Source organism: Syzygium oleosum, unplaced genomic scaffold (genome assembly GCF_021117445.2).
Source record: "Syzygium oleosum isolate NSW1041296 unplaced genomic scaffold, Sole_v2.1 Sole_v2.53, whole genome shotgun sequence".
NCBI lineage: Eukaryota > Viridiplantae > Streptophyta > Magnoliopsida > Myrtales > Myrtaceae > Syzygium > Syzygium oleosum.
Genome location: NW_026607537.1, coordinates 1,309,996 through 1,381,400, shown reverse-complemented (window position 1 = coordinate 1,381,400; position 71,405 = coordinate 1,309,996). Strand labels below are relative to the sequence as shown.

Here is a 71,405-nt window from a genome sequence, read left to right as displayed (position 1 = left end):
GGCGTGCGGCCGTAGACCATCTCGTAGATGAAGATCCCAAGAGCCCACCAGTCAACGGCGTTGCCGTGGGACTCGCCGGAGGCCATCTCTGGTGCCATGTACTCGTGGGTCCCGACGAAGGACTACGACCGGGCATCGACCGGCTCGGCCACGAACACCCGATTGCTCGGGGCGAGGATCTGGTTCTTGCACGACCAAAAGGGCTTGTTGAGGCTGGGAAGATAGGAGAACAGTGAAGGGGAAGGAGGAATCATCTACGGATGCGAGTTGTACCGGGAGGGTGTGGGCAAGGCGAAGGAGGGGTCTAGATTCGTCGATGGGGATACAATGGCGGAGCATAGGGAGAGGTCAAAGTTAGAGAGCATGATATGACCGTCCGATCTGACAACACGTTCTCGAGCTTTAGGTCCCTATGGATGACCCCAAGCATGTAGAGGTACTCTAGCACCACCAGCACTTCCACCGCATAAAACCTGGAAAAACCAAAACCCCATCCCCCCCAAAAAAATTAATCTTTTTTTTTATTTTCTCACTACTTAATCTCTTATTAATTTATTTACAGTAAAATGAATTACATTATTTTTTCCAAAAAGGTAATCCGGGAATATCTTCTGACCATAATCTTGCTATTGTCAGGTATATAATCCGGGAATATCTTCTAACTAAAAAAAAAATTCGTGAATGTTCGAGCTTTAAATAGACATGTCAAAATATGTCATAAATCCATTTCTTAACCCATATATTAGTAAATGGGTCATAAATGGATTAGTTATATTTAGTAAATGGGTCATAAATGGGTAGAAGTCTAATATTAATATTAAATGGGTTATAGATGGATCTTAAATGGGTCATAAATAAGTTTACAACTGATTTAAACTCAACTCACCTCTCTCGTCCTTACTCAACCTTGCGCTCACTCACTTCGCACTCTCATCTTAGTTTGGGTATGAATTTTCCTAGATTTAATTAAATACGGAAGTGTTTTAGCAATATGGGTCTGATCGGGTATGGGTTGAATATGGGTCGGGTCAAGTATGGGTTAAGAAATTTGCATTACGCATAAATGGGTCATAAATGGATTAATGGGTCAATTTGGGTTGGACCATTTATAACCCGACCACGAGCCGGTTTTGGCCCGGTCAAACCGGGGCCTGGCCCATTGACCGGCCCGCGGTTCGGTACTAGAACCGGCCCGTGGCCTATGGGCTCGGTTCCGGTTCCAAATTAAAATAATAATAATAATAATAATGAAATTTTTTTAAAAAAATTCATTATTTAATATTATTTTTTTATAAAACAATTTAAACTCTAATTGCCATGCATTGTAAGTGCATTGATCTCTAATTACAATGCTTGGCTTGGGTGTATTGAACTCTAATTATAAGGCTTGGCTTGGGTTTTATACACAATGATTCTAATGCCTCTTCGTTCCCATTCGATGTGGGACTCTCGGCTTGCTTTGAACATCTTCAATGTGAGACTCTTGGCTTGTCTTCATGCAAATGCCAATAGTCCCACATCAAATGAGAATGAAGAGACCATCAAAGGGGTTGTATATAAAACCCAAGCCAAGCCATGAGCATGTGAAGTCGTATGCCTTTTGTGGCTACGATCCTTTGCTAGTTAAGAGCAAAGGGTTCCATTGGACCGCCTAGAATCGGATCGGGCCAATGGTCTGGTTCCCGGTTCTATAATTTGCCGGTCCGGTTCCTAGTTCTAAAATTAAGGGACTGGTCTTACCGGTTCGGTTTCCGGTTCCGAGCAGAACCGGACCGAATCGGAAATCAATCACCCCTACAATTTACGTTTTGATTACAATTTATATTGAATAATTCATTATTTCATAATTTTATAATTCATTATTTTTTTATTTCATAATTTATTTTTGTTATTTTTAAATTACGAACCGGCCGGTTCTAGTTCACACATGGCCACGAACCGGAACCGCCGGCTCGAATCGTGGCCATGCCTACCCGACCCAAACCCGACTCGAGCCACCCATTTAGCATGTTTAGCTTCAAACCACAAAAAAGAAACACCGAAAACGAGGCTCATTTTCCTTCTTTTTTTTGCTGTTTTTGAAATTATAAATAAAACCGGATTAAAAGAAAAGGATCCATGGAAGATCGCTAATTGCAGCAGAAGTAGAAAATACGGTAACCTCTCAAAGGGAAAAAAGCAGATGAGAACAAAACATGGAGAATCGCACCATGCAGAGAAGCGAAACAACATAACATGAAAAAATGTAAAGGGTTCGTGGAATGAAGAAAGAACTCCATGATTTTTTTTTTGTTCGGATAAAGAACTCCATGGTCACCTATTGAGAAAACTGAGGAAGTTAACCAAAGAGAAAAAACATTCTTGAAATAAAAAACACTCTTGAAAGAACTCTATGATCACTCATTGAGAAAATTGAGGAATTTAACCAGGGAGAAAACATTCTTGCAATAAAAAGAAAGAAAAGGACAAACACAGTGACTGGAGAGGGAATATGGGGTACCTCGCGAAAATATGGTAACCTCTCAAAGGGAAAAAAGCATATGAGAACAAAACATAGAGAATCACACCATTTAGAGAAGTGAAACAACTAGACTTATCAAAATGGGTCATAAACCCATTTCTTAACCCATATATTAGTAAATAGGTCATAAATTGGTTAGTTATATTTAGTAAATTGGTCGTAAATTGCTATAAGTCTAATATTGGTGTTAAATGGGTTATAAATGGGTCGTAAATTGGTCATAAATAAGTTTACAATTGATTTAAATTCAACTCATCTCTCTCGTCCTCATTCAATCTTTCGCTCACTCACTCCGCACTCTCATCTTAGTTTGGGTATTAATTTTCCTAAATTTAATTAAAAATGAAAGTGTTTTAGAAATATGGGTATGATCGGGTATGGGTTGGGTATGGGTCGGGTCGGATATGGGTTAAGAAAATTGCATTGCACATAAATGGATCATAAACGGGTTAATGGGTCAATTTAAGTTAGACCATTTATAACCCGACCCGACCCACCCATTTGACAGATCTAGAAACAACATAACGTGCAAAAATATAAAGGGCTTGTGGAATGAAGAAAGAACTCCATGGTCACTCGTTGAGAAAACTGCGGAAGTTAATCACAGAGAAAACATTCTTGAAATAAAAAAGAAAGAAAAGGACAAACACAGTGACTGGAGAGGGAATGTGGGGTACCTCGCGATGGCGAGAGAGAAGCACTTGTTGGGCTGCTTGCGGAGGAACGAGTGGAGGTCGCCGCCAGAGCAGAACTCCATGACAATGCACGAGAAGTGGGAGACCTCGAACTCAGTGTAGAGCGTGGGCAGGAACGGGTGGTGCACCATCTTGAGGATCCTCTACTCTATCTCCACCCTCCGGCTCTCTTTCTTCTTCTCCGCTGCCTGCTTGTCAACCATTTTCATAACGTAAAATGGCTCTCCGTCATCGGAGGCCCCATTGCGGTTACAGAGGTAAATGGTGCTAACGGCGCCGGATCATATGCAGCTATGGAGCCGGTAGCCGCGAAATCCAAGCCTCGGGCTGCAGTGGATTAAGGCGGAGGAGGGCCGATGGGCCACGGCGGGGGAGGTGGACCGGTGAGCCTCGGTGGCGTAGGCGGAGCTGTGGCCAAGGTGGTGGTCGAGCTGCCACGCATCGAAGGAGAGGCGGCTAAAGGTGTTGTAGCTGCCGCAAAAGCTGCTCTTACCGTCTAGGTCAAAAGGCTGCTCCATAATCCTCAGGCCCTACTCGCTCTATTTTGTTGTCCATCGTCTCAACACTTGGGATGACCAACTTCAATATTGTTTCGTATCCCTACACGAATTAGGGAAAGTTACCAAATAACTTTCACAATTGAATACTCTAAAGCCCTCATTAATAAATGCAGCTACCTTCAATCTGATGAGACAATGAGCTGATGCACCAGCTGAGATCTTAATCTCTTTCTTTATTAGGGACACTATGTTGATAAAACCCTGAAAATTACCAAACGTGTTTTCACTCATTTTTCGGCAATTGGATGGAGGAAGAGGCGGCGGCGGCAGCAGGGACTGGAGCAAGCAGAGAAGGAACAATCATGAAGAGAGATAGGACAGAACATCCACCTCAGAGATGAGAGGGAGAAACTTACGGTGAGGAGATGGCGGCGATTGGGCGGAGGAGGAGGCGGCGGCGACGACGACAGGGATTGGAGCAAGCAGAGAAGGGGAGATCATGAAAAGAGCAGGAATGACAGGACGTAACAACTTCCTCGGGAGATGAGAGGGAGAAACTTACACTGAGGAGATGGCGGCGACCTAGCGGAAGAGGAGGCGGCGGCGATCGGGCGGAGGAGGAGGCGGCGATGACGACAGAGACTAGAGTAAGCAGAGAAAGAGAAATCATAAAAAGAGACAGGATGCAGAAACCTCTTCAAAGATGAGAGGGAGAAACTTACGCTGAAGAGACGGCGGTGATAGGGACTAGAGAAGCAGAGAAGGAGAGATCATGAAAAGAGCGAGAATGACAGGACGCAGCAACCTCCTTGGGAGATAAGAGGGAGAAACTTACGCTAAGGAGATGGCGGCGACCTAGCGGCAAAGGCGGCGATCGGGTAGAGGAGGAGGTGACGATGGCAATAGGGATTGGACTAAGCAGAGAAAAAGAAATCATGAAAAGAGACAAGACGCAGCAACCTCCTCAGAGATGAGAGGGAGAAACTTATGTTGAGGAGACGGCGGCGACCTAACGGAGGAGGAGGAGGCAGCGGCGACAAGGACTGGAGCAAGCAAAGAAGGAGAGATCATGAAAAGAGCGAAAATGACAGGACGCGGCAACCTCCTCATGAGATGAGAGGGAGAAACTTATGCTGAGTAGACAGTAGCGACCTAGCGGAGGAGGAGGCGGTGACGGCAGCGGCAATCGAGCGAAAGAGGAGGCGATAGCGGCGACAGGGACTGGAGCAAGCAGAGAAGGAGAAATCATGAAATGAGGCAAGACACAGCAACCTCCTCGGAGATGAGAGGGAGAAACTTACACTGAGGAGACGGCGGCGGTGATAGGGAATAAGCAAAGAAGGAGAGATCATGAAAAGAGCAGGAATAACAGGATGCGGTAACCTCCTCGAGAGATGAGAGGGAGAAACTTACGCTCCGCAGTGACCTAGCAGAGGAAGAGGTGGCGGCAGCGGCAACAATCGGGTGGAGGAGGAGGCGGCGGTGATGACAGGGATTGGAGCAAGCAAATAAGGAAAAATCATGAAAAAAAGACAAGACACAGTAACCTCTTCAGGAGATGAGAAGGAGAAACTTACGCTGAGGAGATGGCGGCGATCTAACGGAGGAGGACGCAGTGGCGGCGATCGGGCGGAGGAGGAGATGGCGATGGCGACAGGGACTGGAGCAAGCAGAGAAGGAGAGATCATGAAAAGAGCGGGAATGACAGAACGCAGCAACCTCCTCAGGAGATGAGAGGGAGAAACTTACGACGAGAAGACAGCGGCGACCCAGCGAAGGAAAAGGCGGCGACGGCGACGGCGATCGGGCGGAGGAGGAGGAGGCGGCGGCGGTGATAGGGACTGGAACTATGCGGCCAGGGGGTTGGAATCAATGACTATAAACAAGTGGAAGAAGGCTCTGCAGAGTGTTTCAAAAATACAAGGACGCGAATTGGAGAAATTCCAAAACGGGTAACTCGAAATCAAGACCTCGATGCTTCTTTTGATTATTCCAACACTAGTGATCTAGTATGAAATTAAATAAAGAAGAGAGTCAATGCATCTGTTCTTTTTCCAGGTGCATTATCCGACCAGATGTTCCCTTTCACATCTTCCTCTTTCCTTCTTTTCCTGTTTTGCAGGGATGATGAACTCATATGCGAGGTCATTTCCATGGTTAAGAAACTTGGTGTTCACCATGAGAATGGACAAGCGGTTGAAGGGCAAATTCTGACGGGAAAATGTGTGGTCGACATATCAGGATTTTTAGGAATTTGTAAGTCGACTCTTGCCACAGTTGTCTACAACAGAATTGTTTAGTTTAGAGGTTTCAAGAACTCTAGGGTGACTTTACAGAAGCCATATAATCGTTTAGGGGTACATTGAAGTTGTGGACCCCTAACTTACCACACATCTTAGACATGCTTTGTAGCAACTCTGTTGTCTGCATACCGCTTAGCTTCTCCTCTACAATCTTCTTCGCGCAACTTCGTTTTGAATTGTCTTGAAAAAAAAGAGGAAATTTTATTGACTTGTACTCTTGACATTGCAGCTACATTGCTCATACAGGGCTTATGATGCTGTGGATGAAATTACAGATGCATTTTCAATTGCATTTAATCCTGTGGGGACAATGTAAGGTTAGCATTCAATTTCAAGACTCTGATTTCCTCATGTCAACAGTCCACTCTAATTCCCCTTAAATTTTCTTTTAGTATCCTTACTTCACTCTGCCGTCCAGAAATATTAAGTGATTTTTCTATGCTTCACAATCATTTTTATTTTGGCACTCAATTTAAAGCTATTTCCTCTTTCCAATCGTATTATTATTGAGCTCAATACCTAGCTTGTCAAAACCAGGGAGTCTTTAGAGATCTAGAGTGAGTATTGCATGATTAGAATGGGTAGATTCGAGGTTTTGAAACCTAACATAACCGAGGGTTTATAGGCATATGAAAGGAATGGTTGTTTATGCAAACTAAAACAGTGAACTCATTTACTCGGGTCATGTACTAAATCCTATAATTAATATCAATAGTAGGTAATAAGCCTTTTAAAGGAAAAAGGGTCTCTAATGAGCAACAACCTCGACCAAATCAACTGATTTTAGGTTAAAGAAAGATCGTGGACTAGTGTTGCTTGAGATTTCTTTGTTTTGCAAATTGATAAGAGATAATCGCTGGGGACGATAGTGCTGTATGTTTGATTGGTGCTCAACTAATGCCACTCAAACAATTATGGTACCTATTATAGACATATAGATTAACATTCTCTGTATATTCGACTGTCATCTTTTAGGCTATGAATGGTATGACCTCAATAGTTTTTTTTTACCCCGAGAAAAGAGCTAAATGCAAAGAAAGCCCAAAGGCCCCGTATAATTCCAAATACAGGTGTAGCCCAAAAATCCGATGTGGCATTATGATGTGCCATTAATTTATTATATAATGTCTGACGTGGCAAAATGGCTATGTTCGTTAAACCTAACCTCCAAATCGAGGAATTAGGGCACAATTAGCTTATGAAATTCGGACATACAAGCAATGTTCCTATGAAGAGAAGGAGCTCTGAAGGCGCTAAGCTGACGATTTTGGAGGCTTCCTAAGATTTCTGAGCTCAAATTCTTGCGATACCGAGGCATTCCGTCAAGAGGTTGAGTCGACAAAGAAGGATGAGGAAGAGAGGCTTGAGCAGAGCTAGAGTGTCTCCTTCATCGTGTGCCATTACAAAGAGGAGAGAGAATTTCAAAGGCCTCCTGAAATTTTCAAGCTCAAATTCCTGCGATTGTGAAGGCTTCATGGAGAAGTTGAGTCGGTGAAGAAAAATGAGGAAGAGAGACTTGAGCAGGGCTGGAGTGTTTTTTTTTTTTTGGACATAACAGAGACTTGTCATTTCATTTAAGAACTAGCCCTCTAAAATAAGGGACATCAAAACACAAGATCTGCCATAGAGGGGATGGTGGGTAAAAAACTCAATAACGTGAAAGGGCCTTAAATCTCGAGACATTTACAATCAAATCTGCTAATTTATTTGAATCTCAATGGCAGTAGGCTAGCTCAAGACTCTAAAAAAGGTCCATGAAGCATTGAACACCGAAAAATTTGAAAAACGTTATCCTGATAATTATTTTCCATGAAATGAAATCAGCCTATATTATAAAAGGTCTAAAGGCAAATGCACAAAATGGATAATTTTTATTCTGTGCGCGCCATGTCTGCATCTTGCTTCACATCTATGCTTGTTACGTGGCAGAGGCAACCTGACAAGACTTTGCCATGCGTCTCGCGTTCATCAACAAGTATCGTTTCGTCGAACATCAAAAAGAGGATATAACATCTAAAAGCACTTCTAAATGATTATTAATTTTTAATTTAACCGATTCTATCTAAGAATGAAAGAGTTTCGCAAACCTTATTAAAACTAGACTAAAATATGCAGGTTTGTATTTAAATTTTACAGCTTATTTAATGTAACTTATTCTAACCATAGCCTTTGTTATTGGAAGCAAACCCACTTTGCAAGAAATTTACTTCTGTGACTGTGGTGTGCTGAGGGGAGGGGCACGACATGACAGAGAACTTCACGAGCATTGATTTATTAGTTTATTATTTGACTGTGCACCATTTCATTTTATGGTTCCCGCTTTCCGCTCTCGGTGTCTCTCCTTCCCGTCCTGTTTTTAAGAGTCTGTCAACTCCATCTTCTCCAACCCCCCGTTCTTTCTGGTTCTCTTTGGATGAGCGGGGGCAGGGCTGATCGAATTAGCCCAATTCAAATCCTAACTTTTAGATGCCATTTTTGGACTTCAGAGACCGATAGGTCTGCAGAGGTCTGATACAGTCTTTGAAGTCCCAAAAATGGGCATCTAAACGCTAGACTGAGAGCTTGAGGTGAGACTTGAACTCAAAAAGGAATGGGGATTTCCTTTGGAGCGCCCATCTCTTGTACCGGCAAGACATTTAAGAGCATTCTGACACCGCGTTTGGTTGGAGGAAGAGAGCTCGAGAGACACAAGCGAGCCTCAGATTTGAAGGGGCATCGGAGATACCCCGGAGAACCGTGGATCGCAGCTTTTGTGGACGAACACCCAAGTTCTCTTCCTTGATTCGGTCAGTAATCGTGGCTTCATCACACTCTTGTGATTTATTTCGTTGCTGTTCTCTCTCCCCTGTTTCGGTGATATACCAAAACCGAGATGTGTTCATGTTGCTCGAATATATTATCACTGAGAATCTGAGTTTATCTTAGCCTTCTCTAAATGACTCGTGACACATTGTTGTTCTAATACTGATCTTAGATGAGAAACGGTTTCAATGTCGAGACCAGATATTAGTAGTCTCAATGCACACGCACGCTGTTTGTTGAAATGCCTCTAGGACATATTTCCGAAATAGCTCATGATTTTGTGATGACCAGATATTAGTAATCTCAATGCACGCATGCTGTTTGTTGAAATGCCTCTAGGACATATTTCTGAAATAGCTCATGATTTTGTCAAGAGCAGAACTTAGTAGTCTCAATGCATGAATGCTGTTTGTTGAAACGCCTCTAGGACAATTTCTGAAATAGCTCATGATTTCGTCATGACCAGATCTTAGTAATCTCAATGCACGCATGCTGTTTGTTGAAATGCCTCTATGACATATTTCTGAAATAGCTCATGATTTTGTCATGACCAGATATTAGCAGTCTTAATGCATGCATGTTGATTGTTGAAATGCCTCTAGGACATATTTCTGGAATAGCTCATGATTTTGTCGTGACCAGATCTTAGTAGTCTCAATGCGCACATGCTATTTGTTGAAATGCCTCTAGGACATTTTCTGAAATGACTCGTGATTTTGCCATGACCAGGTCTTAATCGGAGCAACGTACGCTACGATGATGAAGACATCAGCTATCATATTTCTTTGTTCTTTATTCGTAAGTAGCTGTGTCGGAAGTATTTGGATGAAGACATACGTTAAAATCGAAAACAACGTGCCGGCTGGAACTCTAATGGTTCATTGTGAATCCAAGAACGATGATCTCGGAATCCATCATATAAAGGGTAGTTGGGAATTCTGAATTTGTACCCAGATTCTTCGGGGGGGACATTGTTCTTTTGAAGCTTTGCATGGCCTGGTCAAATTGTATGGTTTGATATATATGTGCAAAGCAGAGACCAGGATATATGCACCCAGTGTACTTGGAAGATTTCGCCGGATGGTCCTTGTAGGCTCGATGAACAGTTCAAGGTCTGTTATCCTTGGAATGCTCCGTCATAGTTAGGGACCTCTTTTGACATCTCGTTTTGGCCACATTCCATCAACAATGATACCATTGCTTCGTTCTTCACCAATTTCTTTATTACCTCGCGAAAGCTATGAAGTTGTCGCCAGATTTCACCGCCGAGGTCACTGCCTTCACCAGAGATAATGTGGTCGCGCCGGTTCTGCAGTCAGATGGTGATATGTTAGTGAGATACAAGCTGGAGCAGCTGGCCTTACGAGTTCTTCTGCGTCCTTAACTGCTGGAAATTTTCTTTCTTCAATTTCGACTATATTTGCTTATATGTGTATGTAGTATATACTAATTTCAGAAGCAGGCAGTTCCTATTGTGCAACTTAACCTAATACGCTTACTACCAGATTTGAGTGTTGCCATTAGCAAGTCTGAAGTTGTGGGTATATGATACTGCTACTTTTTATTGAAAGTGTTCCTATGTGCTTTACCTTAAAATTAGGGAGAGAAGCAGTTCTCAATTGCGTTACAAGGAAGTACAGGATTGTGCTACGAATGATACGTTTAGACATTTGTCTTTGTTTTATCTTGTTATTTAATTTATTCTTTTTGGGGGCAGGGATAGGATTTCCTGATGAACCTTTCACATAACTTTCTGGGTTTATGGACCCCGCAAACCCCACGGCCTTTATATAAGAGAAAACAAGCAACGAACTCATATCTGCAAAGTGTTTCGAACTCTTTAAGTTATTCGAGCTCAGCAAGAACCCCATCTGGTATTTCGAATGCATGCGAATAACAACATGATTTGGCACATTTCAATCATCGAATTTCACATATCTCGTATGAGATTTACGCGATCCGAGAGCAGGGTAACACGAAATCCTCAACTCCAGCATGATCCCAAACACACTCAGAAAGAACCTCGTGACGTCCACCCCACATATATCACTCACACCTCAGCTAAAAATAACAAAAAGGAAGTGATATATTCACTGAAAATTCTAAAACTTATCACGAAATTGCAATCAAGTCCTAAAACTTACAAAAAGTGCAATTAAGTCCTAAAACTTGTAAAATTGATGCAATTAAATCCTTTTATTAACTCCGTCTAACTTGGTTGACAGAAAATGCTGATGTAACTTTTTTTTCTTTTCTCTCTTCTACGTGATGATGACATAGCTAAAACAATGTTATTTTAGCCCAAATCTGACTTTTGATACAATTTTTATTTAAATTAAATTTTAAATAAATAAATAAATAAGGAGAAAGAGAACTAGGCGGCAAACGCTTTGCAGCCCTCGCCGTCGCTGCCCCACCATCGCCTATATTAAAAATTAGATTTGGACCAAAACGACATCGTTTAGCTTTGTATACCGTGTTTTAGGCATGTCATCGCCACGTAGGAGAGAGAAAATATTAAAAAAAGCTACGTCAATATTTTCCATTAGCCAAATAGGACAGAGTTAACGGAAGGATTCGATTGCACCATTCTGACAAATTTTAGTTTTTAATTGCACTTTTTGTGAGTTTTAAGACTCAATTGTACTTTCGTGATAAATTTTAGAACTTTTAGTGCACATATCCCCTCCCAATTATCTGACAAGTCCATTCAAATAAGCTTCACTCCCCATTTTCCTTTCCGAACGTGGAAGAAGTTGGAGAGATTTGTTATGTTCGCCCGTTCGTGGTGTTGAAATCGCGTGCGTGTTTCGGGTGATCGAGGCATGCATCTTTGTCAGTGTCGTTGGCAGATCATCAGTGTAAATAATAATCGACTCGGAGACTTATCCACATGTACGATTGACTCGGGGCTGAACTTTTTATTTTTCTTTTCTTTCTTTTTTTCACGAAGTTAAAGGCTTTGTTACTTGTTAGCACAATTTGACCCACATAAACCATTTCGCTTCCAAAATAAAACTATAGAGAAATCTAAAATTGGCGGGCTTTATTAATCAAAACTGCACTAACACCGGAGCAAAAGTGTTTATGCTTGCCCTAAAAAAAAAATTTGCAATGGACCGGCCCATGGATGACCATGATTTATCTGCATGCTTAGGCGTGGTTTCTGTTCAACTTTGTTAGATCAGTTTATTTCTATGATCGCATCAAGCTGTTAATTTTTTTTTTTTTACGATTTAAGTCGATATAGATGTTCGGTTCAAAACCAGGGAAGAAAAAGACTCATTAGTTATGTTTAACATCTAGATATTGCGTAAAAACACAGTGACATTACCTAACGAATTGTGGAAAAGATGATATCTCCATGTTGAGATCTAACAACTTGTTAATGGAATTGCTAGCCTCCTGCAGCTCTGCATGCACCTCTTCAGCAAATATATGAGTATAACTGATCACTTAGGGATGCATCAATTAGCGTGACACCTACTAGAATATGTCGTCGGACACTATGTAAAGAAATGCGAATGCATGATTTGAGCATTAAGGATTGTGGAAATTGGATTTATTACATGTTGTTGCATCAATAATGTCTTTGGGCGAAGGGATACTAGAGAGATTAGTTTTTTTCCCCTGGCGCGATAAGATGATACATTCTATATTGGTGCTTTAATATTCGAGACGGCAAAATGAGCGAGCTCGACATGTAACTTGGTACCCTTGATCGTGTGGTTTAATTAGGGACGTTGTATTCACTGTCACTAGAGGAGGAACATCATAGATTTTGCTATTTATGGAGCCGGTGACGACAGATTTCTAGCCTGAACTCAGAGTTGAGACTTCACGAGCAACACCGATCATTAAAGCCTGCTAAAGTTATTCACAGCCGATAGCATTTACACATCTGCTCACGAAGCTGAATATACACAGAAGTTGCCCCAAGACAAAAGATAACGTGGCACGTACACGTAAGAAATCGATTTTCACTGCATGCATGAACCCTGTTATTTTATCAGAAGACGAACGTTTAGCTTCTTCCGAGCTGTCTAGCTCCCGTTGGCAAAGGTGTCGCGCACGAAAACTAACAAAGAACCCACGCAATGAGCGAATTTGATTGATGGATCGGGTGACGGCAACCTGAAGTTTGATGATGCAAGTGAAAATCACTCGCAAGATAAAAGCAATCTCGTGCCGAATTGACCGGTTTTTTCGTTTCTTTTCACGGTGCTTCCCAAATTTTGCGAGAAAACTACACGGAAAAAGGTTACGAAACTCGATGCTATTGTCCGTCTTTAACATCTATGCGCAGGCAATTAGGAATTAAGCTTAATAATGCTGTCTAATGACTTAACGGATCAAGATCACGGCAGCAAACTAAAAAAGTAAGAGAGAGAGAGAGAGAGAGAGAGAATTTGATTGTTATTTATACAAACAAAGTTAGATAATTTAATTGTCATTTATTATATTTCTGAAACGCGCAATCAAATTATTCTACAAATTGTTCTAAATGTAATAACACTTGCAGATGAATGCAAAGGAGAATATCATGATTAAACTCAAAGAAAAATATGTGTCAAATATTTCACACATGCATAATTGAATAATTCTGTTAGAAATATATTGTTTAATTCTGAATCGCTCATATCATAATCTCGTTATTCTGATTATGAGTATATTTCTAACAAACTCTATGAGATCACAAAACTGATTTACGCAGAAAGTAATCAACTAAATGAGGGTTAAGGGTAGGCTTATTGAGAATGGCATAAAAGATTAATTCATTGAGTGATAATATGTTATATTATGAATAAGCTTTAAGCATTCAACATCATTTGTTGTTTTACTTGACGCATAAATTTCGATGAAATTAACATTACTCAAATAGAATAAAAGGAAAAAGGAAAAACTCTACACACCCCTATCAAATCTCTCTCTCTCTCTCTCTCTCTCTCTCTCTCTCTCTCTCTCTCTCTCTCTCTCTGAGTCGCCATGAACACGGGCATGATGAAGGAAGTGGCAAAGCATGGCTCATTCTCGACCAAGGAATACCATGACCTGCCGCTGGCACCACTGATAGACCCGGTGGAGCTGGGCAAGTGCTCATCGCCGAGGTCATCACCACCCTCCTCTTCCTCTACATCACAATGCTGACTGTGATCGGGTACAATAGCCAGACCGACCCCCAAAAGGTTGGCGTCGACTCGATGCATGGATCTCCCAGGCCTTCGGTGGCATGATCTTCATCCTCGTCTACTGCACCGTCGGAATCTTAAATGATCCATCAGTCTATTTTTCTTAATCAAGTGATATATTTCAACCTTTCAAATCAGCCGATCATTTTCTTTTAAATTTCTACTTTGATTTGATTGATGAATGACTTAGGTGGTCACATCAACCCGACGGTGACATTCGGGCTGCTCTTAGCGCGGAAGGTATCACTGGTGCGAGCCATAATGTGCATGTTGGCTTAGTGATTGGGGGCCATATGTGGTTTCGCCCTAGTCAAGCTCTTCCAGAAGTCATGCTACGAACAGTACGGCGGCGAAGCCAATGTGCTTGCCGCCATGTACAAGACTCGCGTTGGGCTGGGCACGGAGATCATCGGCACATTCGTGATAGTCTACACCATCTTCTCAGCCACTTCCATGACATCATAACTAATGCTGTAGTTTGTATGTCCCTTTATATGAGTATGTTTTAGGCTATTGCTATCTTGCGCATCACTAAGAAGAGTTGACACAATATAAGATTTAGAGAGGAATTTGTAAATTGCTGTAACATTTAATCACTATAGTAAATTATGTTTCACTAAATCCTCCACACCGCTAATTCGATAGATACATAAAAATACGGTCTCGTCGGAGTACTACTACTGTAGGTAAAGAGTTAGGAAAGGTATCTCTAATTGAGAAGAATTACGGAATATGTTATACTATCAGCTTTAATTAGAACTCAATATCTGTTAATAGGCTAAGCTTTTACTATCTATAACTGACGCGGAAGTTTGGGATAACATTTTATTTGCTCAATTATTTATTAATTAATACATTTTTACAAAGGAAATGCTCATTTCGGATGAATTATAGACAAAAGTTTTGAAGTTGAAAATCATACAGCAGAAATTTGCAATTTTTTTTCCCTCTATTTAGTTTCTTGCTGGTATGGCAAATGAACAAAAGTCGAAATCTTTTGTGATACCGACAAGATAAACCATCTTTTTTCCTCTTTTTATTACGTCACTCACGCATGAACACCCATGTCATTGGGCGTGTGGGACGATGTCCATAGCATTCGCGAGAAAATATCAGGTAGTCCCGCTCCACCACGTTACCATGGTCCCTCTCCGTTCAGCGAGTGACACGTGGAGCCCGTCAGCGGTGGGTCCCGCGGGGACGGATCTCAGCGTTCTCACCAATATTTCAAAATTCTTGGGCTTCCCCGGCTCGTCAAGAATGAAGAAGACGCTCGGTCTCTCTCGCCTTCGCTCCCAATCCGCTGCATTCTCCAGCCCGTCGGCGGCGGCTGCTCCGATTCGTCGTTTGTGTCCGGCGAGCTCGGATCTGCTGCATTGTCCGGCGCATTGCTGCTGCCTCCGCCGTCGCCTCCAGGAGCCCCATCGGCGGCTGGAATATGGCAGCCCCAAGTTTCGCACCGGAACTTGCACTGGTAAGTGGTAATTTTATATTGCACGCCAAATGTTTGCGCAATTACCTCTTTCCCTGTTCAGATCTGGATATGGAGATATGGAGTTTTGTTTTAGGGTTTTGATGGGTGTGGTTTCTGGCGTTGAGCTAATTGAGAAAACTGCGCGAATGGCTAGTGTTCCTTATCTTAGTTGTGTTTTCCATGGTCTCAAGGATTCGGCTCTATAAGGTTCTTTCCCAGAGCCTCGATCATACGGCCTGGCCTTTTCAGACTAAAAACGGGCAGATGCGATCCCTTGAGTTTATTCCTCTTTTCTTATGCTTGTAGAATTATGTATCGGGTTTAAAAGCAAAATACAAGAAAAAATGTCGGAAGATGGGAGTATATAAGATGACCTTCTTGTAAGAATAGTGGTGTGATTTCTTTTAATTCACTTGGGTTCCCAGCAATATAATGTGAGTTTCTTGGTAGTACTGTTCACATGTTTTGTTTCGTAGAACGATATAGGCAAACTGACCACTTAGCCTCCCGCTGAGGCAGAAGACGTGCAGGATGGTATGACTAGGCACACAACGATGCTAATCTGAGTAACACTCTCTCATGGATAAACATAAAAGTGTTGGGGGATTCTTCTATCTTATTCTTTCTTCCATACAAGTTGTGAATGCATATGATGGATTTTCTAACAGATTCTCCTCTCCTCCTCTATTCCTTTATTCGTGTATAACATATCTACCAATCAGATACCCCCAGTCTATCTCCGTGGCATCAAATTGTGAAGTAGGACAACTGTCACTTGGCATTTGCATTGCTACCCTCTAGAAAGAAAGGTTTTGATTGTCTTGATTAAAGTGCTTGTTTTTTCTTTGATTCTGGATATGCCGGAGAAGCAAGCTTGATATTACATTATGCAAATGCGGTAAGTACCAATTTCGTTCGGTATAGAATATCATCATGACCATTTACCATGATCATTCTGTTGTGGATTCTGAACAATATTGTGCTTGTGCTGTTGCAAAAATTGGGAGCGAGCTGTACACCATCTGCACCACCATATGTAGCTTCTTCGGCTCATTGAATGCCTTCGTGCTTTGCACCTCCTCCGCATCAGCTCCTCCTTACAATGCACCAGCCATAGCATGTCTGCATACCCATCTATCCACATATCCAACGGCATACCCTCCTCCAACACATTTTCCCCATGCTCCATTAGCCTATCCTCCTCCGTACTCTCCCCTTTGGCTGATCCTCCGCCTTCATATCCACCACCTCCTGGCGCTCTAGGTATGTGTCGAGTTTCAACAGTTACGCATGAATTGGCTCATTATTATGTTGATTCTATGTTGTTCATTGATGTATGTCATCAATTGGGAGTATGTTGTTTCTTTCTCAGGACCTTAGTATTATCCTACACCACCTTGGCACATACCTGGAGGGCTAGGAGGTGGTGGATATGGAGGCGGAGGATAAACCAAAGGGGGAAGATACACCGGAAGAAGATAGGCTGATGGAGGGTGGGAAAAATGAGGGTATGCCACTGGATATGGTGGATAGATGGGTACACGGTCACAGGACATGGTAAGGCATGTGCATAGTAAGGAGAAGTCGATTTGGGAGGAGGTGCAGAGTATGAAGGCACCTGAAGATCCGAAGTTTGTCCTAAACATGAACAATTGTTTCTTATGATGCGTGTCTTTTCTTTGGCATAAATCTTGGAAAAGGTTTTGGCTCCTCTGCCAATCGGATGAGCGGTGTTTATGGTTCACTTGACCACCATTTCCATCACCGGAATCGGGATCAACCCTGCGAGAAGTATCGGTGCTGCTGTTTTCTACAACAAGGATAAGGCCTGAGATGATCAGGTTAATTAATTCATTGCTCGATTACGTCTTTCTTTTATTTTTCAGAAAGAAAAAAAGATTTACTATATTTCCCCATTTCACTACAGTTTGCTGATAATGTCCCCTTTGTTTTCGTTGGGTTTCTGTGGATCTTCTGGGTAGGACCATTCAATGGATCAGCCATTGCAGCTTTCTACCACCACTTCATATTGAGGGCAGGAGCAGTTAAAGCCCTTGGATCATTCAGGAGTAACCCTTAGTCTATTTTCATAATTTATTAATGCCCTCCTTCTATTTGTTCTCTCCTGAGGGAAAACAAAAAGAAGAGAGAGAGAGAGACAGATGTGGAACGAGATTGTGCTAAAGTCACATGGTGGTGGAGGATTTGCTTTTGTTATGCATGTTTTCAAAAGTTCATGGAATGTGGAATCTGTAGAGAGATGGAAAATCCTTGTGTTATGATGAGGTGGGGAACATGTATCTGTGTCTTTGTTCTTTGTATGCTGTGCACTACATTCATATGTGAATTCTCTCTTCTGTTTCGTGGTTATCTTCTGTTGGTCCTCTCTCCCTTATTCTTCACCTTCTCGTTAAATCTCCTTTTGGGTGCAAATCTTCTTTGTTCCGTTCAAATGTCAAAGAGAGTAGTTGAAAACCCTCAAAAGGATTTTCTCTTTTAGGTCGTCTTCAATGCCGAGAAATCTGCTAAAATTGTCTAGGGGCCCGGCTAGCATAACGAAGCCGTAACAATAAATTGCCAGCCACAATTTTTAATAGAGGAAAATGGGAGACTGATTTGATCGGTTTCAAGTTTTTTTCACATTTCCATCGTTTCTTCAGGATTCCAAACACCAACCTCCAGGACCAAATAAAAAATTTTGCAAGATGTAGCAAAGACCCAACAAAATCAAGAACCCCATAAGAATCAAGAATCTAGCAAACATACAAAAAAAAAAAAAAACAAAATTCAAGTGCACCCGAAAGGTTCTGGAAGCTTTGAAAGCAACCGTGGTGGATAGGACCCCATGGTTGGCCGTGGTGGAACAGAGGCAATCGGCGGCCGCTAGTCTTGGCAGCTTCTTCACTGAGGAAGATCTCAACCTCGAAACGCCCAAAATGACGTCGCTGTTAATACTGCCATCGACTTGGCGGTGCCTCAAGTTGCTCGGGCTTCTTGTCGAGGGGCTGAAGATGGAGGACATGGATGTGCCGTGTGGGAAAAATTGTCCAAAAAATTCTAAATCTATTATATGACAATCAGAATTAAATTATAAATTTTTTGACGATTTTTCAATGTAGTTATTCTGTCAATTTTTGCCGAAAATTGCTACCGTGACAGTCCAGTCAGCACCAGCTGTCTTTAAGTGGCATGATTAGTGCTGATGTGATGAATTTTGGCAATGTTTTAAAAACTTTTCTAAGATTTTTTCTTTTTTTCATTTTATTGTCTTTTTTTTTATAAAAAAATTGTGCTAGGCAAGGGTGTCGCAACCCTCACATGTGGCTGATCGTCGGGGCCGATCTTGGCAATGGCTGATGACCGACCGCAGGTGAAAAGGAAAAGATTAAGGGAAGAAAAAATAAAAAGAAAAGAAAAGAAAAGAAAGAAGAGGAAATGAAAAAAGAAAAAGAAAAGAAAAGGGAAAAAAAGAAAACATTTAAAAGAATTGCAAAAACCGTCCACTCAGTACCATCATTTGTTTTATGTAGCATCGCTACCTGGCGTCCACATTAGCTCGTCAGAAAATTTATGACTAAATTGATCAAATTGAAAATTTTAAAACTGAATTACGCGTCATACAAAGATTAAGTGGATCCTGCAAAGCTTCAAGCTACATTGACTGATAAGTCTCTGACCAAGACTTGTGACTTGAGGAGGGCGCTTGAGTGAGATGGTAGCACTGCTAGAAGCACAACTCAAGGAAATAAGTCCTCATCTCGATAAATCTCAGAATAGGAACATTTTCTCCTTGCTCTCAATATCGTCCGCACCTTAAGATGCATCGGCAGAGTTTCTATATAAATTATCTTTGTATGTACAGGTACAGGAAAAAAGTTGCTTTATGTAGTGAACAAGTTGATGATCTTAATCATATCACTCAACAATGAGATGACACAAAGAAACAGTATGATGAGTGGAGAAAGAAGAGGTAAGAATAATTGTCTTTTATCTTGCATATTGACATGGAAATAGTTCTAACTGGTATTTTCATATTAGGCTAGATGAGTTCATGGCAGGATTCGATACAATATCTCTGAAATTAAAAGAGATGTATCGGGTTCTTATTTTTCTCCCCTATTTGAGTAATTGTATATCAACACAACTTGTCCGCTTGCACATGTCTGCATAGGTTCATGACAATATACTCGACTCTCTTTGTTTCTCTTTAATAGTTGATTTGATCTTTTCATATTAATAAACTTCTTCTTGATGCATGCTTAGCCCTAACTGTTCTGGATGATGACAGTGCTCCCACATCTCTTGCCTTGACTAGTCCATCTTCCAATTACCTTGGCTTTTCAATTACTGGGCTCTGATTTTTGTTCGCTTGTAAAAAACTAGCTTCCAAACTATATCAGGTGCTGAGCACCTGTAGTACTTTTCCTTCTGATCCTTATCTTATAGAAAACAGATGTTCACACTAGGAGGTGACGCAGAACTCGAATTGGTAGATCCCTTCTCTGAAGGTGTGGCCTTCAGTGTCAGGCCACCAAAGAAAAGCTGGAAGAATATTGCTGACTTATCTGGCGGGGAAAAGGTAAATTGAGGACATAGCTGTTCTGCCCCTCTTATTTTGTGAAGCTTTATGTGTTGGAATGACAATTGCCCTTCTGAATCTTCAGACTCCCAGCTCTTTAGCTCTTATCTTTGCCCTTCATCACCACAAACCCACTCCTTTTATGTGATGGATGAAATCGATGCCACTCTAGGTACTCAGTGCCCATTCCAGAGCTCATTTCTTTTTTTGGCATGCTGTTTATTTTGCCTCTGTTCCAAGCTTAGTTGTATGTGCTATGATTTCTCAGACTTCAAAAATGTTTCTATTTGTGGGACACTATGTGAAAGATCGAACAAAGGACGCCCAATTCATTGTTATAAGGTACATTGTGGAGGAAATAGTCTAAATATATTTCAGATGACAATGTTCTCCCAACTCACCATATTCATGTTTTCTCTATGCAATGTGCAGCCTCAGAAAAAACATGTTTGAGCTTGCGGATTGACTTCTGGGAATACACAAAATGACAACTGCACTAAGAGCATTACAATCAATCAAGGGAGTTTTGTGGTGCGTGAAGATGTTGCCTGATTCGTCAGTTAAAATATTTTGAGTAAGCATGATGTTCTCTTTCATGACTGCTTTTTTCAATAAAGTTCTTGCTAACTTGCGTAGCTTGCCATCCTCAGTGGCCTATAATGTAATGAATTTGCTTGCTGCTTACGTATAGTACAAGAATGGTTGTCCCTAATGTAAGAGCTGAGGTTCTGAATCTCTCTCTCTCGGTGGCCTATAATGTAATGAATTTGCTTGCTGCTTACGTATAGTACAAGAATGGTTGTCCCTAATGTAAGAGCTGAGGTTCTGAATCTCTCTCTCTCTCTCTCTCTCTCTCTCTCTCTCTCTCTCTCTCTCTCTCTCTCTCTCTCTCTCTCTCCCCTATTGTCATAGTTGTTAAGTAGCTGCAAGCTGTAATATCCATTGGTGTTGACAGGGATTTTGTTTTCCTGCATCATAATTCCAACGAAATCTTCTTATCAACTCATTAATGATGGAGATGCCATTCTCTTACCCTGCTATTTACCTGGTCATCAATCTCTCAAGAGATCTTTTCTCATTTTGGGTTCTGCCAGGGAATTTTTTTTTTTTTTTGCTAGGAACCAGAAGTTGAAATGCCAATTTTTCCGAAGTTAATGATGTTAGATTTCGGGATGAATTGAAAGGGTTGGCGTATTTGTAAGATTTTAAACTACGGTTTGGGCGAGGTTATTAGCTCACTAATAAGTTGTCCTAGTTGGTGCACGATCCCAAATTACTAATCTCATGACCAAGTAAGACGCGAGCGAATATCCAAGTGGACGGCCTAGAAATTATGAGCGTGTTTATATGTGTGTATATAATTTAAATATTGCGAATGACACACTTTAACATTTTCTTAACCCAAAGTAATTGCAATTTTCACAATATATAAATATTGACACATACATTCATATTTAATTTTTTCGAGATTTATACAGTTTTTTGGAATTAGGGAAAATTTTTTTGCTTTTCAAAAAATAACAAACAGGCCCTATACTAAGTAAAAATGACCGCCCGCCACTATAGAGGAAAGAGAAGTGTGCGTTATGCACCTTTCAAAAGTTGTATAATAATTAATGAGACTAGAGCATAAAAAGACTACTCACACAACCGCGCTTCTTTTTGAGGCCCAAGATCTTATGCATGCATTTTGTCCGATTTCAAAGGTTTTGTATGGTCATAATTTTTCTCTAACTTGATGTGGAACTTAGAAATGTTACACGCTCCATATTTATTTGTTTTAGCCCATACAACTTAGGATGGGAAAATTGTCTTAAAAGTCCTAATTCTATTGCACTTTTGTCAATTCAGTCCTGAACTTTTTAATTTTACCAATTGAGTCCTAAACCTTTTCACTTTTTGCTAATTGAGTCTATCTAGCCAATTTGCTAACATGGATGCCGGTCATCTTACGTGGCACAGCACGGCCGGCTCTGACATTGATAATTTTTAATAATATTTAGTATTTTCTTTAAAAAATTAATTAATTAATTTTTTTTTCTTTTCTTTGTTTTTTTTTTTTACAACTATGGTGGGTGAGGGCTGCCAAGCCCTCGTCGGCAGCAGGCGAGGGCTTCGCAGCCCTTGTCGGCCGCAGGAAAGGGTCACGGCCCTCGCCCAAACCTAGTGAGGGTCGGTTCGACTAGCTACCACTTCGGCTTTTCTTCTACAACCTGAGGTAGGCTGAACGACATTGACAAAGACAAACAATGAGTTCAACAATGACGAAGACAAACGATGAGTTCAATGACAACAAAGACAAACGATGAGTTCGCCCAAGCGTGGGTGCGGGCCGCAAAGCCTAGACCATCACAGCTGCGGGCGAGTTTGCCTCGCCCAGATCTGGGAGAGGGCATCTTGGCCCTCGCCCACAGCCGTTGAGGGCTCGATGGCCCTCGCTCGCCGCCTCACCCAGATCTGTGAGAGGGAGTCTTGGCCGTCGCCCACAGCCGTTGAGGGCTCGATGGCCCTCGCTCGCTGCGAGCCCGGTGACCCTTGCCGACCATAGTTGTAAAAACAAATAAAGAAAAGAAAAGACAAAGAGAAAAAGGAAAAAGAAAAGAAAAAATTCAAAAATATTAAAATATTATTAAAAATTATCCACGTGTGTGCCGGCCATGCCACGTAAACGACAAGTATCCACGTCAATGATTTCCAACCAAAATTAGTTGTATGGACTCAATTGGCAAAAACGTGAAAAGGTTTAGGACTCAATTGATAAATATTAAAATATTTGGGACCAAATTGGTAAAAACGTAATAAGTTTAGAACTTTTTGGAAAATTTTCCAAACTTAGGATCGCACCAAATAGACACTGATAATCCCAATTTATTGGTGTCCAATGTCTCAACCTCTCAAGGAAGTAAATTAAAGTATGTTATTCTACTTCACAAAATAAGAGAATCTCGATACTTTCTATTCAGATGAGTGACCTTTTGACTTTCATCTTTAGCCCTAACTCGGAATTGATTTTCACTTCGTTCATTCACATCGATCTACTCCACATATGAATAATCTCAAGATCGAACTCTTGCTTCATGTTTGGTACAAGAAATGCCCGTTTCTTTTGCCTTTCGAACAGTCCAAAGAGAAATGATCATTCCTTTAATAAATGGAATCATGATTTGATTTCTATTTTCTGTCATTATAAATAAAAGGCTCACACTATTATCGATTACAAAAATAATAGTTAAATGGTAAATTTAGAAATATGAACGGAACTACTTTACAGTTATAATTTTAATGTCGATGATAATGAATTTAGTTTTTACATATATCAATTCAAAATAGTTACGGCTATCAAATTAAAATAGCTTTTACAGATATCAAAGTGGGTATAGGCTCTTGCTATTTCCAAGTTGTATACACGCTAAAAAAGTATATTACAACTTGGTGCTGTGTTAATGTTACTATCATACTATGTGAATGTAAAATTTTTTTGATGTAAACTCATGTCAACACCTAAATTTTGGCGACTCATTTAGGCTTTCATTGCATAGAATAATTAGGGATCGACCCCTACCTAATATTGATCTATTTAGTCATTTAATGCATCAGAAATCGACCCCTAAACAAAAATGTTGTTTCCATAGTTCGCATTTGCATTTCATTTAGGTCATGCATCACATGCAAGTCACATGGCCTCCACACGATTTTGTGGCGAAACGTCGTGCGTACAATCAAGGGCACTATGATCGACCATCTCATAATTATCTCACACCTATTTGGACTTGGATAAGGGTTTTGGTAGAGATATGAACAAGATGGTGAGTGGGGATCCACTACAAAAAAACAAAGATTTAGCCACAAAAATTAGCGACGTAATTCGCGACGAAATTAGTGACGAAAATGAAATTCGTCACTAATTTAAGACGAAAAAAATTCATTGCTAATTTGCGACGAAAAATAATTCGTCGCTAATTTGCGACGGAATTTGTGACGAAAATAACTTTCGTGGCACATTCATCGCAAATTAGCGACAAACCATATTCGTCGCTAATTTTTTTATTTGCTGAATTTTTATTATAATACGTTCGTCGCTAATTAGCGACGAACATTTACTAATTCCGCAAATAAAATTTTTTGCGACGAACATGAAGTTCGTCGCAAAATTAGCGATGAACTTAAATTTCGTCGCAAAATTAGAAGTTCGTCGCTAATTTACTAATTCAGCAAATAAAAAATTTAGCAACGAAAAAGAATTCGTCGCTAATTTGCGACGAAAATAACTTTCACGGCACATTCGTCGCTAATTAGCGACAAACCGTATTCGTCGCCAAATTTTTTATTTGCCAAATTTTTATAATACGTTCGTCACTAATTTCATCGCTAATTAGCGACGAACATTCGTCGCTAATTTACTAATTCTGCAAATAAAAATTTTTGCGACGAACTTAAATTTCGTCGCAAAATTAGCAACGAACTGTATGTTTGTCGTTAATTTACTAATTCCGCAAATAAAAATTTAGCGACAAAAAAGAATTCGTCGCTAATTTGCAACAGAATTTGCGACGAAAATAACTTTCGTGGCACATTCGTCGCAAAATTCGTTGCTAATCAGCGACAAACCGTACACTACAAAAAATGTTGGTTTTAGCAACGAATTTTGCCACGAAAAATTTGGCTAAATTCGTCGCTAAATGAATTTGCGACGAAATAAAATTCGTCGCTAATAGGCCGTCGCAAAATTTTGCGACGGAAAATTTCAATTTTCGTCGCTAAATTGCGACGAAAAAAAATTTGTCGCTAATTTTTCGTCGCAAAATTCATCGCTAATTTGCCCCGAAAAAACAAAAAAAAATATTCTATTTTTTTTATAAAAAAAATTCGTGGCTAATTTGCCACAAAGTGTATTCATCGCAAAATTCGTCGCTAATTTGCCCCGAAAAAACAAAAATAAAATTTATTTTTTTTATAAAAAAAAATTCGTGACAAAATTCGTGACTAATTTGCCACGAAATGTATTCGTCGCTAATTTGCCCCGAAAAAACAAAAAAAAAATTCTATTTTTTTATAAAAAAATTTCGTGGCTAATTTGCCACGAAATGTATTCGTCGCAAAATTCGTCGATAATTTGCCCCGAAAAAACAAAAAAAAATATTCTATTTTTTTTATAAAAAAATTCGTGGCTAATTTGCCACGAAGTGTATTCGTCGCTAATTTACCCCGAAAAAACAAACAAAAATATTCTATTTTTTTCTAAAATAAATTCGTGGCAAAATTCATGGCTAATTTGGCACGAAGTATATTCATCGCTAATTTGCCCCAAAAAAACAAAAAAAATTCTATTTTTTTATAAAAAAATTTATGGCTAATTTGCCACGAAATGTATTCGTTGCTAATTTGCCCCGAAAAGAAATATTCTATTATTTATAAAAAAAATTTGTGACAAAATTCGTGGCTAATTTGCCACGTAGTGTATTCGTCGCTAATTTACCCCGAAAAAACAAACAAAAATATTCTATTTTTTTCTAAAATAAATTCGTGGCAAAATTCGTGGCTAATTTGGCACGAAGTATATTCATCGCTAATTTGCCCCAAAAAAACAAAAAAAATTCTATTTTTTTATAAAAAAATTTATGGCTAATTTGCCACGAAATGTATTCGTTGCTAATTTGCCCCGAAAAGAAATATTCTATTATTTATAAAAAAAAATTGTGACAAAATTCGTGGCTAATTTGCCACGTAGTGTATTCGTCGCAAAATTCGTCGCTAATTTACCCCAAAAAAAATAAAAATATATATTCTATTTTTTTCTAAAAAAATTCGTGACAAAATTCGTGACTAATTTGTCATGAAGTGTATTCGTCGCAAAATTCGACGCTAATTTGACCCGAAAAAATAAAAAAAAAATATTCTATTTTTTTCTAAAAAAATTCGTGGCTAATTTGCCTAAAAAAACAAAAAAAATATATTTTTTATTTTTTTATAAAAAAAATTCGTGGCAAAATTCATGGCTAATTTGCCACGAAGTGTATTCGTCGCAAAATTCGTCGCTAATTTGCCTCGAAAAAACAAAAAAAAATATTCTATTTTTTTAAAAAAAATTCGTGACAAAATTCGTGGCTAATTTGCCACGAAGTGTATTCATCGCAAAATTAGTCGCTAATTTGCCCCGAAAAAACAAAAAAGAATATTCTATTTTTTTATTAAAAAAATTTCGTGACAAAATTCGTGGCTAATTTGCCCAAAAAAACAAAAAAAAATATTCAATTTTTTTTATAAACAAAATTCGTGGCAAAATTCATGACTAATTTGCCACGAAATGTATTCATTGCTAATTTGTCCCGAAAAAACAAAAAAAAAATATTCTATTGTCCGATTCGCTTGTCCCATATTTTCACAACAATAGATAATTCTACTAGTGAAAATGATTGACCAGAGAGCCAAGGGGACATGCTTGATACAAGGCCTGACATCATTTCTAAGCTTCAAAAACTTCCTCCAAATGAACGAGGAATTTAGCTTAGATCGGAAGAGTCCAAAAGGACCTACCTATAGCCTATAAGCAACCAACCAAGCAAACCAACTGGATCCTGCCTGTGAAAATACAACCTTATACATCTCATAACACAAGCCTTATTCGACCACTCAATCCTTTTGAGTCCAATTTCACCCTCTTTTTTAGGCAAGCTAATAGTATCCAAACTTACTTTGGCCCCTTTAGCACAAGAGCCATTACCAAAAATGAAGAGGATAAAACTAAGATTTTCTGGCCAATCAAGTTAATGAACTTTTTGGTGAGTAGGAATACATTTCACCAGCAGTAGACAATGCTCTGTATAACGGAACTAATCGACTGGAGTCTTGCAGCATAAGAGAGCTTTCAAGTGGTCCATATAATGTAAATTAATAGTGACTTTATCAATCAAAGATTTGCAGTCATAAGAGGGACTCCCAGATATCTCACAGGAAGCTCGCCAACTGGGGAACGAGAAATTCCACCATCCCCTGCATTAAGTCTTCTGAATACCAGAAGTATAGAGCTCTGTCTTAGCTGGATTAAGCTCAAGACCTGAAAGAGCTTTAAATATATCAAACACAACCAAAAGAGAGAGCAATCAGTCCTTATCATTATTCATGAAAATGAGATCATCTGCAAATCCCAAGTGAGTAGCTTACTCACTTGGGATTTGCTACATGAAGCATAATATTTCAGAGGTTCCCATTTGTAGCTGCAACATCAAGTAATCTGGAAAGCACCCCAATGGCCACGACAAAAAGATAGGGAGATAAGTGATCTCTTTGTCTGAATCCCTTCTTTCCTCTAAAATAGCCTGCTAACTACCCAATAACATTGATCGAAAATTTAAGAGTAGTAATCATGCTGCAATCCACTAAGCAAAATGATGAGGAGCCTCAACAGCATGAAATATGTTAAGAATAAATCTCAAATCCACTGAGTCAAAGGCTTTCATAATGTCAGCCTTAACAGCACATCTCGGAGATACAGCCCTTCCTGTGATAATTATTCACCAGCTCATGGGCAAAAAGAACATTCTCAACAATCCCTGTCCCCCATATAAAGGCAGTCTGATTCAAGCTAATAAAAGCATACGTCTCAATTTCTTGACCAGGATAGAGGCAATACACTTATAGATGTATTGCAAATGGGGGACTTGAGGAACCAAAGTAATGGCTATGGAGTTCACAGCACCAAGACGTTTAGGGGATCTAAAAAGTCAGCAACAGCAGCAACCAGCAGTAACATCACTTCCAACAATATTTCCAAGGTTTCTTGAAGAAATGAGCTGTTAACCATCCGGACAAGGGTTTTTCTCCCCATAATTTTATGTTATTCAACTTAATTTAGATTAATATAACAAAACTTAATCCATGAGTACTTATTTCAAGTACTAGACTAATACAAGAATATGAGCAACCATTTCTTGACAAATTGGCCATAAGAGGCTTTTAAGCATTCTTAATGTGAGGAATCAGGAGATTTTAGGTATCGGGGAATGCCAATTTAAAGACCCGCAACACATTAATTACTTGTATTTAACAGCAAATTGTGCATTTTCCTTATCTAATTATTCATCAACTTTTCTTGGTGATCAGATTGGCCGAAAGAAATTAAAATCATAAAATGAAATCAAATGCACGTGAGACGTATCTCTAGTAGAACAGCATGATTTCGTCCTTAGTTGCTCAATCCGTGCACTCGGCTCTGTTTTTTCATGGAAAAACCTTGATAAGGTAATTGTAATTAGTCTGGAGCCATTTTGCATAGTGCAGCACTCTCCCCATATTGTTCTTCATTTTGAAAAAGGATTAAGTCCAATTATAATCATTTCAATTTGTTGATTTTTTTTTGTACAATCAACTTCTTGCCTGTTCCAATCAAGTTCTTCCACAACAAATCAGCATAGACGAAGTTCGATAAATTCACGCGCATTGTGTAGAACTTGTAGGTACTACACGCACCACACTACAGTGTATTTTGCATTAGGACTTAATAAAATTTGTCAATGTCAATACAAATGATACGGTGGGTAAATGAAATCTCGTATACCAGTATTTGGAAGAGATTCGATAATCCATAAATTCTGACGACATTACTAGACGGGCTTCTTGTTTGCTACTTCCGAGGTTGAAAGACAGATGAAAGCTGATGGCATAGAATTAATTGAGCAGTAATGCAGGGATCTTAGGGTTCTCCACCCCAGAAATGCCTCAATACATATATAACCAAGATCCAAACAAATCTCATATGAAAGACCTAACCCGCAAAAGGGGAACGGAAAGTTTACCCTGTAATCCGGTTGACAGCATTAGAGGATGTTGAGATCTCCAGAGACTCCAGATTAGGGCATGAGAACGCAATGCAATTCAGCATCGTCGCATCTACATCACTGTGAAAGCCAACCAACAGAACAAGAACCGAATCAGTGTCATAAATCCAGAAAAATTTGACGAAGCTCAAGCACATGATCTCGAACTGGAATTAATTGTGAGATCCAATCAGGATCCTCACAACTGATTCACAAGTTCCAGGCCTTCCTTAAAGGGTTAATGTGCGAATCCTGAAACTCCCTGATTCATGAAAGTTTGCCATAAATGCTGATCAAGCAGCATTTCCACTACTCGTAGCATACATTTCTTTTTGTTAATTTTAAGCTTCAATTCAATTGATCAAACAGTTCACTTGCGGTTATTAGCTCGTGCATCAACTTCAGTCCTAATTGATAACGCCCAGATGAACCTTGTCACATCAGTGCATCGACATCAACCGATCCGATCCACCTCGCGAAGAAACATCCTAGATCCGAATCCACGACTGATTACTAACCTTTCCATCCACAGAGATAGCCTAACGAGCTCAGGGCACTTGTTCAACACCGATCCGACGAAACAGAGCCTAGCTCTCGAGGGAACCCTGAGCTTCAGATCCTCGGCGGCCCACCAGACCCTCCTCGAGGTCTCCCGCCACCCCTTGTACACCCTTGCCACCGCGAGCAGCTCCGCCGGCGGCAACCTCCTCAGGACCTCCCACAAGCACCTGGCGGGCAACCCGCCGGCGTCCGCATCCCCGTCCACGAAATCCCGATCCCGCTCGTCGAGATCCGGCTCCACCTCGTCGAAGTCCTCCTCCTCCTCGTCGGCGCGGACGTCGAGGTCGTCGAAGGAGAGCGCGCGGCGGAGGTGCGAGATCGGGTGGCGCGGCAGGAGGGGCGGCGGCGGCGGAGGAGAGCGAGGACGGTGCGAGGGCGATGGCGGACGCGGAGGAGGCGGCAGCAGCGGCGGCAGCGTTGACCGGCATGGAGGAGGCATGGCGGCGGCGGCGGCGGAGGAGGAGGAGGAGTCGGCAGCTGGGGGAGGGGGAGGAGCTGGCGTGGCAGGAGCCGCCCTTCTTGGGGAGGCCGCAGCGGCCGCAGTTGTAGCTGCCGCGCTTCTTGCCGCGCTTGGCGGCGGCGTCGTCAGAGGAGGAGGAGGAGAGGGCGGCAGGGGAGTCGGAGGGGGGGAGGGGGGCTGGTGGAGGCGGCGGTGCATGGCGGAGGAGCGGCGGAGGAGGCTAGAGAGAGAAAGAGGGAGAGAAGTTAGAGAGAGAGAGAGAGAGAGAGAGAGAGAGAGAGAGAGACAGAGAGGGAACGCGGTGGTGGTGGGGGAATAAAAAGAGCGAGCGAAGGGGAGACGATGGCGCGAGAGGGGGAGGCGAGTTCGCGCGCGGGTTCCTAAAAATTTTCGAAAAAAGAGGAAAAAAACGTGCGTTTGCTGTTGCTGTTGCCACGAAGTGTAGTCTGAAAAGGCAGGCGACGAAAAGGGAGAGTAAGATCTAGTCCCTGGACACAAGTTGGATCGTGTTTTAGATATTATTAACTTTCTAAATTCAATTGGATTTGACCAAAAAAAAAATTATTAATTGGTTCGGGCCATCAAAACAGATTTCTTATTTTTTGAAACTTCGAACTTACTCTACATTAGGAGTGAGCATGATTCTAGATAAAACCTAGAATCGGAGATCCAGACCGGTGGGACCCTGTTCGATTCTAGGTTCCAAGGCATGCATGATAGGTTTCAAAATTCAAAAATTCAGGAACCTGTTTCGACGAGTAGGTTTCAAGTTCTAAGTATATGGGATCTGGAACATATAATTTTTTGTCAATTCTAAATGCACAATAATTTTCATTAAATCATTAATAAAAAGAAAATTATCCACTGCAATAATAACAAGTTGCATATGCAGCTTAATAAAAGATATTATTCATTCAGTTGCTTGGCTCCCCTGAAAAATGTTACTCTCTTGAAAAATATATTTTACCTGAATCAGACAATAAAAGTTTTCAATTGCATCAATAAGAAAGTCATTATTCACTTAAAACACGTATATATCAAGGAATAAGTTTCAATGTTTAGTGTGAGAAACACCAAATGAACTTGTTGATATGATTGATTATTGTTCTCCATTCGCAGTTTCATTATCAATAGATACATTTAAGCAATTTAGGTCCTTTTCAATATTATCTTCCAATAAAATATGAGTAAATTAAGTATAATGCATTCATCAACCACAATATTCAATCTTTGAGTAAATTTTCATAAATTTGTACCAAAAATCAAAGTCGAAAAATTCACGATCATGAGGATTATTCGGGGAAATAAAGTTAATAATTGTTGGAATAAGTTTAGAAGAAGACAGACATGAAGGAAACCTTGCAATGAATGGGTGTGGAAGATGAGGCTAGAGTGAAAAAAATGATTTGAAAGGAATGTGAGTAGTTTTGTCTTTTAATATAATATAAAGCAAAAGAAAAAGAAGAAAAAATCCAAGAAATAATCTTAAATTAAAAGTGAGATCCGCACAGAATAATGTAGTCACTTCAATGTAATGGGAGAATGCTAGACACCAATTACGGAGAGAGAGTTTGCGTGCGTCACCGAACAATTTTTCCCTCACATGGCAAGGAAAGTTAGGATGTTATTATACGATAGCAGGTTTTTATCTGAGAATGGTATTTGCCTCAATTTGAAACCCAAAATCCATTGATCTACTATTTCTTAAGAAAAAATTACTAAATAGTTTGTTGAATTTCTACAAAAGAAAACTTGTGCACTTTAACTTACCGAAAAGCTATTCTATTACGTCGCAACACGAGAAAAACTCGTATATCATACAATGAAGTACAAATTCACTATATTGATGGCAAAACCCAATGATATTGCACAACTAAAATACAAAATAATTCTACGAGTTTATATTGAAACTTGTACCTGAAAACTATAAAATAGCAAGTAATTACTATATTCTCATACATTTTTTGTACAAATAATTGTCTGAAAGGATCATTTGCCTTGTAGTATGCACGAGTAAAATTCGTGGCTAATTTACCACGAAGTGTATTCGTCGCTAATTTGCCCCGAAAAAACAAAAAAAAAAATATTTTATTTTTTATAAAAAATAAATTTGTGGCTAATTTGACACGAAGTGTATTCGTCGCTAATTTGCCCGGAAAAAAAATTATTTTTTTATTAAAAAAAATTCGTGACAAAATTCGTGGCTAATTTACCACGAAGTGTATTCGTCTCAAAATTCGTCGCTAATTTGCCCCGAAAAAACAAAAAAAATATATTCTACTTTTTTTATAAAAAAAAAATTCGTCCCAAAATTCGTCGCTAATTTGCCCCCAAAAACAAAAAAATATATTCTATTTTTTTATAAAAACAATTCGTGGCTAATTCGCCACGAAGTGTATTCGTCGCAAAATTCGTCGCTAATTTGACACGAAAAAACAAAAAAATATATTCTCTTTTCTTATAAAAAAATTCGTGGCTAATTTGTCACGAAGTGTATTCGTCGCAAAATTTGTCGCTAATTTGCCACGAAAAAACAAAAAAATATATTCTATTTTTTTATAAAAAAAATTTGTGACAAAATTCGTGATTAATTTGCCACGAAGTGTATTCGTCGCTAATTTGCCCTGAAAAAAAAAATTCTATTTTTTTATTAAAAAAATTCATGGCTAATTTGCCACGACGTGTATTCGTCGCTAATTTGCCCCCAAAAACAAAAAAATATATTCTTTTTTTATAAAAAAAATTCGTGGCCAAATTCGTGGCTAATTTGCCACGAAGTGTATTCGTTGCAAAATTCGTCGCTAATTTGCCCTGAAAAAATAAAAAATATATTCTATTTTTTTATTAAAAAAATTTGTGGCTAATTTGCCATGAAGTGTATTCGTTGCAAAATTCGTCGCAAATTTACCCCGAAAAAATAAAAAAAAATATATTCTAATTTTTTATAAAAAAAATTCGTGGCTAATTTGCCACGAAGTGTATTAGTCGCAAAATTCGCCGCTAATTTGCCCCGAAAAAACAAAAAAATATATTCTATTTTTTTATAAAAAAAATTCGTGGCTAATTTGCCACGAAGTGTATTCATCGCAAAATTCGCCGCTAATTTGCCCCGAAAAAACAAAAATATATTCTATTTTTTTATAAAAAAAAATTCATGGCAAAATTCGTGGCTAATTTCCCACGAACTGTATTCGTTGCTAATTTGCCCCGAAAAAACAAAAAGATATATTCTATTTTTTTACAAAAAAAATTCGTGGCAAAATTCGTGGCTAATTTGCCACGAAGTGTATTCGTCGCTAATTTGCTCTGAAAAAACAAAAAAATATATTCTATTTTTTTATAAAAAAAATTCTTGGCAAAATTTGTGGCTAATTTGCCACGAAGTGTATTCGTCGCAAAATTCATCGCTAATTTGCCTCGAAAAATCAAAAAAATATATTCTATTTTTTTTATAAAAAAAATTCGAGGCAAAATTCGAGGCTAATTTGCCACGAAGTGTATTCGTCGCAAAATTTGTCGCTAATATGCCCCCAAAAACAAAAAAAATATATTCTATTTTTTTATAAAAACAATTCGTGGCTAATTTGCCACGAAGTGTATTCGTCGCAAAAATCGTCACTAAATTGACACGAAAAAACAAAAAAAATATATTCTATTTTTTTATTAAAAAAATTCGTGGCAAAATTCGTGGTTAATTTGCCACGAAGTGTATTCGTCGCTAATTTGCCCCGAAAAAAAAAATTCTATTTTTTTATTAAAAAAATTCGTGGCAAAATTCATGGCTCATTTGCCACGACGTGTATTTGTTGCAAAATTCGTCGCTAATTTGGCCCCAAAAACAAAAAAATATATTCTTTTTTTATAAAAAAAATTCGTGGCTAATTTGCCACGAAGTGTATTAGTTGCAAAATTTGTCGCTAATTTGCTCCGAAAAAATAAAAAAAAATTCTATTTTTTTATAAAAAAAATTCGTCGCTAATTTGCCACGAAGTGTATTCGTCGCAAAATTCGTCACTAATTTGCCACAAAAAAATATATTCTATTTTTTTATAACAAAGAAATTCGTGAAAAAATTCGTGGCTAATTTGCCACAAAGTGTATTCGTCGCAAAATTCGTCGCTAATTTGCCTCGAAAAAATAAAAAAAATATATTCTATTTTTTTATTAAAAAAATTCGTGGCTAATTTGCCACGAAGTGTATTCGTCGCAAAATTCGTCGCTAATTTGCCCTGAAAAAACAAAAAATATATTCTAATTTTTTATAAAACAAAATTAGTGGCAAAATTCGTGGCTAATTTGCCACGAAGTGTATTCGTCGCAAAATTCGTCGGTAATATGCTTCGAAAAAAAAAAATATATTCTATTTTTTTCTAAAAAAAATTCGTGGCAAACTTTGTAGTTAATTTGCTACGAAGTGTATTCGTCGCAAAATTCGTCGCTAATTTGCCCCCAAAAAACAAAAAAATATATTCTATTTTGTTATAAAAAAAATTCGTGGCAAACTTCGTGGCTAATTTGCCACGAAGTATGTTCGTTGCAAAATTCGTCGCTAATTTGGCCCCAAAAACAAAAAAATATATTCTTTTTTTATAAAAAAAATTCGTGGCTAATTTGCCACGAAGTGTATTCGTTGCAAAATTTGTCGCTAATTTGCTCCGAAAAAATAAAAAAAAATTCTATTTTTTTATCAAAAAAATTCGTCGCTAATTTGCCACGAAGTGTATTCGTCGCAAAATTCGTCACTAATTTGCCACAAAAAAATATATTCTATTTTTTTATAACAAAGAAATTCGTGAAAAAATTCGTGGCTAATTTGCCACAAAGTGTATTCGTCGCAAAATTCGTCGCTAATTTGCCTCGAAAAAATAAAAAAAATATATTCTATTTTTTTATTAAAAAAAATTCGTGGCTAATTTGCCACGAAGTGTATTCGTCGCAAAATTCGTCGCTAATTTGCCCCCAAAAAACAAAAAAATATATTCTATTTTGTTATAAAAAAAATTCGTGGCAAACTTCGTGGCTAATTTGCCACGAAGTATGTTCGTTGCAAAATTCGTCGCTAATTTGCCCCAAAAAAACAAAAAAAAAAGATTCTATTTTTTTTATAAAAAAAAATTCGTGGCTAATTTACCACGAAGTGTATTCATCGCAAAATTCGTTGCTAACTTGCCCCGAAAAAACAAAAAAAATTCGTGGCTAATTTGCCACGAAGTGTATTCATCGCAAAATTCATCCCTAATTTGCCCCGAAAAAATAAAAAATATATTCTAATTTTTTTTATGAAAAACATTCGTGGCAAAATTCGTCGCAAATTTGCCGCGAAGAGTATTGGTCGCTAATTTGCCTCGAAAAAACAAAAAAAATATCCTATTTTTTAGAAAAAAATTCGTGGCTAATTTGCCACGAAATGTATTCGTCGCAAAATTCGTCACTAATTTGTCCTGAAAAAACAAAAAAAATATATTCTATTTTTTTATAAAAAAATTCGTGGTAAAATTCGTGGCTAATTTGCCACGAAGTGTATTCGTCGCTAATTTGCCCCGAAAAAACAAAAAATATATTCTATTTTTTTATAAGAAAATTCGTGGCTAATTTGCCACGAAGTGTATTTGTCGCAAAATTCATCGCTAAGTTGCCCCGTAAAAACAAAAATATATTCTTTTTTTTATAAAAAAATTCGTGGCAAAATTCGTGGCTAATTTGCCACGAAATGTATTCGTCGCAAAATTCGTCACTAATTTGCCCCGAAAAAACAAAAAATATATTCTATTTTTTTATAAAACAAATTCGTCGCAAATTTGCCACAAAGTATATTCGTCGCAAAATTCGTCGCTAATTTGCCCCGAAAAACAAAAAAATATTTTCTAATTTGCCTCGAAAAAAAAATATATTCTATTTTTTTATAAAAACAATTCGTGGCTAATTTGCCACGAAGTGTATTCGTCGCTAATTTGCCCCGAAAAAAAAAAAAAATATATTCTATTTTTTTATAAAAAAAAATTCGTGGCAAAATTCGTGGCTAATTTGCCACGAAGTGTATTTGTCGCAAAATTCGTCGCTAATTTGCCCCGAAAAAACAAAAAAATATATTCTATTTTTTATGAGATCCATGTGGAGCAATGATGATGTGGATCCAATTGAAATTCCCGAATCAAATTTAGAAGGTGTTGAACAATCTGATTTTGAGATAAAGGATGAAGATGAAGATGAAGATTATGATTTTTGAGACTTTTTACTAATTATGTGTAATTATTATTATTATTGCGACATATGTTATTGTTGTTGTCATAATTATTATTATTGTTGTTGTTGTTATTATTATTATTATTATTGTTATTATCATTTGATGCCGAAACGCGATAGAAAATTAGCTAAATAGGAATATTCGATAGAGGAACAATTCGTCCTCTCAAGTGTGATTATCAAATCAAAAATCTAAAGTCTGCTTGAAACAAAATCGTAAACACCCTTTTATATGGTGTGGTGATAAACCTAATTACAACAGGAAACGCGAAAAATTACGAAAACGCCATTAAAATAACGAAAATTGCCTAAACCCAAAAGTCAAAAACCCATCTAAACGACTCCGAAACGCAAAAATACGACGTTGGTCATGATGGGGTGTATCGTAAACCGAATTAGAACGATCACGCAGAGAATAGAAGAAAAATAAATGATACACGAGTTTACCCAGGTTCATCCGAGAATAGGGCTACGTCCTGCAAAGAGATTCCACTATGATTTAGGTTTACAATCACAGCTATTCGTTACAATGATCTCTCATACGAGTACAATATATAAGATTTAAAATGGGTCTAGAGCCAAAGCCTATCAGAATCCCTTTAATCCCACAACAAACGGGTTAGCTTAAAACATAAGCCAAAAAACCGATGTTGTTTTGAGGGCACTGCCCCCGAGCCCCCGCCCGCTGTCCGGACAGCGGGACCCCCGTGTCGGGGGCACTGCCCCCGAACCCCTATCCCGTGCGCAGGGTTCACATGTCGTCGGATCATACTTTAGTTTTCCTAAGCTCACGTGGCCATGCCCGGTATGAGACATAAGAGTCCCCGAAGTATTCAACAACTCCAACAAGTCACAACATAACAGTGAGTATTGATCAGCGGCCCATTTCCACACAGTCGACCAAATTTCAGCCCATTCCGAATTCGCCAATCTAAGTGCATCGTCATTATTATTGGTATTATTATTGTCATTGTTAATTATTATTGTTATTATTATTAATGCAATAGGTCGTCGGAAATTTCGTCGCTAAATGACGACAAGTCAAATACTATTCATGTGATGACATTTGCGATATTTTATTTTTCACTGGATTTGGATCGTCGCTAATTTCGTCGCTAATTGATAAAATAAGCAACGAAATCAGAAAGTCGTAGCTAATTTCGTCGCTAATCGACAAAATTAGCAATGAAAATAAAAGTTCATTGCAAAATTTTTTATTTGCTGAATTTTTAATATAATAGATCATCGCTAATTACCATCGTCGCTAATTTCGTCACAAAATTACACTAAAAAAAGAAAGAATTGAGCCACGAAAAATTAGCGACGAACAAAAATTTTCGTCGCTTTCGTTTGGCGGAAAATATTCTCCTTTTGGAAAATATTTTCCCGGAAGTCATTTTCCTGGAAAATGTTTTCCCGGAACATAATTTTCCGATGTTCGGCGATCAATATGAAAAAGTTTCGGAAAATATTTTTCGCCGCGGTTACGCCGACCGCCGCTTGCCGCCGCCCGTCGCCGCCGCCGCCGCTGCCGCTGATCGCCGGCCCGCCGCTGCGCCCGTCAGCCGACGGCTTGCCAGCGCCGCCCGGGCCTTGGTTGGCGGCGACCAGCGACAGGCGGCGGCGCGGGCGACCCCACATGGGACGGCCGGCCCGGCGACCGGCGGCGGCGATCTAGCGCGACGGCCCGCTACGACCAAGCAACCTTAGTGAAGAAGAAGAAAAAGCTCCGGAAAATGATTTCCGCTTTTGAAGAAGGAAGTCATTTTCCATAGACTTGACTATTTTGTGAGGGGGAAGGAAAAAATTTTCCCACGGAAAACGTTTTCCGCCCCCGAACACCGAAAATATTTTCCAGGAGAATATTTTCCGCCAAACGAACGGAGCCTAAATTAGCTCCAATTTGCGTTACCCGCAATCACCCCCATTTTCTCTCTCTCTCTCTCCTCTGTATTCTTGACTCTCTTCTCTCTCTCTCTATGGAACGTCTTTTTGAGTGGTGTGTGGTGCGAGCTCGCAATCTCTCTCTCTCTCTCTCTGTGCTGGTGGATTCGCTTCACAGGGCAGTGCCGACGCTCGAGGTATCGATTTCCTCTTCTGGGTGCCGTCCGTTTTCCCCTTCCCCGGCGAGCCCCGTCGCCCGATTTTCCGTCGGGCCGAGCCCCCTCTGTTTTCCTCGTTTCGCGGTCGAGATTCGTCGCTTCCGCGCTCGGCTTTGCGCGTGGCCTCCGGCCCCTCGTCGCCGGTGCTCGGTAGATCGGCCTCCGTCTCGTTTCCCTCGAGACTTTCTTGCCTTTTTTTTTTATCCCGATTTTCCCCGATGTGTCCCGTCGTCGAGGAGGGGATTCGAGCGTGGTTTTCTGCCGGCGAAGCTGCGTGTTTGCTCGCGCGTTAGTGGGTCGGCCCTGAAACAGCGGAATTTTTTGACTTGTTGCAGGCTTTTATCTGCGGGGGAGCTATCGTGGCGATCTGTGCGAGGAGCAGTGGAAGAAGGGAACAGCATGCGGTGGTGGAGTCTCTCGATTGACGTATTCCGAAAAGCCATCTCTCTGAACCTGTTCCGCAGGATTATTCTGTAACTTTCGCTTTGTCCCGTCTGTGGAATTTACTAGCGTCTTTCCTTCGCTGCCCAGTAATTGGATGAGTCTCTGTTTCTTGTTGTTAGTTCCTTAGTTTCTTGATCTCCTGTCAGTGCCTCTCTGTTTGGACGCGGAAGTGCTCTGTGGGTGTCCGAGCTTTTCTGATCATCTGTCGGCGTCCTCGTTGTTCCTCGAGATCTTTGATTTTGTTTTCTGTTTCTTGGGTGCTGATTCTGCTGCTCTTCTGGGAGATCAAAAGGGTCGAAACTTCTTGAGTGAGGGGGTTGGGAAGTGTAGTTATGGTGTGCCAAGCAGCAAGCCAAACGAGATTCCGGGCATTGAAACATGAAAATGGGATTGCTGAGAATGCTACTATTATTGTTAGAGTGCTAGCGTGCTTTCAACCTCTTCAAGATTGCCAGGCTAGTAAGAGATCATGGTGTGCTCTGTTTTCCCCACTAGCAAGCTATGTTCGAAATTTTTCTGTTGGTTATTTTTCGCATGCACTCAACCGTGCCCCCTCGTTTGAACTATTCTTCTTTCTTTGCTTAAGATTAGGTTTTGTCTATGCGGCTTACTGATATGATTTTTTTTTCTCTTGGTTTCATTTTTGCAGGCTGAATACTTTCGTCATTTGCTTAAGCCTGTAACGTAGATTGATTTCGCTCCTTCGTGTTCCTCTTAAGCTGGTGTTCTTTGTTTTTTCCTCTTGTTTCTCAATCAAATAGCAAGCAATCAGCCACTTCTATTATTACAAGGTCCATCAGGTACCTTTTCAATTGTTTTTGCTGGAAACTCACCTATCTTAAATCTAGAATATGTAACATTGTGGATTTAGTAGGGTCAGTGTTCTTGCTTAATCTTTTCCAGGTGATTGTTTTGGTTGGATGGGAGAAGGCGGTGGATTCCCGCAGCAACACTTTCCTTGGCAATTGCCTAATTCGGATTTGCCAAATTTCCAATTCAACTTGGGGTATCCAGGTCTTATCTTGGCCCAGAAAAGTAGTGGCCAGAAAATGGTTCCCGTCCACCGGTGCGTCCTCGCCGCGCGGAGCCTGTTCTTTGGGGCCGCATTCGCGGGGAGCGAGAGCGGGGCGAGGCTCGAATTGGCGGAGGTGTTCGGCGTGAGTTCTTTCTTGAGTGTTCTTCCTTTTTTTTTCTGGGGAAAAGGAAGAAATTGGAGAGGAGCACGCCGGTGAGGAAGCCTCACACTTCGACTTCAGATCTGCTCAGGTGGTCGGAGACTCCACCCCCCCACGATTCGACCGGTTCGGCTTCCTCTCGCTCCAATGCTCGCTCTCACCAGGTGCGGCGTTCGCTCGATTTGTTCTTGATCTTTCGTTTTAGTTTATGTTTGATGCGATGAGTGTGCTTCTGCTTTTATTTTTTATTTTTTTTTGCTTCTTGGGCCTTCCTTTTTTAACGGGTTGTTCTGGGGGGATGATGGTGTTAGCCTTCGGATGGGATCAGCAACGTGGTTTTTGGAGGTCAAGTGACTGCAGAGGAATCTGAGAATTTGAACAAAAGGTTAGATCTGCTCTGCTTGGTTTTTTTTCCCCTCTCCCTGTTTGTTGATGACTTTTTGTGTTTTTTCCCCTTAAATGCAATGTTTCATTTGGCGGAATGGGTCACCGCCGTTTTACTTATTTGTCTGCATTCTCCATGTTCTCCAATGCTTTGGATTTTCTTTCTTCAGAAATTATGGTTGGATTGTGTAATATAGGTTCAATGTGGATGTGTAGTGATCGATCTGCGGGGAATGAGGGCAGAAACTTTGAATCCAACATGATAATCTTTATCACCTTCATTTAAATTACAAAAGAAGCGAAATTTTTTTGGGGGTGGCTGTTGATGGAGTAATCTTGGTCAATTGGGTGGATCTTAGAACTTCAGATGCCTTGGTAGGTCGAGCTTGATCATCTTCCTTGGCCTTAGAAGTCTGGTTGGTCTCTTGAGCTTGATTCTGTTGCAAGCCCTCATGTCTAATTGAGATAGTGCAGTCATTCCCCTTCCATTCAATGGATCTTCAATTAATAGTAATGAGATGGAAAGCGTAAGTTCCTTGGATGTCCAGATTCGAGAAGTAAACATTTCTTTGGCGACTATCATATGGGGCTCCTTCAATGTCTGCTGAACTTCTGCGGTCATGAAAATGCCGATTTGATCATCCCATTGACAATCTACCCAGCTCTGATCTAGATACAATTGTAATAGGTGCTTAGTTGATGTGAACTTATTTGTGATGTCTTTTCAATTTGCGTATGTGAAATATGTTATTGACATGTAAAAGCTCTAGTCCATGTAAGACTAGGTTGTTCTTAGTCCATGCATGGAAAGGAGATGGCATTTTGCTCAGGATTGGTAAGTCACACATAGTGCATCGTCAACATCCTTCTGAAGTGCTGCAATAGAAAGGATTGTTTGTTGCTAGATTAGGAAAAGGTTGAATCCATGGATAACATGTACATACAGAAAAGTCATTACATATACAATTACAAATGCATGCACCCACAAACATGTCCATCTAAAAAGCCAGTTACTTGGCTATCTATCTATCTTTTTTCGTACACATACAGAATGGGGATGAATATTTGGCACAAATGCACATGCAACCACACAAAGGCGCACAAGCATGCATGTTTGGTCGTGGGCACGCTCTCATACACACGTGACCTTTTTATATCCTCATCAAGAGAGTTCCATAAGCTTTCATAATGCCTTTGCACTTTGACTCCACTTATCGTGGCCTTTTCCTCGTCTTCTCCTTCATAGAATAGTGCTTTTGTAATCTTCCAGGAAGCCTTGTTCTGGCTACAAGTTGAAAGAAATCACCGGTAGTGGGATTTTTGCTGCCAATGGGGAAGATGATTTATTAGAGCCTGGAAGTGCTAACCCTGCTTCAAATAACAAAACAGGATTAAAGATGTACCAGGTATGTTTTACTGTGCTGATTGTATTTGACCTTTTAAATTGGTGTTGAGTCCATGATGATGCATGTAAGCTCTTTTGATGGTAAACAGGTTTTCAGTGAGCTTCTGTCTTGATTGCTGCTCTGCAATTGCGCTTCTAGAATTTGAAGTTTGCTAGTAGTCTTGCAAAAGTAATGAAGGCTCTGCAAGAACTTTAAAGTTTGTTTATGTGTGGATGCAGAGCTGATAAATGTTGGGCAGAGGCAAGATGCTCTGCAAGAACTTCACGATCTTATTACCTCGAAGAGATCCCGAGCATGGCAAAATACCCTTGAGAGGATTATGTTCAAGTACATTGAGCTATATGTTCCTTTTTTTTTTTTTGGTCGAAGAGCTATATGTTCAAGTACATGGAAAATGTAGATGAATGCATTTCATTTTCATATTATTATAATATTTTGATGTTATTAAGTGCTTAATCAATGTTAAATACAAATTCTAAAAATTAAGTTTGCTTTTAATTACATTTAAAATTGAAAAATAAAAGAAACGATTTTATCATACGATCACAAATTAAAAAAGTTCGTTGTAAAAATAAAATTTCGTCGCTAATTTTGTCCTTAAACAATATTGTTCGCAGAGTTCGTCGCTAAAGAATTAATAAAAATTCGTCGTCGCTAATTAGCAACGAATTTTGTCACGAATATAGTTTGTGGTAAATTAGCGACGAATTTTGCCACAAATAATTAGCGACGAATTTTGCCATGATTATATTTCGTCGCTAAAAATTTAGCCACGAAAGTTGAAATTTTTCGTTGCTAAATTTTGCAACGCCGAATTGGCGACGAAATTTTTTTCGTCGCAAATTAATTTAGCGACAAATTTTGCCAAATTTTTTGTCGCAAAATTCGTTGCTAAAACCTTATTTTTTTGTAGTGTAAATTAACGATGAATTTTACCACGAGTACAATTCGTGGTAAATTAGCGACGAATTTTGCCACGAATAGATTTCGTCGCAAATTAGCAGCGAAAATTGAAATTTTTCGTCGCTAAATTTTGCGACGCCGAATTGGGGACGAAATTTTTTCGTCGCAAATTTCGTTGTAAATTCATTTAGCGACGAATTTTGCCAAATTTTTCATGGCAAAATTCGTGGCTAAAATCTTATTTTTTTGTAGTGATCTTTAAGGAGAAGATGTGATCGTAGGGGAAAAGTGAAAACTTTAAATGAAAATGAACAGATTTGCTCGCGAGCTAGTAGAGTGGTTACGTGAAACCAAAAGAAGATAAAATGTGCGGGAGTCAAAGTTTGATTTGGTTGAGATTTGACATGAAAGGTAGTAGAGATAACAATATCACAACCATCGTAAATTTGAAAGAAGAGAAGAAAAGAGCTTGAAAAGGCCATTATCTATACTCATCACATTTGAATTCCCATCTTCAAGACATGAAGACTTGATATCTCTTTTGATGGACAACATAATCTGATGGTGGAGCGTAGATGGAGAATTGTTGGAAGATTTAGAGTTTGAAAAGAGAAAACATTCGTTATTATCAATAAAATAATGAATAGTGCATGGATTTGGCACACCTCGTTGAGATGATTTCTTGTAACATTAAATGTAAACAACTACATATTTAGTCCATTTATGTCCGCATCTTATGTGATCACGAGGTTATTGGGATAGTTCATAGAGCAAGCGACAAAATAAACACATTTATCATTAAAAGAATATCTAAGTAATCTTGAGTTTTTATAATTAATATTTTGATAAAATTTTTGATTTGGCTGAGAAATTCGAAAATGATTTTGTTTACTGGGAGAGAGAGAGATAGAGAGTTTGGGGTTAGCAATGGCTAATGAGAGAGGTCTAAATGGACTACATTGACGGTCATTTGGTCAATTGCGTTATAGCTATACGCAAAAGCAGTACACTAGCAAATTCGAACTTGGGCAGCTAAAATAGGGAAATTTGATGAAATATTCGATCTTTGCACCCAATTTCTTGCTGACAAAGTGAAATGCGATGACATGTTCGATTTTTTTAATCCGATTTTCTTTTATCATACTATTCTATTTGTAGTCCACAGACCCTTTTAGGGTGCGTTTGGTACAGCATTTGGAATGCTACTTTGGGAATGCAAATGCCTTTGGGTGGAAGCCCTTTAGGAAAAATGCAAATGGCGTTTGGTAAAAACTCATTTGCAAAGCTATTTTGACCCAAGTGGTGTTTGGTTAATTTTTTTTACAAATGGGCTTTGAGGGGGTTTTTTTAAAAAAAAGGCAAAAATACCCTTCGCCGGCTCCGGCGAAGGGCTACGGCTCCGGCGAAGGGCTACGGCCGCCGACGAGCCAGATCTGGCGCCGGCGGCCGTCGCCCGTCGCCGAGCGACCCCCGGCGAGGGACGCCGACCTCGGGCGACGAGGCCCGAGGTCGCGCGACCCCAGCCGACGGCCGCCCGGGTCGCGCGACTCAGCCGACGGCCGCCCGGGTCGCGCGACCCCAGCCGACCCCAGCTCGACGGCCGCCCGGTCGCGCATGACCCCAGCCGACGGCCGCCGGGCTCACGCGACCCCAGGCCGACGGCCGCCTCGGGTCGCTGACCCCAGCCGACGCCGCTGGGTCGCGACCCAGCCGACGGCCGCCCTGGGTCGCGACCCAGCCGACGGCCGCCTGAGGTCGCGGGACCCAGGCGGCCGCACACTGGCGGTCGCCCGACCCCGAGCGGCCGCGCCCGGGCGATCGCCACCCGGGCGACCGTCGCCCTGGGTCGGGCGACCTCGCGGACCTTCGCCGTCGCCGGCCCTTTGCCCTCGCCGAGTCCCTTTGGTGAAGAAGATGAACAAGAACGAGAGGGCAAAGCCTAATATTGAAATTTGAGTGAGGGTAGTTTGGGAAGTATAAAAATGATTTTGACATTTGGTTCAGCAGAAAGTCCAAAGCTAGTCCCGATCAAGATTGGCTTTCAAAGATTGAAAATGCTAATTTTGAGCATTTTCAATGCTCAATCGTTAACCGCTTTGGTTCAAAGATTTTGGGAAGGGGCTTTCAGGGCTGAAAGCCCCTTTCCAATGCTGTACCAAACGCAGCCTTAGTGTATCGTGGGTTTCTGTAGGATCGGGCTCAAAGGAAGAGTTGAATTGCCGTATCAAGATAGCTACTTTTACTAGAAAAAGAAAACACTCCCCAAAAAAATAGATGATTTTCCATTCAAGTGCTCAGGTATGCAGAGCCATTGACAACACATTCACTATTTGTCCTCATCCTGTTGCTCCCATTTCTATCTATTCTTTATTTTCCTTTTTTCTCTTTATCCCCGTTTTGCTATGAAATTAGAGCTTGTGTTCGAGTCCGAGAATTTCGGAAAAATTTTACACTCTCATAGCAACGCTCCTCATAAATATCAGTTCTTGTAAGTATGGAAATACAAGTAGTATCTTTGACCTGCATTGAAAGTACTGCTGTCAAACACGTAAGGGCGCGTTTGGTAATGTTTCTACTTCTTTATTTTTCTGTTCTTCTGTTCTCTGGAAAAAAAAAAAAGAACATAAATCTGTTGGGTAACACATTTTATTTTTCTATTTCCCGGAATAGAAAAATGGCCAAGAAATAGATTTGGAACAGAAATAAGAAGTAGATTTTTTCTACTTCTTTGTTCTCAAAAACAAAAAAAGAAATAGAAAGGTCCGGTCCTCAAGCCGTGGCCTCAGCTCCTCCTCCATCCTCCTTCATCTGTAGACCGTCTCAAAGCACCGCTCCGGTCCATTCCCGGCGAGAATAATAAAAAAAATTCATAAATTTTTTTTAAAAAATAAAAAATTCCCAATATTCCAAAAATTCATAAAAATCAGAAAAATTCTCAGAAAATCCATAAAAATCAGGAAAACTAAAAAAACCCATAAAAATTTGCAAAATTATGAAATTGAAAAAATTAAAAAAATTCATAAAAAAATTTATTGAAAATAAAAAAAAAGACAGATTTTGGGAAAGTAAAAAATTTTAATAAAATTTTCCCCCAAAAAAATAAAAAATTCACAGAATGACTTATAATAAATTAAAAAAATTTCGAAAATTCAAAAAAATTAGAAAATTTTCAGAAAAACCCTAAAAAAATTAGAAAATTAAAAAATTCCAAAAATTCATAAAAATCAGAAAAATTCTCAGAAAATGCATAAAAATCAGAAAAACTCAGAAAACCCATAAAAATTTGCAAAATTCCGAAATTGAAAAAATTTAAAAAAATTTCATAAAAAAATTTTCTGGAAAATAAAAAGAAAAAAATTTAGGGAAAGTAAAAAATTTTAATAAATTTTGCCCCAAAAAAAATAAAAAAAAAATTCACAAAATGGCTTAGAATACTTGTGGCCATCCACTTTGAGTGAAATTTAAATTTTTTGAGGTGCCCAAGTGGTATTTTTGAAGATTCCTTAGCTTAGGGATTAAAAGGGGTTTTAAACCCCTAAAAAGGATTAGACAAATCAATAAACCATGCTTATTGATTTTTTTCACTTATAACTTGTGCTTATAGTTAAATAAAAGATATAGATTTGAATGCAAAAAATTGGGAATAGAAATTTTTTTGGTTGTACCAAACGCATTTCTGTTCTTTTTTTATTCCAGGGATTGAAATTTTGTACAATTACCAAACACATTCTTTTGCTCAAAAACTCATCCAGGAAATAGAAATAGAAAAAACTATTTCTAAAAAGAAATTGTTCCCAGAAATAGAAACGTTACCAAACGCGCCCTAAATGTCTCATTCACATTCTGATTTGGCTAGCTATTTACTTGAATATCCAAAAGGTGTTGCTTCTTTTTCACCCCCTTCAAAAAATAGTAAGCGTCTTTATATGTGCATATATTTTTATTTAAATCTTGCGACTGACACAGTTCAATATTTTCTTAGCCCAAAGTACCTGAAATTTTCACACTATATAAATGTTGACGCATACATTTACATTTAATTTTTTGGAGATTTATACGGTATTTTGGAATTAGGGATAAGTCTTTTGCTTTCGAAAAACAACAAACAGGCCCTATACTAAGTAAACATTTACTATATAGAAAACAGAAGTGCGCGTCTGAAAAAATGGCGCACCTTTCAAAAGTTGTGTACTGATCAATGAGACTAGAGCTCATAAAGACTACTCACACAACCTCGCTTCTTTTTTAGGCCCAAGATCTTACTTCATGCATTTTGTCCGATCTCAAAGGTTTTGTATGTTCATCTTTAGAATGGGTCTCTGCTTATGTAAAGTCAAAATTTCTCTCTAACTTGATGTGGAACTTAGAAATGTTACACACTCCATACTTAAAACACTTGAACTTCGTTTTAGCCCATATAACTTAGGACCACACCAAATTGACACTGATAATCCCAATTTATTGGTGTCGATGTGTTAACCTCTCAAGGAGGTTAATTAAATATGTTATTCTACTCCATAAAGTAAGATAATCTCAGTACAACTTATAGAGACCTTAATCAACAAATCGAGTAAAGTGTGTCGATTTAGGAGTTGGAAGTGTGAATTTTATTGATGCACTTCAAATCGTAGCTAGCAGGGATGGTATTTTTCATGGTGTATCTAATTTGTAATGTTTTCGTGACTAGTGATGAATACTTAATACTTCATGGGACGGTATGGCAGGATTCTAAAACTTAATCGTTCTTACACTCGAGTCCTAAAACTTTTGTTCTGTACGTTTAACTCCTAAAACTTGTCACCATCCTATGCATTAATGTTTTCGCCAACTCCATTAGCTTTTACCGAACGGAAGATTCAAAGGGGTTTACCAATTTTTTTTGTCTACGCGGCGGTCAATAAGCCAACGAAACTTGTTAAAATCATGCAAATTGGGATAAAGTCGGACTTTTCTTAATTCTGGTGCAAAAGCTGAACGAATGCCACAAACGAAATAATATTTCTTTGAGATTGGGGAGCGATTTGGAGATTCAAACTCATTCCAAACCGCATCGGAGTAACTTTTAGCCAACTTGGCCAACTAGTTATGTAGATCAAATATGTTTGTGACTCAACAGTTAACAGAATGTGCAAAATCATGTAATCACTTTTTCTTTCTGGCAAAAACAAACGAGCAATCTTAAAAGTAGATGGAAAATGCTGAGAAAAAAAAGTGATAATATTCATTGTTGGATTTTGTAATCGAATAAGTCATAACTGTGGAGAAAGGTTCGTTAATCTCTACTTCTTTGGAGTCAAATTTTAGTTTGTATCTATATAATTTAGGCATATAATGCTTAACCCTTTTTTTTCCTAATCTAGTTCAGATGGATAGTTCGTATTGAAAGCAACTTCACTATTGAAAATAATGGTGATGATAAAGACGAGATGATCAATGCGACCAAAGATGCTACTGATGAAAGTGTCACGACACCATAGAGCATGAGAGTTTTTTTCATCTATTAAATTTAAAAAATTTATGTAATGACATTAACGATTTCTTTTCGGTAAGTGATAATATTTTTCTACTTGTAATTATTTATATTTGGGTATTTAATTTATTTTTTATTTCTACATATTCAAGAAAATTGATTCCGCGGGCCCTCTTACGATTTTCTCTCTCAATTTGAGCTTCTGATATGAAAAGATAAAAGTAAAAAATAAAAAGAAAAGGAAAAGGAAACGTACGGTAAAATATCTAAGCCGGTTGAGGAAGTTGACCGGTTTCCTCAAAACATGTTTGTGGCTTACCTTTGAACGTCAGATCGTCACTTTGTGAAGGACGGTTATGCTGGCCACTCCCAAAGTAGATAAATCAGACCGTTCACTATGATAGTTTGAATTTAACTGAGTCACGTGATCGTTAGTTTGTATGCACTTGACTAATATCTAGACTTGAAAATAATCGACCCGACCACTGAAGTCACTTCCAAAATTCTGGTGACGTATATGCAAAATTGCAAAGGTGTAGAGAAATATCCAACGATGTTGCCAACGATGCTAGGAGAGAGAGAGGATTGTAAATGAGTTTTACGTATAATAATTTATATAGGAGTCTTGCGAAGTTAAAACATAAGAAATCTCAATTAAATTGAGTTTGAAGTATGAAGTAAAAAAGCAAAGATATGTTATTTTAGAATATCAGGCGACAATATAAATGCAATGCAGCCATAAGGACTCTGATTGTACTTATAAATTTAGTAGTTAATTAAGATTTGTGGTGGACAGTTGATAAATAGACATGGAAACTATACTTATAATGGAATGAAAATTTCGGGTTCCATAAGAACTCATGTTTGGTCTGAGTGAAAGTAAAAATTTAAGCAAAATATAAAGTTTTCATATTTACTATAATACAATGCAAAAATTTCCTTTTACTTTTAAGGATTTGGATCTTTTTTATACCCAAATAGTTCAAATTACTTATTTTCCAAATTTCATATCCGTGGATTAATGGGAAGTTTACAATACTGTTCTATCTCTCACGTGTTTGAATATTAACATTTGAATGATTTCTATCGTATGATAACATTCACTTGCAATTTCAGATCTTGAAATACTTTATCTTTCTTCATACACTTAATCTTTGGATTTTGTAGTTTCGCCAATAATCCAATTTTTTGTTTTAATGATTCGAGTATGTCATAATGCAGTGGTTTTGTTCAAAATTTCAAATGACAATTTCTGACACATGCAACATTCGTGAGCATTTGCTAGTACACTTGAGCAAAAGTGAAATTTCGCATTAAAAGTTAGAGAAATGAAATGATTAGAAACATCCAAGTTATATCAATTTTTTGGGGGCATAAGTCATATCACTTATTTAACATGCCAGGAGATTGATAAGCCGTACCCTCCTGAGAACAATTCTAAATTATTTATATGGAGCATAGTCTCGATATTTGTCACTTGCTAGAACAATTGGGACAAAGAACAAGTATAAAAAGAAGAGTCGTGATAGAGGAGCCAATTAAACTAAATGCTCCACCGACCCAAAGAAGAAAACAAGCTAAGTATTAGGAAAATTGGGAAATCGACCGAAGTGGAAACGGGAAAGTGCCGGATAGACAAATATTTTGACTTTTAAAATAAGCACGAAACTGAAGAATTACTAGACGGCATATCGAGAGGGATACTTACAAATTTCAATGGTATTTCAGGATATTATATTTTTAAATCGATCTAAAAATTTATCAATGAAAGTGTACTTGTTGAATATAATTGTGCAAGGAATACTTGAAACAAAGCTGGTGTAAATTTTTGAATGTATATTCTCGTATTTAATAGATGAAAACATATGCGAGTTACAATTGTTTTAGAAAATCAGAACATAACTTAAAATAAAATGCAATGTAAAATCATATTCGATGGCATGACTTATTGACTACATTTACATTTGCAAAAGCACGCATTCAATAGCATTTAGAAAGTTTATTAATATCTACAACTCAATATGGAGGGGAATAATAAATATATCCTCCTTTGTTTGCAAATATTTGATGAAAAAGATCTTGAATTATTTAGGTGGCGTCTAAATTGTAGCCCACCTTACGAAAAATGCAGCCAAAAACAGTTCTTATAATGAGTGGAAGGCATCTTCAGATAACTAACGTTCTAATTTGTGTGTCTATATATATTGAAATTCTTTTAATAAAAAGACTGATGGTTAAAACCATAAAGAGGGCGATATGACTCTTCTTCGGAAGATTTTCTTGAGGAAGAAGACCTTCAAATTAACGAAATTGAAATCTCTTCGGAATCAGAAGCTGAAGATCTCTCTCCCAATGAATCAACACCTAAAATAAACGGGTTAACGAAAGAACAAGAATTTCTTTTAAATAATGCAGATCAGATAACTGATCCTGAAGCTAAGAAAAATTATCTAGATAGACTCCAGTCCTCTATGAAAATCACTCCAAGGTCAACACAACTTATAACTGCATAGATATCCTTAACAGAAACAAGAAATATTCAAATTAGACCAATCAAAATTCTTTTTATATATTGAGGGCGATAATGGTATCAGCAAATAATATTAGTTTTATTCCTACTTGAACTAATCCTATATGGTTTAAACCATCACAATGGTTAGTTTTGTATCTCCTAACCAATATCGCCCTTTGGATCTGGGGATCTATATAAAGAAATTATTTAAACTTAGAAACGTTTAACAAACTTATAGAGAGTTCGTTATAGATGTGATTTATACTAATCTGTTGAGGAAATATTCAAAGAAGTTTTCAATTGTCTAGAATCATTCATACGGAGACTTACTGAACATATTTTCTAGTCTTATTTAACGAAACAAATTGAAGTGATAAGATTCAAAAAATAAGAAATTTATGAAAAATTCAGTTGCAACTTTTAAAATAGTGGATATTATTGCCAAAGATAAAGATTATGTGGATATTGTTCCCAAAGAAAAAAAATTAATAACTCAAAAGTGAAAGTAAAAATTGAACAAAATATAAAGTTTTAATCTGTACTATAATACAAAGCAAAAATTTCCTTTTACTTTTAAGAATTTGGATCTTGTTTTGGCCGCATAGGTGAAAAACACTAACAATTAATGAGATAGAAAAGAAAGAAAAAGTACGTGAGTCTTTCCAAAGAAACCTTTCGTCACATCTCATTTCCCACTTTCCTAATTTCATAAGTAATGAACCATAGTCCAACTCAGTGCTGTCATGAATCGTCGTGCGTACAATCAAGGGCACCACGATCGACCGTCTCATCATTATCTCACACCTATTTGGACTAGAAAAAGGATTTTGGTGAAGATTTGAATGGGATGATGAGTGGGTGAACTTGATCTTTAAGGAGACTGTAGAATAGGGGATGTTGGGTTTAAAATAAGTGAACTTGATCTTTTAAGGAGAAGATGTGATTGCCCGCGACATTGAAAACTTACAGATTGGATCGGGAGTGAGGGGTTACGTGAGGCCTTTATATTCCCTAACCATCTTCAAGACTGAAAACAGGCGTTTAGAACAGATCGAAGCAAGCTCTCTGGTTGGCCCTTGGCGTTGCAAGAAAATTTAAGGAAGAAGACACGATGGAAGGGGGAAATTCAGATGGAGAATTTGAAGAGGTATTTTTTCTTGATTATTGCATAAGCTTGTGACGGTAGACTGATTTTTTTTACATTCAAAGTGCGTTATGCGAGTGGATTGAAAGTTGCATTCATGATTAGGAGAATGGGGCAGTTATTTTTGGGATTATATGATTGGAGATACCAAAATTTTGTTTTAAGTATCCAGTGTTTATGACAAATAATATATGACTTTCTTAATTGCATTAGTTTGTTCTATGGAATTAGAGGGACTGATGAAGATACCAAGCGATGCATAATGCATGAATGACACGTTCACACTTAAAACTAAAGAAATATCGTTCTATTTTTTATATATGTTCACGCAGATTCGTAAATGGAATGACTGTAGCCTTGAGGAATATAACTCTGAACTGGTAGTGTTGATTATATAACTAAACTCAACTATGCAAGAATACCTAGATTTTCACAAATCCTATGTATTTTGATATTATATATGCCACTGAATGACTTTGATAAGTTGCAAATACTTACTTTGTAGGTACCATTAAACACTTCTAGCGACACTAGTGTCAATCAAATAGACCAACTGGAGCCGATCGAGCACTCCAATCCTCAGGAAATCGAGCAATCCAGTACTCAGGGGATCGAGGACTCCGGTCCTCAGGGGCCCCCTCCGCAAGGGAGCCCTCGTCCTCAGGGGCCCCCTCCTGGCCGTCCTCAGGGGCCCCCTCCTCAGGGGCCCCCTCCTCAAGGGAGCCCTCGTCCTCAGGGGCCCCCTCCTGGCCGTCCTCAGGGGCCCCCTCCTCAAGGGAGCCCTCTAGGGAGCCCTCCTCAGGGGCCCTCTTCTGGCCCTCCTCAGCGGCCCCCTCCTCAAGGGAGCCCTCCGGGGAGCCCTCCTCAGGGGTCCCCCCCTCAAGGGGACCCTCCTCAGGGGGGCCCTCCCGGGAGTCCTCCTCAGGGGCCCCCTCCTCAAGGGCCCTCTCCTCAAGGGAGCCCTCCCGGGAGTCCTCCTCAGGGGCCCCCTCCTCAAGGGCCCCTCCCTCAAGGGCCCTCTCCTCAAGGGAGCCCTCCCGGGAGCCCTCCTCAGGGGGGCCTTCCTCAGGGCCCTCCTCAGGGCCCTCAGGCGTTCGCGATAGCCAATCCTCCAGTGAGCCCATACGGGAACAAAAACACCGTCAAATGTGCCGTAGGGGCATCAATTGCCTCTCTCTTGCTAGGCTTCGGTCAGTCTTCTCTTTCTCTATGCATGTGATGTTGTGAAGCATGGTGGACTCACCCTCTGATCAATTTTTTATACAGCGAATCAATTTTTTTTCCTCAAGCATGTATTTCTCTGAATCAATTTTTTATATAGCAAATCAATCTCTTACAACTTAATTCTATTGCAAAAATATTTATTATTATTTTATATCTTAGTCATTGCACTTTTTCTATCTAGCTTCTATTATTGAAATCATATATCTATCGTCAAAGGTAATTTTTAATGCGTAGGAAATGAGAAAAGGCAAAAAAAAAAATAGAATGAAAGAATAACGATTACTTAATTTCGTAGCCCGACAAGTTAATTTCAGATAAAGTCATCACACATTATTATATTATGAAAATAAATTTGAAATAAAAGGGAGGAAAATTAGGCACATAATTTTTTAATTTATATTTTTCAATTTCTTTTATATGTCTACGATTTATGTGGAACATCGTGATGTTAAAAAAATATTTTCTTGTTTTTTTTTTAATTTGGCAGCAATGGGAGTGGCGAGTGAGGCACTAGTTCACATAGACAAGGACAAGAGGATTACCGAGAGGCAGGTTGAGTACCAGGCGGTGCTCCTACACGTGATCTCTCTCTTCGGGTCGATAATGGCAGGGCGGCTCTCTGACCGGATTGGCCGCCGATACACCATCATATTGGCAGGGGTTTTCGTCTTCCTTGGGAACCTCCTAACAAGCTTCTTTTCCAACAACGCCTTAGTTCTGTCGGGCCGTGCCGTCACCCAAGTCGGTGTCAGCTTCGCCCCCATGATCGCTACCATCTACATCGCCGAGGTCTCCCTTGCCTCCTCCCGAGGTTTTCTGGCCTCCTTCCCTCAGGTACTCACTCATTCATCTTTTCCATCTATTTATTTGTTACTGAAAAAATTAAACTTAAAAAGGTGTGATTGCTTTTTTATACGTGGTTTCGGTTATTTAGTTGTCCATCAACTTCGGCACCATCCTTGGCTATGTCTTCAACTATATTACCTCCAAGTTCCACCCGACCTTTGGGCGACTTGCCATGCTTATCATGGGAGCAGTTTCACCAATCCTCCTCATCATCTTTGGGATCTGCGTCATGTTGGAATCTCCCCGATGGCTCGTCATGCGGGGCCATCATATCGAGGCACGGCACATCCTCAACAGGATCACTAGCTCCGAGGAGGAGGCCACCATCCAGCTCAACCGCATTGCGCAGGCTATCGGCATGACTGTGGAGAACAACAACAATGCCCAAGTCAACATGCAGAGTACTGGGGAGGGCGTGTGGCGGGATCTCCTCCTCCACCCAATCCCAATCGTTCGCCACATGCTCGCTTGCGCCATTGGGATCTACTTTTTCCAACAGGGCTGTGGCATCGACACTCTCGTGCTCTATAGTCCTCGTATTTTTGAGAAGGCCAAAATTACTTCCTCCAACACAAAACTGATCTTGACCATCTTAATCCAGCTTTTAAAGGTAGTGCCCATCCTTGTCCCCACCTTCTGCCTTGACAAGGTTGGGCGGAAGCGATTGCTGCTGATAAGCATCAACGGGATGATCTTTGGGCTGGTCTTCCTTGGAATTTCCCTTACTGTCCTTGACAATAGCGACACAAAGCCTCTGTGGGCTGTGCGCATGTGTATCGTCTCATTGTTGATCTGCGTGGGCTTCTACTCCATCGGAATGGGACCGATCCCATCGGTGTACAGTTCAGAGATCTTCCCGTTGAGGCTGCGTGCGCAGGGGAACGCAATCAGTGCCGGCTTCGGTGGGGTGATGGCAATAATCATCTTATATCTATATGAGTTTATCACCCTTGGTGGGGTCGCCTTCGTGTTCATGGCGATCGGGCTCTTGGCATGCTGGTTCGTGCGCCGGATAATGCCGGAGAGCCAAGGGCGGACGCTTGAGGAGATGCAGCAGATTTTTGGTAGTTTGAACTTGTGGAGGTTCCGGGTGGAGGCAATTGAAGGGCAAACGAACAGCGACGTGACAGCGCAAGGAGCTGACATTGAGGCTCAACCTTAATGCATCTACATTTAATATTGTGTCCAGGAATATCACATCTTATTTAGGTGGAAGTTAATTTTTGTCAAGCTTTATGATTTGTTTTTACATGCTTATCTAGCATTAGTATTTGGTATTAGAACTTCAAGTCCATTTTTATGATCTTCATTTAATTTAGTCTTCTTTATGGATGTTTGTATGTGTTCACTGCTGATCCGATCAAGGGTGAAATATGTACTTACTCAATGGTTCACTTTGGGATAGCTTTTGTCGTCTAGTTAGGCACCACAATATCCATGAATCACATGAAAACGTTATGAAAATAATGGCAGAAAGAATAGCTTTCATCATTTATTTGGGCGCCATGAATCCTGCTAGACGTTGTGAAGCAGAAAGAATTTTGTGGCAATAAGTGCTCTTTAACTGGCAACGAGCACATAATCTTTATTAACATCTCCACTTACTATTAGGTATCTCTTTTTTTCGTTGCTAATGCCAATGTCAGCCACCCTCCTTTTTTGGCACCGCCGTGGATTTGTCGCATATTATCATTGTGGAATTTAACCGAGATCCCCAAATACCAATTCATCTTCTCGGCTGTTACTTGTACATTTGTCTAGTGGAATTCATGAACAGGCGATATGGTTTTTTCTATCAAATTTTCTGCCTCTGGCTAGGGCAAGGATAACTATGTTTGATGCCATTGAAATGGACTTGTGGTCCTTGTAGGAGATTTTAATTTTAATTTCTTGGGAAGTTCTGAAGCTGCATGTTCCCTTCACATGCTGAATTGGCTTCTTAAAGCATGTTACGCTATAGAGACTTCATACACGTATTGGTAGCTGTTGCTGCTACCCTCACCCATAAATTAAGTGTGTTTTTTGTCGGAAACTTTGTCTACGTCATTCAATCCTGTAGGGAGTGTCCATCTGCTAGTGCTTTTGCCCTGCTTCTGAAATTTTTTGCTGGGACAGGTGGTAGTAGTCTCTCTCTACTATTCCAGGATGAACTGCTAGGTGTCGACTCACAGCATATGTTGCAACTCGATGATGCACCTCTGAAGCAATATGTCATTTTTTTTCAATCATACGTTGCTATATCGCAACTCTTGAGGCATGTAAACCTTGAGCTGTGTAGATGACTCGTTTGCTGATTAATCCACTATCTTTCATCGATTCTGTCACCTTGTTGTATCTTAAGTCCTTTACACCTTACCTCAAAGTCGGAATGTTTCTGTGGCTACAGTCCTATGATGTTCCTAGTCTAGTCTTTGGCTACATTTATAAACATTCCGATCATTGTGTAAGATGGAATGCTCCCACTCTCGTGCAGTTTTCTTCTCAACAGTTTTCTTAAACGAGATTGGTGTAGTATCTGGAACATAGTCCAGTAGGTCGTTGGATCTCTTAAAGGTTGGGTTGTTTTCCTTTTGTGCTGTGTAACAAATTTATGATCTTGAGGTACAACTTTTTCATGAATGTCGATGTCCTCGCTGGTCTTCGACAATTGTCGTCAGTGCTTACTTCTTGACATTCCTTCGTGCATTCATGTCAAACACTGACCCAAACATTCTCCCGAAGTAAGTTGATGTTTTTGTGCCAACCAAGCCTTAATCTTGTCTATCATTAAATGTGCCCCTGCCACCCAACACGAAACATTTCTTGTATTATCTTTTTACCATTGTTAATTTATAATCAAAATTTTAACGTCTCATGCATATGCGTGGACGTGGACGAAATCCTATGGCTATTCTTCTAGAACGTCTTCATTATGAGTCTTTCGCGCTATGCATAGCAGCATGTGGGTTTTTATGAAAAGAGGACATGTAACATAATTCCTACACTTCACCCAAAAACTTGCAAATAGCTTGGATCCTCCACTTGAGTCTACTGTGTGCCTTTCCTTTTGCTATATGAACAACATAGTCAGGTTTTTCTGATGTTTGAAGTGATTGTACACGGGAAGTACTGCCGAATGCACACCCAGCAGCCCGTGAGTATCATAATAAGCACCAATATCACCGACGGTCTAATGTGCATGAAAATGTTAAATTAAAGGAGGCTTGGTTGCTGTAGCAGTTTCCGTGGTTTGTCATTCTTGCAAGCGATCTCATTTTGAACAGGGAGGAAAGTTTACATTTGCCATTGCAGTGGGGTCCTCTCCTTTTTTGGAAAGTTGAATATGCCCCTGCACCCTGAAGTAATAGCGTAATTTCCAGCATATGATTATAGCATATGATTACATAACAAATCGTATTCCAAATTTAAGAAGTTGGAAATGTTTTTTCCACATATGAAGTTTCTCTACCACAGGTCGTCTAAGAATGGTTTTCAGAAAGACACAGAAGAGTAAGCTATCATAATGAAGAAATTCGGTGTCCCCTACATTGGAATTTGCAACCATTCATTTCAGAGTGTCACCGCCCCAAGGCCTGTGTCAAATATGCGATCTTCCTGAACCCAAAGTAAATGATTAGTAATTATTCACCTGCAACTCGACAAACAAACAGGCAGATCCACATGGATAGGCAACAAAAAAAAAAAAAAAACGTATGTATAGGCAAAGTACATTTAAATCTGCATAGAGCTGCACGTATGTGTACGTGCTTAGAGAGAGGGGCAGCACCACTTTGACAAATGTGGAAGAATTTCAAACAGATAACCCAGCCTTTTTCCAATTAGTAAGATATAGCAAAATCATACTGAATAGTGATCCTGAATTTATTAGCTCTTCCAAAGAAGGCAAAAGCATCATTCAGATTAATAAGCTAACCTCATTAAGCCCCTCTTACTAGATTAGGCTTCATGAAAATCTTCCTCAGGAAAAGAGAGGCCTGAAGATGTGAGACACTTCAGGTTAGAAGGCAGGCTGAAGAATTTTTAGTCCATGTCTACACAGCCCCATCAGACATGGCATCCCCTCTGATCCTAATATACCCAGTACCATGGTGCTCTCTAATTCACCTTCGTCACTCTAATTCCTCGGCATAACCAACCTGCTTTTTCATTTTTCCAAAGTTACTCTGAGACCCCACCCAGGTAGCAGTGCAAGAAATTTTTTTGTAGACAACAGTCTTGCAGAAAATTACTAGTCTAGAACCTACAAGCAAGTTGCAATAACAAAATAAATGAATTTATCAAAACTACCACAAATTTATTAGTATACTAATAATTCCGAAAGATGATAGCATAAACAAAATGGAACAATCTATTGAAGAGCAGCACCAAGATATACTCGTACGATTAAATCGCATAGGTAAATTATTTAGAAGGCAGTCTCAATTCCAAAAAAAATATATACCAGCCATGACACTACAGTTTCAAATGCTCAATGGCCAATTGTTATCAGACACTGGGAGACTGCGGGCATATGATTGGGCATTTTCGGGTATGCACAGACAAAACGGAATGCATTTCTATTAGAGGTCAAGGTTTTGCTTCCATTGAGGATGCCACCATTGCTACTAAATCGTATAATTTCTAAAAACGCTACTGCAAGAAGATATGTGGCTATTACACCTGCAAAATAAGTGACAAAAAAGGTTTCAGATTGAGAAATTTTACATTGAAGCTGAGGAACAAAAATCAGTATAAGACCCAAAAGTTAACTACATAATGGAACGGACAGACTATCCTAACCTGAAATTGTGCTCATTCCTCCAACATCTACTTGCCCTCCCAAAGCAGCAGAAAGAGCAGCGCTGTGGGTTACAGCAGCTTTCACGTTGCCACTCTCTCTACGACTACCAGGGTTGTGGAGAGCATTAAATTCCAATTCATCTTCAAGCCATGTCACAGAGCTAACTACCTGGAGAGCAAAGTAATTCATTTAAAAAATTTGAACGTTGTTCAATTGCCAAATTTACTTGAACTATCGAAAAAGTTTCAATCAGGTAAAGCAGTTGATCTTAGTAAGAAAAGACCAGGAAATGCATTTATCCGAGGAAACCAGAACTGCTAAACTTTACACTTTTGAGAAAACTTAGCCTATGTATATGAAAGAGGTCCCACAAGGCTACAATTAATCACCTGACATTATAATATTCTTGCAGATAGCATTAATCATAAAGACTTTACTGTTGAGCAAATACTCTGTGGAACTAAAAACATTTGAAAATAGTGACTTGCCAGATTCAGTAGTTTATGATTGGAGTTAAATCCTTTTCAACATCGGGTTGGGCAAGGCCTCCACCGAAAGTCTCAGACTGAGTGCTCGGGCTGGGCCACAATTTTGGCAAAAGCCCACGTGGCCCAGCCCATGCTCACCACTATCTCCAGCAATATATCGCTTTCTGGTAACCCCAATTTTACATCAAAGAAATTACACTCTAGACTCTGAAAAGCCCCTAAGTTTCTCTCCCTCCACGTTCGCCAAAAATTTGATAGACGGGTAGCAGCAAGTGTCAATCTCTTCCCTTTGTCAATCACAAAACAAATTCCTTTCAAAACCCAGAGTTCAAGAAGCCTCAACCCAATGAATGCTTAAAAGTCCCAATGCAGCATTCACCAGTTGTCTCACTCCACTGCAGTATGCTGACTCAGATGCTGTTACACATAAAGCACCTATTTACAAGCTAAAACCTCTGTTTTGAAATTTGTCAGTTCCAAGTACTTGATCATGCCGAAAAAAAAGATTTCCTACTTCTCTGCAGGGCCTTAATAACAGCAAAAGCAAAATATATATGAACAGGGGAAGATGTTAACGTCAATATAGAAATGGAAATTCTTGCTTGTGAAAATCTCTCTCTTTTATCAGGAGAGTCGTCAATGGAATGAAAATCAGTCTAAACTTGCAAAGCATAATATATCACATATAAACAAGTGCTTCAGAAATGTTTGGCCTCTTCATTTATTGAGCGAGTACTTGTCTAGTGGGAATGCCAAGGAACTCATATATGGATCATCCAACATCGTCGTGTATTTTTACTGTCCATCATTAATAATTATTCAACGCATATCAATATAGATAGAAAAGCAACAAAAGATCCAGCTATACTGCAGGAGAAAAAACTTACAGGATCACAAGAGCTGGCATCCATCTGCAACCTAATTGCAGCATTCGGGGTCCTTTATGAAATAGCTCCCAATGTCAGTCAATGACATAATAGGAGCTATTTTGGGTAACTGCGAGCATGATTGTTTCTTGTGATGATAAAAGTAAAATCTAGAGCCGTTTTTGGTAATCCCCATATCATCAAGACAAACTATGAATCATAAGAAAGGTTGTGCAGGCAAGAAAAAAATTTGTAAGATGAACTTACAAGGGGAGGAGTCCCTTGTGAAATTTTCTGGACAGCAGCAGACCGCCGTGCATTCCACATGTACGGTACACCCACAGCCTAAAGAGGAGTTGCATTTATGCTTCCCATACTAGACCAAAAAGAGCTATATAGAACCATAAGTTCCGAAATAACTTCAAAAGAGATGGTTCCACGTCTATCGAGGGATTAAAGTCGGTACATATCTCAGCAACAGCAGGAAGTAGAGGGCCCAAAAGATCTGCTCCACTCCTACAAGAGCACAAGAATCACCAACAACTCCCCAACAATTGGAATACAGAAGAACAAAGGTCTCATTCTATCAGCCATCCTTACCGTTGCTTTCACAATAAAAAAGAAAGCCTTTTCTGGAGCGCCATACCAATGGTTTCACTTTGTTTCACCATTTTTTCGACCAGGTAAAGATAGAAACCATACAAAAAATAGAAAAAGAGTTTCAGTTCTGACAATGGCTTCTCACTATTATCCCAAAGCTGTGATGTTAATCACAGTGGTGTCTAGCAATTTAACTCTTAAGAGTTGTGGTAATAACAAATTCCGATCATATTTACAAATGAGGAAAAGCAAACACACAAGCATATCTTACAGCGTGTTAGATACAACAGAGAAGCTATTCTATTCCCCATCCCCTCCTGATGGGATAATTAATCCAACAGGTCATTGAAAAATATATCAAGAACAACTATTCCATCAGAATGGCTATGCCTATCCCTTGGTCCCATGTGAATAGCAAATACGACAAAAATAAAGGTCTAAACGTATCATTTGTAGCACAAACCTATACTTCCTTAAAATGCAACTGACAACTGCTTCTCTCCCTGATTTTAAGGTAAAGCACATCGGAACACTTTTTGGAAGAACTATCAAAAGTAACTAAAAAATATAATGTTGCATCAACTATGTAGGGCACAAGGCCTAAACTATTTATAGTATGCTACCGGCATATATATTTTAAGGAAAATGATACCTTCCCCTTTTGCTCTCCACTGCCAAGCCTACATCTGAGCACAAAGATAGCAGACGGTGACAGTAATCTGTATGCAATTTAGTAATTGTAAGATGGCTAGCAATCAGAAGAAACCCAGGAGAAGAGTCAACAACACCATGGAATAAGTTGAAATCCATTTAGTAAATCACATCCTAACGTTACAAACTCGACAAATTATCCTAGTACAACTTGCAAAGAATACTAAGGGAAACCATGCAGACGTCAACACGTTCCGTTGTGGCTTCCCAGGCCAATGTTTCGCTTCCAGCAGACCCTAAACTTGAAAGCCAGCCCAAGTAGCTTCTTGTCATCAAAACCACGGTCTCGCAAAATGACTTCTCAAAGTCTATACTTGCTATATGAGACACAGCATCAAGCAGCTGCAGCAATAGGCAGAAGAAAAGTTTGAGAAACTAGGCTACTGAGGAAACCTTGCAGTTTTATAAAGCAAATTTATGGGTAACATTCCAATTACATAAGAGCAAATAAGAGCTCTAAAGGAGAGGTCCGCACACGAATCTGCAGTAAACCAGCAGTTGAAGCATTGCCCTCTTCTAAACTTTCAATAAAAAGTGGCAGTATCATATCCACAACTTCAGACTTCCTAATTGCAACACTCAAATCTACTACTGTGCATATTAGGTTAAGTTGCACAACAGGAACCGCCTGCTTCTCCTTTCCACCCTGAAATTAGTAAATATTGCATACAAATGTAAGCAAATATAGTTCAAATTGAAAAAGGAAAATTTAAAAATACCAAAAGAAGTACTACACTGAAGAACTGGTAACTGACATTGCGAGGTAAGATCTCCACAATGGGAACTTGGGCACTTCTAGAGCATTATCAAATTATACAGTCATAAATCAGATGAATAGCACAATAAAACTCTAAGCGGACTCCAACCTATGAAACCCAAATATTTCAAGGAGAACATGCTCATATCTTACATAAAAGTATTATCCGGCAAATATCGACTAAGTATGTACGAGATGAGTATGTTCTCATCAACAACTCACTGATATTCATCCAACCTGTTCATCGTAATCATTCCTATCCCGGACACTTGCTGCTAATCCCATGATAAAAACAGTTTATAGGAGCCCGGTCCTTGTTCCAGCCATATTCAATCACTTCACAGCTTGCCTTCATTACACTCTCAACCATGGCTACTGGCTCATGCATCAGCCTGCCACAAATCGTAGTCCCAGAAAAAGGATTATATGGATGAACACATGGATTAGATTCAATTGTGAATTGATGATGCTAACAGGCATCATTCCTTTCTTAAACGCACCTGAGCACATGCAGTCGGTACAAGGAGCTTGAGGCGAACGAGCAAAACTCATAGCGGCTGTCCACCCTTGGTGACAGCAATTTGAGTCATCCCAGTAAGCAAAGCACAGAATAGACCTTCGCAGAGACTCAATTTTCTCAAGCAAGATAGTAAACATGCCTCAGCAGCGTCAGTGAATAATACAAGAGTCTCAAGCCAAAACTTCTTTACAGCTTTACCATCCAAATCAAGAGACGATAAGCTCTTCATCTTCAATCTTGTGATGGCTTGATAAACTGATAGTTTTAAATTGATCCTGTCCAGTCTGGTCCCGCTTTTCTTGTCTGTGCGCGTAACCAACAAGTCAGCAATTGGCTGCTTCAGCTCTCAAAATATGTCAAATTTAAGCTGGGAACCTATAGCTAGAGCAAGAACTCAACCCTGAAAGACCGCCCAACTACTTCTGCCAAAAAGACCATCAAAATATCTATCTTTCGATTCGACTCCATTGTTCTTGCAGACAAGTTACACTTTATAATGGAAACATTATAAGGACCAAGAGGCCGCCATTTACCAGAAGAAGATAGCCTCCGGAAAAGCTTTGGAGATGGCGGCATTGTCTCCACTGCAGCTCACTGCCGCGACCGCATTGTCTCTGTCTGGTGAAGGCAGCGATCTTGGCGGCGAAATCCGGCGTATCGGCCAAAACGAGACCCGTCCAAAGAGGAGGGAATCAAGCGCAGGAACTCGATAATGACCGAGTATGGCCGGTGATCAGACAGACTTCAGACTTGGCGAAACCCTACGAGAAATGGCCTCGGCTGGGGGGGACGTGTCCAAAAATCCTCGCTAGTTCAAACTCCCGCCGAGTGAGGGAAACAATTTTAACATAAATTTTAGTTAAATTAAATTATATATATATACCAGCGTCGGTGGAGCGGCAGCGTCGGCCATTGGGGTCACCAGGCAAGGGCCTGCAAAATCAGGAGAGGGCGGCTTTCCTCTCCCGTCGCCAGCCCTCGCACAGGGCCCGTCACCCTTGCCTAAATTTGAGAGAGGGCCGCCGCCCTCTCCCTCTGCTAGCCTGCGCCTCTGGTCGGCGAGGGTTACCAACCCTCGCTGAGGCGCCAATGACCCTACCAATCATTGCCGCCGCCCCAACGATGATGGGGCTGTGGCCACGGGCAGGAGGGCTGGTCATTTCCTTTGTGCCTTAACCCTCATACATTATAAATTGCAATGTCTTTTTAATTGATTACTGGGGAACACCCGCTAGCCTGTTCTTTTGACAATGCATCATTATATTTTTCTTGTCCATTACTTATTTAGATTCACATAGATAATTCCATTTACAAAATTAAAAATTCTTCAAATTTTTATTTTTATTAACGACAAAAATGCACTTTACCTCGTGTGAGTTTAATCGAATTTTCAAAAAAGAAGAAAACTTTCGGCTTATATTTCCACATTAAATTCGCGCCTTCCCCTCCCAACCTATATCATGGCTCCACCACTACGACAATATTGATGTGCTCAGCCGTGCTAAGTTTATTTCCTAGTAGATTAATATTCGCTTATTTAAAATACAACATACTCTGTTAGAAATTTTCATTCACTGCAATTAAAAAGTTACGGAAAGAAACATTGCTTATCTATGAATATAATTTCGACCAAAAAGAAAATCTATGAATATAATCAAAGCAAAAAAATACTTTTGAAAACAATTGCTAAAAACTGGAATTTGGGCTTCCACATGCTTCTTATTCCAAGTTTCGTTGATTTTGTTGACTTGGCAATCTGCGCAAATGTTTATATACAAATTATTATTGATAATAAAAAAAAACATTTGCCATTGACTAATCATTTCAAGTGATATAAGTGATTATTTTAAGGAAAATATTTTTCATATCACTCATTTTCCACGTAATAAACGGAGTCTGAATGATGATTTTCATTGCAGCTTTACCCACAGTTATGTTCCGGAACGTAAATGTGCATAATAGTTTTGAATATAGTAATTAGACTTTCATTGTAGTCCAATTGGATTTAATTTAAGACCCTAAGAATTTCTTTTGATATATTCGATTACACAGCATTTCTTTCTCGACGTAATTCCGATAGACCCGCCATTTAAAAAAAAAAAGTTCACTGTGTAGAGGTGTTCGTCGAGCTAATCCTTCGATTCTTATAATTTCTTCTTGTCCAAATGCAAGTGTCCAAAGGTTTCCCAAGTCCAGAATGAGGTGCTGGTCCTGTCAACGCATGGGAAGGACAAGGACCCACGAATTCAGAGGTCGTCAGGCATCACTACCCTCTCTCCTCAAATTTTCATATTGAAACACCCTCTATTATGTGGTTATTACTTCAATTGCCGAGACGGTGTGAGTTTTTATTCAGTTCATTCAAAGGTATAGATGAGTTGGATTGAAAAAAATGAGAGATAAAGTGCACCGTGAGTCATAAAATTTGTCAAGCAATTGAATAGTAAAACTTTCAAAAAGTTCAATCTAACCCTACAATTTCAAATTTGTACAATCAAATTTTTCCGTTAACTTCATTTAACTTGATTAACGGAAAATGCTAACACGACTTTTTTTTTATTATTTTTGCTCTCCTACGTTGCGCTTATATTGTTAAAACATGAAGGACAAGGTCAAAATGATGCCCCTTTGGTCCAAATTTGATTTTTTAAATCAAATATTATTTAAATTAGAGTAAACAAAAGCCAAATTATTAAAAATAAAATAACAATAGAGGGCAAGGCCCTCATCATTGCTAGGGGTGATCGGTTCCCACCCTAGAATCAAGAACTGCATATTAAGGACCGATTCTGAAAAATGGAAACTGAAAACCACCGGTTGGTTCCATTGATTCACCAGAAATCAAATCGCCGGCTCGGTCTGTTCCTGAGTGGGTGGAAGGAATAAAACTAAATTTTTTTCCTAATATATGTTGTATGGATGCCACACTGAACATGCGATCAGATGCAGACCTTGTGGTCCCAGTCACGAGTGGTCCAAATCTTGCGGAGGTTGGGGTTGTGCGTCTTGTTGAGCCGGTGTTGGATGTAGGCGTTGTAGGCAGGCGCCGGAGGAGTGTTAGGAAAACCTCTTACTAAATTTTGAAATTAACAAAACTATCCATGAGTATTTTTTAAGTCTAATAAATGCTTTGAAGTATTTTGATTCAGGAAGTTATCCTCAAAAGAAAAGCATACTGCAAATTTATTACTTCAAGAGGTTCGGACTTCATATGACAGAAGAAGAAGTTCAAACTTTATACTGCAAAAAATAGAGTTCAAACTTTGGACAAGCAAATGAAGAATTTCAGACTTTACAATGGAATCGAAAGGTTCAGACTTTAAAGAATAACCCATCATGTCATAAGTTCTCAATGCAAGACCAGATCATATGGATCCGGACTATATCCAGACTTTGATGCAAACTCAGAATGTAAATAACAACTCTACGTTAATTCAGGTGCCCTAGTCAGAAGAGACTTCATGAGGGATGTAGCGTAGGCTTAGTTCACAGGTTAAGGAAGGAAATGATCGTTAGGCTCAAAAATGTGTGTAAGGGTGAGAATCGGTGATCATCTTGGCATTGTCACCAGTCTTCTTCTCCACCGTCAGGATCCTCTTGGAAAACTCCTTGGGTAATCCCGTGCTTTGGCTTTTTGGACTTTTGTCCGACAATTGCAAATTTGCTTAGGGATACAAATTCCTTCGCCCCCCTTTTTTTCATCGTTCTTCTTCTTCTTCTTTTTTTATGGGCATTGGCCTTTGCTTTCACCAGGCGCACTACTTTTTCATGCCCTTAATCTTCATTGATTTCATCATTTTTTACTGTTTCTTTTGGTGTTGTCAGGACTAGCCTAAACAAGTTTGAACAGAACAATATTATTAGGCTCTTGGAGTCTTCATCTTCATTCGATACTTTGGATCATAATGCTCAAACTTTGGTGACTTTTGCCTTGTCCCGGTATGGGGGATGATAACCAATTGGGTTCATACGAAATGAAATTGCTGGCTTAATTGGGTTAGCAAGGGATATAAGTGTATGGGATAGAAGAAGAACTGCTCTTCATCATCCTAGGGCACTTAAATCATCATGAGAGTTCAATTGCAATAATAACACTCAAAGATTAATGCAAGTGAGAGCAAGAAAAATTATATTCATTTTTCTCACCTTGCGCTGCAGACTTACCTCCAGTTGCCCCAGTGTGGGGTGATTCTTGACAGGGGTAATTCAGAAGGAACCTCTAAGTGTATGGTCTCAAAATGGTTAAGCAAAGGATCAGCGGTAGTATATGGGGCAAAGAAATGAACTACCTCTCATCATTTTGGCTACCGTAACTTATGCGAGAAATCCATTTACCATGCAGACATGGAATCTTTTCACTCGTCTTGCTAGGGATTAGTACATGGGGATGTGTATGGACTAAGGATTACCTTTTGTCATCCTGACACATCTCATTCAGCATACCCAAGTAGTTCGACACCATTTATCGAATTGTCATCTTAACAAATTTTCACATGGAATTGGTGAATTAAACAGGTAAAATTACCATACAAATTTCTTTCCAAGAGGCATGCGATGCATTTGGGGAGTATTAAGCATCTATTCGCTTTAAAATTTCCTTTTTCCTTGATTCTTTCTACTCTTATGAAAAGAGTTCTAGGGAAAGAAATACTTACCTGTGTTGCAGCGGCGGTGAGGCAAACCTGCAAGGCAATAAGAGAGACCATGTTAATGAATGGCTTTTTAAGGGATAGGAATTGGGAACTATACAACATTACCCTTCATGGCTCCCTTCATTTGAGATTAAGCTAATGACTCATTGAGCTTTTTTCGGATGTTGACAATTCCTGTTGACAATAACATGAGCTCATGTTAGGAATAAAATGATCGAGGGTAAATTGAGAACGATACCAAATTACCCTTCTTCCATTTCGCCTTCAAAGCTAGCAGAGTCTTTTCTTTCAAAACTCCTTTTTGGTTGGTTTTGAAGCTTAAATGAAATCCTTTATAATTAAGGGTGCTTCCAACTAGGTGGTCCTATTTTTGGCGCATTCTATGTCAATGCTGTCTCGGCACATTTAAGGAGCTTTTCAGGAATCCTCTGATTCCTGACTAGACAGGGCATGCGCAATTGCTTGCATGAGGATCTTTGCAGCAAAGCTAATTTCTACTTTAAATGTCTTTGACTGATATGGGCGTGACTATCGTCGAAACTTCCATGATTGTCAGGATTAGCATTGGCGCCATTTTGTCATATGTAAAGTCCTTTCTAGTTGCTTATGGTGGATCTTTACTCAAATTTGTCCTACATAAAAGGAAAAGGATATGTCATTTTTACGCTAAAGTGGATGAACTTTTAGGAACGAAATACATCATTTTTTATGGACTGGGGGATTGCGTGCCCCTACTCTATTCTCCCAATTAAACGCTTCCTACATTTTAAGGAAAAAACACATTAGTTGTTTGCACAAACTCGGGCTAGGACAAGGAATGAGATACATCCTTTTAGTATTTTGTCATGTTTCGTTCGAGAAGTCCCAACATTTGTGCTCTATTCGGCTTGCTAGCATGTCAGGGTCTAGCATGCTCATCAGTTCGTCACATGTAAAAGAAAAGGGATGGAATGTCATTTCCAAAATTTATTAAAGAATAAGACATACCTTTTTCTTTCAAAAGGGATAATCTCTTATTAATTTGCCCCCGACTTTCTTGTACGAAATGATGTTCCGCTCATCATAGAGTCAAGGAATGCTCAATATTCTCTTAAACTCTCTAGGGCTAATATCACCCACTGGTTGGATGATCTTCGCCTGGACTACCCTTATCAGATTAGTTGGTCCGTTATCATCACCAGGGTTTGATGTGCTCTTTAGTTTGTGTCATTTCCAAATGTCTCATTCGTAATAACAAATCAAAAGGGAGTATGCTCTGAGACACGAAATGTGCGAGTTAGAAAAATAAATAGGGCTATAAGCATGCACGTTTTTCTATCACCATTCTTTCTTCGTTCCTTTTGAAGTATGATAAAACATTCATTTTATTTTCAAAAGATTATAAATGAGGAAGCCCGGGCATCAGAACACTTTCCTTTACATGGCTGGATATCATCAACGGGCCGGTTTTGGATACTTCCTCAAGCCCTCAAAACATTATTTATTTACAATAAGTGGATTTACAACCACAGGGAAGGGGGAGTTCAAAAGGGCATTTCTTCCGGTAGAAATGACGACAAAAAATAAAATACAAGGATGGCCCCTTTCTCAGGGATTCATGCAAAAGGGTGAGAGGAGTTCTACTCAAGTGGGCTTGTACCCATTCCCTCCACTGGTTTGGAATGAGAAAGCTTTCTTGTCCAGTAAACTCTGGATTCGGCGCTTAAGAGTGTAGCACTCATTAGTTGAATGCCCTACCTCACCGATATGATAGTCACACTTCTCGGACGGACCATAGTTGAAGAAGTTCTCAGAATTAGGATGCGTCGGCTCAGTAGAGAGTAAGCCCTTCTTCCGGAGAATTGCCAGCACCTGAGACGGGGATCTGGGGAGTGGAGTGAATTGCTTTTTGTTACTTCGCCTTTGGGGCGGCTTGAGGCCGGCTGTTGTCCATCGCTCATCTAAATTGTCGGGGGAGGATGAGCGTTCTGGGTGTATGTGAAATCCATTTCTGCCAGGAGCTCATTCTCCTTTTCCATGTCGAGTCTTCGGCTTGTGGAGGCAGGGTCAGTGAACCACCCTTCACGCAATCCCATCTCGATGTGTTCGCCTACTGGAATAAGCTGGTTAAGTGACTCAGCAGTAGCACCAACCAGGCGGTGTCTATATTCATACGGAAGAGACTTAATGAACAGCTTCATTTGTTCATGGTCAAAAAGTTCTGGGGTGACCTGGGCAGTCAAGTTCCTCCATCTGGTGGCATATTCTTTGAACGATTCACTCCTCTTCTTCTCAGTGCGTTCAAGGTCGTCACGAGAAAATGTGATGTCGAGATTGAATTGGTACTGCTTGAGGAATGCATCAGCGACGTCATCCCAAGATTTGAAGGCATCTACATCTTTTGGCACATATCATGTCAAAGTTGGTCCTGTCAAGCTTGCTTGAAAGGTCTGTATCATAAGGAGTTCATTATCGACATACTGGATCATTCGCACATGATACATGTACAAGTGGTGCCTGGGGCATGAGGTGCCATTATATTTCTGGAATTCTGGCATCTTCAATTTTTCTGGCACCTTGATCCTTTTGTACACAGACAGGTCAAGTGGGATAGCATGTTGCGGGCTTTGCAGTTGCTTCAGCATTTCCTCGACCTTCGCAAGGCGTTTATCATGCTGTCACATGTGCGCTTACAAGTTTAGTCTTCTTGATAGCAAGTGGAAGCGGATCGTCCTCTAGCAGGGGCATCTTGCTGTCGCTGGTTGTGGCTTGATCGTTGCCAGCGGACGAATGTGGTAGCACCACCTCAATGGATGGACTCCACTTGCTTTGTGAGATTTTCAACCGTGTTGAGGACTAGTTTCATCTCGCTTTCCATGTTAGTGAGACGGATCGGCACGTTTTCCTCGGCCATTTTTGCCTGGCGAACGGGTGTAATTCGTGACTGCCTATTCAAAAAAATGACAACGAATGAGTATAAGACCTTATAAGGGATTAGTCCATGACTTAGTCTAGTTTTGCATCTATCTATCACTTATTTCTTTACCCGCAAAAGATAAGATGAGCAAAAAAAGATTTTATTTATATATTCATTACAACGGCGATCCCGAGGTTCGAACCCCGGTCGCCTCGGACTGCCTTCATTCTTGGGTACCACCAGGCTTGTAACGCCCCTACCTCGGGGTTATTCATACGACGTCCCATTCATTATTATCTTTCGTTACACACGAGCGGAAGCATAATATCGGAACAATCACAATCAATACGCAGCGGAAATTTAGACAAGCAGCATCATGAACAAACCTTATATTTACAGTGCATACAAACATGTTTTAACAAGCCCTTCGGGCCATGATAACACATATTTCATAGCCGACTAAGTAACAAAACTCAGCTTGGGTGATCCTATCCCCTCTACGGCTTCTCGCTCCTCGCTTCTTCACCTTCACCCCGGTCTCGTCCGCATGGCCATCTCACATCCCACCCGTGGCTTTATCCCGGAGCTGGCCCGCCCTGAGGCACCAAGTCCGTTAGGCCCTCATCGAACATCACAAGCGTCGTGATTCGACGGTAGGCGCGGTCTTTACTGACATCTATCACGGTGAGCACTTCGGCTCTCTGCTCCACGGGATTGCCAACGTGGGCTGGGGGAGACGCCATCCTACGGACCTGAAAAAGGGGAAACAACGGGGGATGAGTCGGGGAGACTCAGCAAGTGAAAACACTAATATCAAGCAAGGACGAGACAATCGTCGTTCACACAAGTCAATTCTTACCGTACCGGCGTCAATGGCATTTAAAATAGCAAAGTCATGCTACAAAACCAACCAAACAAACATCAAACGTAAGTATCACACGTGAACATCATTAGATGAGAAACAACGAACAACCATGAAACCAGGAAACGGGCCAACCAACCCATGTTACAACGTATCGTAACTTCCTTTCCCGATATTAGGGAATTCACTTACTCAACGACAAATAAAACTAGGGAACGGGGGTCAAGACGGGTGAGCTCGGGAAATTTCGGGCTCTTTCCTTGCTTTCTCCTTGTTTGGCCGACCAAGACGAGGCCTACCAAGGCCAAACCGTGGTTCTTGGATGGGAACGAGTAGGAACACGGGCCGGTTCGGGGTTGATTTGGGCGTGAGCTTCTCGGCCAAAGTGAGAAAAACAAGAAACAAAGGAAGAAGAAGATGATGGTGAGGTTGGCGTGAGAGAGGAGAAGGGGGGGCTTCACGTGAGGCTTCTTGCTTCCTTATAGACACATAGGCTTGGAGAAGAAGCCAATGCACAATAGTC

At 39.7% G+C, this 71,405-nt stretch overlaps 3 protein-coding genes, 3 long non-coding RNA genes and 3 pseudogenes across 10 annotated transcripts; 5 read left to right on the top strand and 4 right to left on the bottom strand.

Moving 5' to 3' along the window:
* The window catches only part of LOC115668866 (protein kinase PINOID-like), a 4,039-nt pseudogene extending 305 nt beyond the window's left edge, over window positions 1-3,734 (bottom strand).
* A 4,701-nt stretch (window positions 3,735-8,435) lies between these two features.
* On the top strand, window positions 8,436-10,391 carry LOC130136887 (uncharacterized). The gene is made up of 2 exons (XR_008815587.1): window positions 8,436-8,805; window positions 9,551-10,391. It is a non-coding gene; the product is annotated as an uncharacterized LOC130136887 (long non-coding RNA).
* Window positions 10,392-13,819: 3,428 nt separating this feature from the next.
* On the top strand, window positions 13,820-17,854 carry LOC115669027 (probable aquaporin PIP2-5; annotated as a pseudogene).
* Window positions 17,855-27,439: 9,585 nt separating this feature from the next.
* Window positions 27,440-30,110, bottom strand: LOC130136882 (F-box/LRR-repeat protein 17-like; annotated as a pseudogene).
* An 8,077-nt stretch (window positions 30,111-38,187) lies between these two features.
* Window positions 38,188-38,680, top strand: LOC130136886 (uncharacterized). Its single transcript, XR_008815586.1, has 2 exons — window positions 38,188-38,241; window positions 38,578-38,680. It is a non-coding gene; the product is annotated as an uncharacterized LOC130136886 (long non-coding RNA).
* Window positions 38,681-39,338: 658 nt separating this feature from the next.
* LOC115666942 (uncharacterized) lies at window positions 39,339-41,997 on the top strand. Of its 3 annotated transcripts, none has more exons than XR_008815584.1 (5): window positions 39,339-39,486; window positions 39,590-40,025; window positions 40,173-40,246; window positions 41,516-41,651; window positions 41,870-41,997. It is a non-coding gene; the product is annotated as an uncharacterized LOC115666942 (long non-coding RNA). The 3 variants fall into 3 exon arrangements; XR_008815583.1 differs by having other exon boundaries at window positions 41,740-41,991; XR_008815585.1 differs by having other exon boundaries at window positions 41,492-41,651; window positions 41,740-41,991.
* A 10,219-nt stretch (window positions 41,998-52,216) lies between these two features.
* LOC130136881 (uncharacterized) lies at window positions 52,217-52,804 on the bottom strand. The gene has a single exon (XM_056307424.1). The coding sequence runs from the start codon at window positions 52,802-52,804 to the stop codon at window positions 52,217-52,219; it is 588 nt and encodes a 195-aa protein (XP_056163399.1).
* A 1,175-nt stretch (window positions 52,805-53,979) lies between these two features.
* LOC115693565 (polyol transporter 5-like) lies at window positions 53,980-54,912 on the top strand. Its single transcript, XM_030620585.2, has one exon. It carries the CDS (start codon window positions 53,980-53,982, stop codon window positions 54,910-54,912), a length of 933 nt encoding a protein of 310 aa, XP_030476445.2.
* A 2,868-nt stretch (window positions 54,913-57,780) lies between these two features.
* LOC115693567 (phosphatidylinositol 4-kinase alpha 1-like) lies at window positions 57,781-63,226 on the bottom strand. 3 transcript variants are annotated; one of them, XM_056307450.1, is made up of 7 exons: window positions 63,006-63,226; window positions 62,453-62,894; window positions 62,190-62,344; window positions 61,671-61,841; window positions 61,379-61,537; window positions 58,530-58,698; window positions 57,781-57,886 (listed from the first exon to the last, which is right to left on the bottom strand). In XM_056307450.1, the coding sequence occupies exons 3-7, from the start codon at window positions 62,235-62,237 to the stop codon at window positions 57,846-57,848; spliced, it is 588 nt and encodes a 195-aa protein (XP_056163425.1). In that variant the 5' UTR covers window positions 62,238-62,344; window positions 62,453-62,894; window positions 63,006-63,226; the 3' UTR covers window positions 57,781-57,845. The 3 variants fall into 3 exon arrangements, with proteins under 3 accessions (XP_056163425.1, XP_056163424.1, XP_056163423.1); XM_056307449.1 differs by lacking the exon at window positions 57,781-57,886 and adding an exon at window positions 58,076-58,409 and having other exon boundaries at window positions 62,453-62,918; XM_056307448.1 differs by lacking the exon at window positions 57,781-57,886 and adding an exon at window positions 58,076-58,409.
* Between the last annotated feature and the right edge of the window lie 8,179 nt (window positions 63,227-71,405).

What these genes read in the sequence shown, in the direction of transcription:
- LOC130136881 (XM_056307424.1), bottom strand. Translation starts at nt 52,804, where the DNA reads ATGGGCTCACTGGAGGATTGGCTATCGCGAACGCCTGAGGGCCCTGAG.
- LOC115693567 (XM_056307449.1), bottom strand. Translation starts at nt 62,237, where the DNA reads ATGGGATTAGCAGCAAGTGTCCGGGATAGGAATGATTACGATGAACAG. An exon ending in CTGGTTTACTGCAGATTCGT is followed by an intron (nt 61,538 to 61,670) that starts GTGCGGACCTCT and finishes CTATTGCTGCAG; the next exon opens with CTGCTTGATGCTGTGTCTCA. An exon ending in AGGAATGAGCACAATTTCAG is followed by an intron (nt 58,410 to 58,529) that starts GTTAGGATAGTC and finishes CTTATTTTGCAG; the next exon opens with GTGTAATAGCCACATATCTT.
- LOC115693565 (XM_030620585.2), top strand. Translation starts at nt 53,980, where the DNA reads ATGTTGGAATCTCCCCGATGGCTCGTCATGCGGGGCCATCATATCGAG.